This window comes from Thamnophis elegans, chromosome 9 (genome assembly GCF_009769535.1).
Source record: "Thamnophis elegans isolate rThaEle1 chromosome 9, rThaEle1.pri, whole genome shotgun sequence".
Taxonomy (NCBI): domain Eukaryota; kingdom Metazoa; phylum Chordata; class Lepidosauria; order Squamata; family Colubridae; genus Thamnophis; species Thamnophis elegans.
Window position 1 is genome coordinate 32964679 of NC_045549.1, and position 72089 is coordinate 33036767.

General features: G+C 38.8%; 2 protein-coding genes across 3 annotated transcripts in view; one reads left to right on the forward strand and one right to left on the reverse strand.

The window, feature by feature from the left end:
- The first annotated feature begins 1780 nt into the window (after positions 1–1780).
- ELF2 (E74 like ETS transcription factor 2) lies at positions 1781–53789 on the forward strand. Its single transcript, XM_032223761.1, is given in 10 exon segments — positions 1781–2079; positions 13605–13822; positions 14576–14657; positions 14660–14740; positions 41419–41532; positions 45320–45493; positions 45940–46029; positions 49087–49279; positions 49578–49919; positions 52466–53789. Coding segments are annotated over 9 exon segments (1779 nt in total). The 5' UTR covers positions 1781–2079; positions 13605–13747; the 3' UTR covers positions 53094–53789.
- A 4944-nt stretch (positions 53790–58733) lies between these two features.
- NOCT (nocturnin) overlaps positions 58734–72089 on the reverse strand; it is a 17699-nt gene continuing 4343 nt past the window's right edge. For both annotated transcript variants that reach the window (XM_032224742.1, XM_032224743.1), the window contains 2 exons: positions 63418–63687; positions 58734–60053 (listed from right to left, as the gene is read on the reverse strand). In XM_032224742.1, the coding sequence (XP_032080633.1) occupies positions 59203–60053; positions 63418–63687 (1121 nt within the window). In that variant the 3' untranslated portion in view covers positions 58734–59202. The remainder of the gene's footprint in view (positions 60054–63417; positions 63688–72089) is intronic.

A 72089-nucleotide genomic window follows, 5' to 3' on the forward strand; every position in this document is an offset into this window, starting at 1 on the left:
GCATTCCAAAACACTAGAGAGCACCAAGTTGAAAAAAGGCCGTTTTATACAAAAGTATACAAAAGCCTTTGTAGAGAAATGAAACTTTCTCTAAGTTTTATTACTCAAAAGTTCTGACATTTTTTTTAACCTTTCAATGAGACCTAAATACTGTTGCTTGAAGTTACTGCCTTGTGCTGCCATGATGGAGTCAGCTCCTTGAAGTCATCCCAATAAGTCCTTCCCAGAATGAAGAGAATGTATTGTCAAGCCGGCCTCCCTCAGCAACCAAGAAAGAAATCACTTAACTCCATTTGCAGAATTAAGAGTACTTTTACTGGTTATGAAAAGATAGCAGCTAAGCAAAGCAAGGCCTGATATAAATATTTGTCCAACCCCCTCCCCCCGTAACCCCCATCCCATTGTCCAATCTGCAAATCCCTTATGTTCATGTGGGTTTCATCTGCAAGGAGCATCATCAGGTTGGTATGCAGGACGGTTGGCCTTGACCAACTCTAAACACCAGTCTTCAGCATGCACAGTAGATGGTGAGAACAAAACTCCTTTTTAACAATCTCTCCTGTACCAAATCTTCCCCTCCCAAATACCAGGGCCCTCCCTCTCCGTTTCAATGGCAGCCGAAAGCAAATAGCAAAGCAGAGGCTGATAGTATCTTTTGAAGAATTGAGCTTTTCCAGTCTGAAAGCCAGAGACAAAGGTGCAAGGCAATCTCATACTTCTAAAATAGCAAGCTGAGATCAATTCTAAATCACATGTCATCAGAAAAACAAGCCAGCATTGATTAGCAGAATTGAGAATCCAGATGCAAAAGCCAGGGGTGACAAAAACTCTTAAGATATGTGTTTTGCTATATAAAATCTGCTAGCCAATTTTACCAACATGCTTTTTGTTAGTCCCTGCAATTAGATTAAACAGGTGTGTCAAGGTGGTGTAAATTATGTCATTACATTATTTGACAAGTGAAAATGTTGAGGAAGGCTCTGTGGGAAGCAGCCCACAGTGAGTGAGTGCATAATATGTACACAGCCAGTTAACCCAATACAGGTAGTCCTTGACTTATAGCAGTTCATTTAGAGACTGTTTAAAGTTACAATGGAACTGAAAAAAGTGACTACCATTTTTCAGTTATAATCTTTGTGGCATCCCCATTATCCATGTGATCACCTTTTGCAACCTTTTGACAAGCAAAGTCAATGGGGAAGCCAGATTCACTTAACAACTGAGTTAGTAACTTAATAACTGCCAGGGATTCACTTAACAACAGTGGCTAGAAAGGTCGTAAAATGGGACAAAACTCAACAACATTGGGCTGAACTGTGGTCGTAAACCAAGGATTATCAATACACTTCACTGAAATGTGAGAATACAGTACATGAAAGATGAATTTAGGCACATCTCTAGGCTGCTAAATCCCGATGATCACTAAATGCAGCTAAGATGCAAGGGGGGAAAATCTTCCAGTGGCCGCCCAAATTTTGCACAACCTTAGAGAAAGAGAGTATAGAAATATAAGAAAATCCTTGCCAAAAGAGCCGAAGAAGAAAAGTATCGATTCTCTACCATTACTAAACTGAACCGACCTCCTGCCCTTCCTCTATACTATAGCAACCGGGGAAGAGAAACTGACGGTCTTTTCACATTCAATTTCTCAACCCGTAGCACAATATTATTATTAATATTAGCTGCCCTAGTCCGGCAGCGGCGGCGTTTCTTTATGCACTGAGAGCGCCCGTGCCCGCTCAGCGAAAGCGCTTCAGGTGCGTGAGCATGTGCAGAAACGGGGACGGAGGCCCGGAGTCGCGTAATTCTCTCGGCAGCGCGGCGGGTGAATGAGGCAAGCAAAAAGGCCAGCCGGCCCGCCCGCTGTGTCGCACGGGCCCAGCTCCCTCCCCAGTGTCTCCTCCCCCGCGTTGGGCGGCTGCTACTCTTCGCCACTGCTGTTCGCCAGGAACCCTCCCTCGTCTTTTCCATCCCCGCCCGGAGCTGCTTCTCTCCCGGCGGTTGCTACCGGCTGTTTGCCTCCCGCCGCCGCTCGGCCTGCTGCGAGAAGGCGACGCTTCCCTTTGACACATAAACAAGGTAAGGAGAGGGCAGGCGGAGCAGGGGAGGGGCTCCCTCGCGGCGGCGCCCCGGTCCGCGCTGTCGGAGGCGATACCGAGCCTTCGGGCCCAGAGAGAAATGGCAGCGGCTCTCGGGGACTGAAGCCGGCCTTGGCAGCGACGGCAGAGAAAGGCGAGTCCCCCCCCTCCTCCCCGCTTAGTTTGGTCCCCCTTTCCGCCCGGCCCGTGAATGAGGGGGGGGGGGAGATTCCGTTAACAGGAATCGCCGCGGGGAAGAAGAGCCGATCTCCGCCTGAACCCCTGCCCCGCTTCCCTCTCCGTCCGTTGGCGAGCGTGTGATCCGGGCGACCGGAGCGGCCGGGAGAGGTTGGTCCTCAGCTAGGCGGTCCCACGGGGCTTGTATATCTGTGTGGGGGGAGGGGTGTTAAATCTCAGACAGGGAGGTTGGGGCGGGGGGGGATCTAGCTTTCCTTTTATTAATCGGTTTACACGAGTGCTGGTGTGTGTATGTTCGTTAAGGGGAGCGATTAAGGGAGAGTGACATCAATTGCCTCTGGAAAAAGTGCCCCCCCCGTTCCGCCGAACTGTAATTTTCCTTCTCAGTTAAACGATTGTGCAACTTGTACACAAGAATGTGGTATGTGTGTAGTGAAGGAAGGACGGGGACGGGCAGGAAATCTGATTGAGCTGGCTTCACCCAGCGAAGCTTTTGCCTGTCAGGTTTTTTTTTTGTTTGGGGTTTTGGAGTCTCTGCGCTCCCCGCTTAATCGGAGTATTATACCAAATTTGCAAAGAATGAAGGAGGAAAAGAAGAGCTTGAAGGAATCGTCCTCCAGCCGCAAAAGGGGAATCTTTAAAATATCTTCGCTTCCCCTCCCCCCCTGCACCCCACCCCGGAGTAGGCTTGGCTTTGTTGATCGTCTTGGAAGGGGAAGAAGTGCAAGTGGAGCCCTCGTCGCCGGAAATGAAGCCGCTTCGGCCGGTCTCCCTGTCAATTGGGATGACATTACTTGCCTCCTACTCTCCCTCCACCCCCTCCTCCTCCAAACCTTTACTTTCGATTTCTCGTATTATTTCCCGGATGAGCATTGCATACGCACGTATTGGGGAAAGCCTTGCTTAGACCGTCTTGGTAGTTGTGACAGGGCTCCCCCTCCCCTCCCCGTTAGATTGCCAAAACAACAACAACGGAACCATTGAATATGCCTGGCCTAGTAATATTTGCGACGTTTTACAAGTCAGGTTACACAAGAAAGTTGTAACTGCATCCCGATCAATTTTCTCTTTACTGCTGGCTGGCTCCGTATGACTGTTGTTTTTAGTCCTGATTGTTTGGAATATAACAAAACAGAATGGGATGATGACCCTTCTAACAGCACTGGTAAAAAAAAAAAAAATGGAAAAAAAATGAACCAGCGGCTGAGGGGGTTTCCCTTTTACATTTATTTTGCATGTTAATTAGATAGCCTACCTTCTTTATAGAAGCTCAAGGCACTTGCATGAAGATCTTCCTTCATCTTATCTCAACCAACAACCTTGTGAGGTGGTTTGGCCCAGAGAGGAGGAAGTTAGCTTGTATATCTTAGGCTGAGCTAGATTTGAGCCAGGGCCTCTCCAGTTCTAGTTGAAAATTTAAAACATTGACTATACTGGCCATTCTTTTGTTTGCATAATCTGTGCATTTGAAATATATTGCATCAGTGAAGCCAATTGTGACTGAACAGATACATAAAAAAAGCCATATATTCTTTGTTCTCAAAATATTAGCTATGAAGTATAATATAAAGTATTTATATTTGAATATTATATACATACGCATACATGTACATGTACACACACACACACACCACACACCACACACACACACGCATATATATATATATATATATATATATATATATATATATATATATATATATATTTATTAGATTTTTTACAACCCCTGGTAAGCCCCAATTATGGGAGGAAGCTAACTGCTTCCATCATCTGTCTATCGGCTCGTCACAGAGTCCATCACGACAGAAACCCAACATGTTTACTGTTGCCTTTGTTATATTTGTGTTTTTTTTAATTTGTGCTGATAAATAAATAAAGGGAGACTAGTATAGATCTATTTCAAGCTATTTAGCTCTCATCAGCTAGCCATACCCTTACTGGGATTTATCAGCACAAATAAAAAAAACATAATAAAAAACATTATATATATATATATATATATATATATATATATATATATATATATATATATATATATATATATATGAATTTTAAGATAATGGACTATAACTATGACTATGATGAGGAAAACTCAAGAAGTATAGAAGCGTTCTGGGTTTTAAGGTCAATTTTTCTCTTTCTACTCAACCTATTGACACAGTTATTATTAGGAAAACATTTGAAAAGTGAGTGTTATATTCCAAGTAAAACTGCATCTGCAGTTGGCTGATGGTGATTTGTCAATGCTGATGGTGTTCAAGTGGAGTTCCACATATTTGGGATTGTATCTAAGGCACCTGTTAGTAGTTGGTACTATTTTTGTTTATTTTAACCACAGTCACACTGTCATTCTATTTCTTTTTGCAGATCTGTGTGTTTTGTTATCTTCTCCAGCTTTTTCTTTTCTATTTTGCTGTCTCTGTGTACTACCATTTCCAGACTTTTCTCTTTCAGAATATTGACAGTTGTTAAATCTGGGGTGTTATGCAGCAGGTGCTTGTCTGTTGAATTATAAAGTTCCAGAGTACTTTAGCTTCTTCATTGTCTATTATTATTATGCTTTGCCCATTAATCAGCAGTTTTTAAACTGGATTTGGGCTTTTTATCCACCTATCAAATCTTTCCCAAAGACTTGGAATAGGCAGATGTTGTTTGATGGTATAAAAGTTATCATCACAAGATAAAATGCATTTGAGTGATGCTCCACATCACTCTATCTACGTTTGGGGATTACAACCAAGGTGCCTATTATTAGCGTTACCTACCTTTCTTTTGCCAAAGTACTTCCACTTCTATTTGCACATCTGTATTTTGTAATATCTCTGGTTCTTTCTCTTCTACTGTCTCCAGTTCTACCATATTTTTCAGTTCTCCATATGCAGGTCAAATTTTCCTTCTCATTTTTAGTGTCACTGTCTCATTTTTTTTAACATTGCTTCATTAATTTGAGTATAAAGTAGAAGAGTCAGTATAATTTCATATTGAACCATCCTGTCACATCTCTTGCTTATCTCACATCCTGTAACTTTTTCCTGTATGTTTAGGATAGCTATTTTTAGGGAAGCATTTCTTCTTAATCTAGCTCATGAGAATAGCTTTATTTGTTTTGTTAGCAATGTAGCATAAAGCATCTGATTTATGGCGAGGGACTTTTTGGAAATTTGAATCAGGGAAAAACCTGATTCTTATGAGAGTTATAAGTAACACTAAATTCAGTCACAGTCTTAAGGACATGACATTCAACGTAGTTTCATAGTTTTCACATTAAAAATACTGTAATATGTCTGCTTGATATTAAGCAAAGCATAAATCTGAAAGGGGCAAAGGTTTAATCTTTTTGGTTTAATAAGTGGATTCTGAATGTTCTTTAACTTTGAATGGATTGTATTTAGTTTTTATTTAGTTCTCATTATTTCAAACCACACATTTAGTGAAATGCAGTCTATGTATCATTTTATACGTTTCCCCCCGAAAATAAGACGGGTCCTATTTTCTTTTGACCCCCGAAATAAGCGCTTGATCTTATTTTTGGGAGGTTTTATTATTTTTGAGGTTGCAGGAGGCGGCATGTGTAGTCACCTCATGGCTACTGCTGTGTTGCAATATTTTTGGGGATAGCTTATTTTCGGGAGAGGGCTTATTTTATTTAGCACATGCGCTCCAAAAGCCTGATTGGGCTTATTATCCAGGGAGGTCTTATTTTCAGGGAAACAGGGTAGTACAGATAGTCCTCGACTTACAACAGTTCACTTAGTGATCTTTTGAAGTTTACAACAACACTGAAAAAAGTATGACCATTTTTCCACACTTATGACTGTTGCAACAGCCCCATGGCACATGATGTACATTTGGATGCTTGACAACTGATTCACATTTATCACTGTTGCAGTATCTGGGGTCATGTGATTACCTTTGCAACCTTCTGACAACGCAAAGTCAGTGTGAACAAGATTCACTTAACATCTGTGTTACTAATTTAACAACTGCAGTGATTCAATTAAAAATGTGACAAGAAAAATTGTAAAATGGGGCAAGACTCACTTAAACTAATTTCTCACTTGACAGCATAAATTTTGAAGCTCAATTTAGGTTATAAGTTGAGAACTACCTATAATACTTGTTATTAGACGCAGAAGAGAGTTGCTTTTATATAGATGTCTAACCATGACTTTCACTTGATGAACAGAAATTAACTTTGAAAACCCTATGCATCTATTTAAGTATCATGTTGTGGTTGGATCATTATTTGATCAGTCCTCCATCTGGGATTGTCACAGTGATCCACTAGGATGTCCAATTAGAGATAAATTAATTCACTTTTAATTTGGTAAAAACGGTTGAGAAATAATTGGAGCATTGATCTCCAGCAACTCCGGCTGAATCTGAGTGAACTTATCACAGAGTCAATTTGCAGACCTATGAGATAACCATAATGGTAGAAATCAATCCCTTTTTTTTTTAACCTTGACTGAATTAATTGAATCACATCCAGTTTGCTGTTCTGGATGGTAAGGGTGTTTCAGCAGTTAAATAAGTATAAGTATAATCTTTATTGTCATTGTACTTAAATACAATGAAATTGGTTAATAATCTCTGTTGGAGGAGATCATGAGTTAACCCTGCTGTTCTGTTCTTCCTATCCACATTACCAACAGTTTTAACTAAGTTCATTCATATGTCCTGTTTGGAGGGGGGGGGGGATTTAAGCAAAGATAAAATAGAATAAATATTAATGTCATTGTAATTCTGTATGGAAGAAAGCTTCATCTGTTGAATGCATTTTTGTTTTAAAGACATAGAAGTCCTGACATAGAAAAAGTGATTACTGAGTGTTTCCTTTTGCTGGCTATCTTCTTACCAGGGTATTGTGATTGTTGTTTGGCTGCTTTGGGGTAGCTAGTAATTGGGTACCAATGGGAACATTCCTCTGTTTGCCTGCATTCATTTTCACAACTATCTCTCTCCGTGCTGGCCACTAGTAATTGCTTAACTCAGATCATCCTCAAAAATACTTAAAAACCCTTGAGTCTGTCAATGGTGCAAGATTGGACTTCCTCCTTTTTCCCTGGAGTGATAATATTAATCTGATTTGAAGGCAGTTATGGATGCTCTTTATCTCTATATTGACATAATACATCTACTGTGCGTCCAAGATTTTAAGTATTGGATGGTAGGTGATTGAGATGGCTTTCAATATGTGTAAAGACAGATTTGAAAATAGTACTTTCTAGAAGTCTTTCCCTCTTTCTACTTTTCTCAACCTTCAAGTATATATTTTTCTGTTCTATCATCTGTTTAAAGTATGTGACTTTCTGCTTATGTTCACTGCCTTAAGAAAGCATACCGTACTCTTTATGTGGTCCTGGGATTAAATGGTTCTTTTTGTAGTCGTAGCACTCACAGCAATCAAACTGCAAATACCCATAATTGAAGGCATGTACCTTTTTTTAGGGTTTAGTTTCACAGGCATATTTATTAATGGGAGCGGCATTACTTTACCATTCTGATTTTCATTGTCCTTCAACTCTCTATGATTTTGTATAACTTATATTGCTTTCTTTCTTAGAGTGTCTATCATCTTCACTTTTTGGCTGTTGACTTTTAAGTTCATTGAGTGTGTGCAGGTCTGTTGATAATTCATTATCTTTTTCTTTTTAACATTAATTCAGATTTTTCACATCTAATTTTACTTGTGTAATGTGTTTTATAAATCTTTACTTGCAACTAACCAAATAGTGCTTGTCTGTCTATCTTAATTGTTACTATTTCTATTCTTATTTGATTTCAGCTGTCATATCTTTTCCTGTGTGGCTGTTCTTATAATGCATTATAGCAGAAGTTAAATATATATGGGAAGTTATATATATTTGTTTTACTTGCTTCACTATTCTGAAACATTCTATTTCTCTAAACTCATTTTCTGTAATTTATTTATAATATAATTTCCTCAAGAATAATCAGGATTTATGGCATATCATTACTATTAACATTGTATGTTCTACATTCTGGTGTAATCTACACAAACACTTTCTTGTAATCAATGAAGCAAAGGTGAAGCTGCTTCTTCTATTTTCTTGCTTTTTATTATCTATCTTATGATAGCCATCTGGTCTTATGTCCCTCTGTCATTTTATAAAACCTATCTCTTTAGTTGGTATTTTTCATATATGATTGTGTTAATATTTGCAAAAGCTTGAGCAAACCCTCGCTTGTGTGAAAATTAGTACAATGGTTCAATTAGTTCTACATTGTCTTTATCTCTTTTCTTCAGTTTAGGTATATTCACTGATCTTATTTCTAGATTCATATTAGCTAATATACAGCAGTCACCTCTCCTGCAGGCTTGTAACAATTCAATAGCTGGCATTTCATTTGTTCTAGATGCTTTCTTAAATGAAAGCTGATCTTTGTTTGTCACATCTCTGTGATTGATTGCTGAGTATATTCTCTTTATTAAAGTTTCTGTAATTATGCAGAATACTATTTCATTTCTTACTGAGATTTCCTTTTCTCCAATTTATTCTTTCTTGCTTGACCTTGGAAATTTTTATTCATTCAATGTACTGTACACCCTCTTTGTTCCTAGGGGGTTCCTCCTTCGACTTTCTGTGAAAATTAGGGATTTCACATCTCTACTAGAATGAGTCTTCGTTGACTATATTTGAAAAGTCTGTCATTTGTTTTTGATTGGTGTTTTCAGTTTTATTCTGAAATTATCCATCTGGTAACGTCCAGATGCCTTTTTTGAGGGAGAGGGTGGCACTGCCTGTCTTGAAGGAGGTAATGTTAAGCCCCCTTTTATAGAGGCCATCCTTTGACCCCACAATTTTAGACATTTTCCCTCAAACTCCAGTCTTTCTCTTTGCAGTCTGAGTTCAGACTGGATATAGTAGCACAACATTGGTTGTGCTATAGATGACTTCTGGAGGGCTTGGGATGGGGGTGCTGCAGCAATCCTGGCCTTCTGAGATCTCTCAGTGGCTTTGATACATTTGGCTATGGCATCCTTTTGAGATGGCTTTGGGGTTGAACATGTTTTGTGTTGTTCTCCTTTCTCTTGCTGGTTTTAGTCAGAGCTGGGGGAGAGGAAGGGGTTGGGCCTAGGTCCCCCTCAGGGATTGGGTCTCTTTCCTTTCTAAGGTAAAGATAAAGGAGTCCCTGTGGCTTTACTCTGTTAGTCGTAAGCCAACTTTAGGGGATGATACTCATCTCCATTTCTAGGCTGTTGAGCCAGCATATCTCCAGACTCAAGTGGCCAGCATGACAACATGCCGCAGAGAGAGCATGGGGCAAATAGAGTAGTGTTACCTTCCCACCAAAGTGGTATCTATTTATCTACTCATATCTGCATGCTTTTGAAATGCTACCAGTAGGTTAGCAGTTAAAACCCCCTTTTAAGTGTTACATAAGAATGCTGGGCAAGATCATTTGCTAGTATTCTGATGCTACTGTTATACATCTTCATCTTTGGTGGATGGGATGTGTCACAGTGCTGACTGAGTGCTAAGAGGTTGTGAAGGTCTGGATAGAGAGGAACCAACTTTGATTCAACCCTAGCGAGATAGATTGGCTTTAGGTTTTTGGTCTCCCAGGATCAGGTGATGGGCCATCTTTAATTCTGCATAGTGTGGATCTTGTTTTATAGGTGGTGGTAAGTTCTTTAGGTCCTTTATTATTGTCATATCATTTCCAGGTTATCTTGTGCTGCTGCTTTCTCTCTGTAAAGTAGTTCTGGAGTGCTCCTTGGATCATTGAGGAGTTCTGAGAAATGACATCAAGATGCCCAGAGTGACACTGGTGTAAGATAAAAAGTGAATATGATTGAACGCAAATTCAGCTCTACATCATGTTTATTGGACTGACATCTGTCCCCATTGTTTCTTCCCACTGGCTTCTATAACTTTTTTGCTAGGAATTTTGCAGACAAAATCTTATATGCTGGAATTAGATGCTGGTTGTGCGAATTTCAATAAGCTGCTAGGGCTGAACATTTAAACTCTGAGTTTATAGATGGACCTTCTGTCTTGTTCTTGTCTGTCAGACTAGATTGAGCTAGTTTGACAAATTACATTAGGGTACTTGGAGAGAAGAGTTGATGGTTTTGAAAGAGGAGATGGCATGCTACCTCTTGAAAATGCCACCATGGCCAGTCATTATGGACAACTGTTAACCATCCAGTTTTCCCTTTTTATGAAGAGAAAATACATTTCCCAAATCAGAAGAAATGATAGCTTTTCTTTATTATGTGTCAGTTATACCCTACTTCAAATATATTTACTTCTGGGCACTAAAAAGTATTTTATATAGGTAGGGTGAGAATAATTAGGGGAATTAGCACCTTTGTTCTACAAGAAGCAACTGAATAATTGGGGAATGTTGTGGAGAGATATGAGAGTACTCTAAAATACCTGAATTAATATCATAGACAAATAAGTACAATATGTTTTCTGTTGTTCCAGAGAGAAGAAATTGAAATGGATTGAAGTTGAAGGAGACAATATTTTTAAATATTAAATATTATTATGTGTAATTAATATTAAATATTAATTCATAGTGAAATTGGTTGACTTGTCTGGTAGCCAGTTTTCCTGTATCCAGTGTTAGGGTTAGGGTTAAACATCTGAAATCTTGACCTATTAATTACAAGCAGTTTATATGCTATCATTATATGAGTTAAAGTTTTCTGAATATTCTTTATTTTACTAGTTATATAGTGACCATTTCTTTTCCATGTTTGTAGTATTTAAGAAGCTAAATGATGCATGTTTAAATAATTAAAATTAGGAACTGTGTCAGATACTGTTAGACTCATTTAATAGGTAATATTTTGAGTTCTTCCAGTTAGTCAGTTTAAATAATCTATTCTTATTTTAGTTGTTGATGAGTAACAACAAATAGAAATTTATTTTTTTTCGCCATCTCTGTTTTGACTATGTGACATTTCCAGAGGCTTTCTGAAGAAACAGAGGTAAGCCATCAGGTGTCTTCTGATGACAGCTACCTAGCTACATCTATGGCAACTATTCAGTCAGATTCCCTCTTGTACAGAGAAAGTATCTGAAAACCTATTGTTTGTTTTCTGTTGATCCCTGGTAGAAAGGTACAGTGATGATTGCAAGACTAATTTTTTGAGTATGTATAACATATTTAAAGCTTATTATCTCTCCCTTAGCTTTTAGATCAATTTATATACAGTATAGCTGCTAGCCACTAAAGAGGTGTAAATATTATGTGCACAGATTGTTCCATGAACGGAACACTGTTTCAAGTGCATATTCAGATCAAAGATAGTGTTTGGTCCATTCTGAGTAGAAGACAATGGGAAACAGGCAAGACCATTGGGCATAGCTGAGTGGGAGGAAAAAGATAGGGTAGGAGCAATGAGGAAATGCAAGCAGCTAACAGGAAAGAAGATGGGGAGAGGATCAGTGGAACTTAGTGGGAATGCCACACTTGAATTCAAGCACAGGGAGGTAAGGGAAATAAGAGAGAGTTGGAAGATAGATAAGTTGGCATACAGGCTGTTATACAGGCTTGTCCTGTTTGTCAGAGAGGACAACCAGAAATACCAAAGGGATCCAGTTTCACTTTGTCCAGGTCATAAATTGCCTGTAATGGTCTAGGACTGTGATGGCAAACCTATGGCACGTGTGCTGGAAGTGGCACACAGAGCCATCTCTCCTGGAACATGAGCCATCGCCCGTTGCTCTTCTGGGTTCCAGCGCGCCGGCCAGCTGGTCTTCACGTGTGCATGTGTGCCAGAAACCAGAAGAGCAGCCACCCGGCACACCGGGAAGATGATCTTCTGGTTTCCAGCGCTTGCATGCACACCAGCTACCTGGTTTTTCCAGTTTCTGGTGCACATGCACGTGCAAAGACCAATAGTGTTTTCACAGACGATAGGAATTATTGTGAATGGTTGTAGCATTCTGTGAGAATGGCTGCTAACATCCTCAGGATCCCGTTGACCAATAGCATTTTACCAGTCACAGACATGGCAAAAGGAAGGCAGGAAATTTGTGTTTTTACTGGTGTTAACAACAGAAGCAACCATCTTTATAAGTGTTTGAAGAGTACATATTTTTAATATTACTATTCATGTACATGTATATGTTGTCTGTATCTGTGTTTCGCTGTGTGTGCATTGAAGTCTTGACTCGTCGCAACTGCTTGGGCATGTCCATTTATTTTCTTGGCAATATTTTCATAAATATTTTCTGAAAGAGAAAGAGTGTAATTGGCCACTGGCCTTGTAATGGGTTTGAACGAGAATTCACCAATCCTTTGTTGCTACTCAGTTTCCCAGGACAGATTTAAAACTTTTTCGTTATATGCATATATGTGTGAATTGTTATGTTCGGCACCCCAAAGTTATAGTTTCTACTGATGGGCTCAGAATATGATGGGGTTAATGATTGAATGCTTTATTATTTCCTTTATTTCTTGTATTTCATTATACAATTAATTATTTAATATTACAGTTGCGAGTAGAGAATTATTGTGACAGAAACTATGATTGAGCAACTTTAGCATTGTATATAATATATAGCTACAGAAAATGCTTGAGTTCATAACCAATGAATAGTAATATTTTTAAATTTATTTAAATATCTAGGTTATTTTTTGAATTCATCTTAGTTTATATAGTTAATTACTTTTGAATAGTAATATAATTTCTGAAAGTAATATTAAAAAGATTTTAAAGTAGCTGAAACTTTAAATAAGGTACATACTTTGGGGATGATGTGTAAACTTTAACAAACAGATGAGATGGCAAATCAATAATTTTTCAAATACGGATAGTCCTTATGTAGCTATTGCCTCAGTGACTCAGTGGCTAGAATGCAGTATTGCATGTTCATTCTGCTGACTGCCAGCAGTTTCATCCTCTTTGGCACAAGGATGACTCTAGCTTTCCATCCTTCCAAGCTTGGCAAAATTATTGTTAGGGGCAATATACTAACTCTGTAAACCACTTAGGACTGTAAAGCACTATGAAGCGATATATAAGTATAAGTGCTATTGCCTTGTTTAGTGACCTTTCAGAGAATGGTGATGAAAATGTAACTTATGACCATCCTCACTGTAACTTTCACAGATGTGTAAAGTGAAGGAAAGTTGAAGTAAGATTATAAGGACAGTTGTGGCTTCACTTAGTGATCACTTTTCTTAATCAAGTTCCATTTTCAGTTGTGGCCAGTTAACAAGGACTACTTGCAATGCAAATTACACCATTTGGTATTGCTCAATTTTAACGTAACCTTGTATACCTTTTAGAAACATTAGCATATAAAATACTGAATAACTAATGCTTATGTTTTCTCTCAGGATCTCTTATTCCAGTACTGAGAAGTTGAATTTTGGAAATATTCCCCCTGGCTTGTGGACCTCTTCATACTGTCAACATTGCGGTTCTTGAAAACATTGACTTATTTTGCTGTTAGCCTTGCAATACAACCAAGGAATGTACAATGACATCAGCAGTAGTTCACAATGGAAGCCCAAGCCTGGAATTTGACAGCAACGGAGTACAGATTCAAGGCAAGGTCAGAAAATAGAAGCCGTATGTTCTTCATGTAAATTCAAAATGTATTTTGGAAAGAAGATTAAAAAAAATCAAATGTATGGATAGTAGTAGTTAAGATATTGTGCTAGAACTGTGGGGCAGTCTACCCTCAGTCACGGGACAATTACTACTGTACCACTTAGTCCAGCTAATCTCACAAGCTTCCTTCTGCAGAGAAAAAAATAGAAGACAGAGCCAGAGTATGTTGCCTTGAATTTTCCGGGGGAGAGGTAGGATATAAATCTAAAAATAATTCAATGAAAAACCAAAAATCTCGAATAAATTTAATTATTTCACTGAAATTAAAGAATTCTCTCTTGGCCCAACCCACCTTACAGGGTGTTGTGGGGAAAAGAAGACAGGAATATGTTCACCAACAGGAGTTGACCAAAATGTATTTTTAAATAATAATATAAAAATATTAATAGTATAAATTTGAACCATGCTATTTTTTCTATTCTGATTATACTTTTACTAATGTACCAAGTCACTTCCAAGTTATGAAAATAAAATGCTAGTACATTTAAAATTATATGTTTTTCCAAGACTTGGTACACATCTGGTGAGAATTAATAATGCTTGCATGTTTTTTACACTGATGTATTTTCTCAAATTCATATCTTATATCTAGACAGATTTGTAAAACTATATTAATGACTAGCTTTACAAACAGAAAATACTGCTTGGATTAAGATGTTGATATTATACACATCTTTCTCACTGGGTTCTATAGGAGAATGAACCAGTTTCTGAATATCCAGCAGTGATTGTAGAGCCAGTACCATGCGCCAGAGTAGAACAAGGATATGCTGCACAAATTTTGTTTATGATGATGAAACTTACCTGCTACAAGATGTTGCAGAAGAACAAGAAATCGAGACTGAAACAGTGAAAACAGGTAGACCTTTAAATACTTTGCCACAAATGAAAGACTTATTTGGTCTGGTTAACATTTTAATTACAGATTAAAATCTGCCCTGTTCCATTTAATAGGAGCAATAAGTAAAAACAAAGTTCACTGTTATATATGATGCACCACATATCAGCTTAATTATTTCCTGTGTGATTTTTCAGTTTGTATTCCAAAATATAGATAGCTTCTGCTGAGATACTTGCTGTTTTTGTTTTAGTAATAGCATTTTGCAAAAACTAAATATATAGTCTATCCTAATTTATTTGGATGTAAAATTATGTTGGTGCTTTAACATGTAGTTACTTTGTATTCTTAGATAGTATGATAGGTAATATGAAATATTACCTTTTTAAAGCAATACACATAGTCCTTGCTTACAGCAGTTCATTTAGTGAATGTCCAAAGTTACAGTGGCACTGAAAATAGTGACTTATGACCATTTTTTGCACTTATGACCATTGCAGCATTCCAGTGGTCATGTGATTTACATTCAGATGCTTGGCAACTGACTCTTATTTATGATGGTTGCAGTGTTCAGGAGTCATTTTGCGACCTTCTCACAAACAAGTCAATGGAGAAGCCAAATTAATTTAACATTTTACTAATTTAACAACTGCAGAGATTCGTTTAACAAATGTGGCAAGAAAAGTCGTAAAATGGGACAAATTCACTTAACAAATTTTCCACTTAACAACATAAATTTGGGCTCAATTGTGATTGTAAGTTGACCACATTTGGGACCAGAATTTCTATTGTTAGCAAGGTGACTGTAAAGTGAGTCACACCCAGTTTTGCGAACTTTTTGCCACTGCAGTTGTTAAGTGAATTAAATGGTTGTTAAGCAAATCCAGATTCCCCATTGACTTTGCTTTGTCAGAAACCAGCTGAGAAGGTTGCAGATAGTGATCATGTGACCTCAGGATGCTGCAGCCATCATAAATCAGTGGTGGGTTGCAGGGCGGTACGTCCCGGTATGGGCGTACCGGAGTCTGCCTGGAGCACCGGATACCGTTCTGGTGCAGTGCTCCGGAGGGTCCACCTGTCTCCCTGAGCTCCTTACTGGTCTTTTAAGTCTTCAGTGCTTCTGCGCAGGGTGCATACAGCGCTTTGCACAACGCTCGGCTGAGCAGCTGGAGCATCGCAAAAGCGCTAAGATGCACGTGCGCATGTGCGTCCATATGGACGCTGCCAGGCCCATTCCTACCATACTGGTTTGAACAGGATCCGGAACCCACCACTGTCATAAATGTATGCCGGCTGCTGAAATTTTGACTGTGTTAGGGCTAGGGATTTTGTCATAAGACTGGGGATGCTGTGACAGTCATAAGTGCAAGCACCGGTCATAAATCACTATTTCAGTGTTATTGTAACTTAACAGTACTTAACGAATAGTTCAAGACTATGTGTGAGTCGTAGTCCTGCATTTTCATAAAGAAAAGCTGTAATTTCAAGATTTGTTATACCCCTTTATTTAGTTTTGCTCTGTGTAAGCAAACCTTAAAGGAAGGTATTAGTCAATTAATGTATTGCTTTAAAAATATCATTACTTCTTATGGTTCAAATAAATTATGATTAACTGAGGGTACATCTTGCAGGAAGTAATATATTATAGTTTATAGATGAATAGTAACTAGGTTCACATCGCATACTGAATTGTACGACACACTACAGTACTCAAAACAATCATATCATATGACAACAATACCTCAATTTAATATGGCTGAAGGTATCCTTTATATCCTTTATAACTGAAAAGATGTCAAATTACATCATTTACACAATTGTATCACTGGCATATCCATTTATAATCCTGATATAATGGACAAACCACCAGTTTAATGGATAATAGTCTTATTAATGGAGAAGTCTGAACAAAAAAAGTTTCCTTCGCTGAGGTCCATTAAACTGAGGTCTAATAAATTAAGGCTTTACGGTACATCACTGAGATGTGTACATGCATCTGTGAATTTGTTAACTTTAGCATGAATAGCTGGTGAAAGCACAAAACAAACCATTAAATAAACTGTAAACAGTTAAATAAACATTAAATATACTGTACAGGTAGTCCTTGATTTACAACCACAATTGAGCGAAAAAATTATGTTATTCAGTGAAACATTGATTAAATGAGTTTGCCCACTTATGACCTTACTTGCCACAGTTGTTAAGGTGAATCACGGCATTGTTAATTAGTAATCTGGTTGTTAAGTGAATCTGGCTTTCTCATTGGACTTTGCTGTCAGAAGGTCACAAAAGATGATCACATGACTTTGGGACATAGCAATGGTCAAAAATACAAACCAGTTGCCAAGTGTCCGAATTTTGATCACATGATCCTAGGGATATTGCAAGGTTGTAACTTTTAAAAACAGTCATAAGTCACATTTTTTTCAGTGCCATTGTAACTTTGAATGATCACTAAACAAACTGTTTGTGAGTCAAGGATTACTGTATAATTTAACAGAATAATGTCAGGTTTTGTTGCAAATATTGCAATTATTTTACATTAGTTAGATCAATTTGGTAGCTATGCAATGCTAAGCTGATATAAAAATTCAGATTTAACAGATGTTTACAGTATGGCTGCAACTTGACTTGTGACCACAATTGAGCCCAAATTTCCATTGCTAAGCAAAACATTTGTTAAGTGATTTTTGCCCCCATTTTATGCCCTTATGCTAGAGGTATATTGTTAGAGTTATTAAGTGAGTCACTGCAGTTGTTAAGGTTGCTAACATGATTGTTAAGTGAATCTGGCTTCCCCATTGACTTTGCTTATCGAAGATTGCAAAAGGTGATCACATGATTCCGAGTCACCTGCAATCGTATCATAAATACATGCCAGTTGCCAAGCATCCGAATTTGATCACATGATCATGGGGATGCTGCAATGGTTGTTAAGTATGAAAAACTGTCATAAGTCACTTTTTTAGTGTAATTGTAACTTTGAGCAATCACTAAGCAAATGGTTGTAAGTCAAGGATTATCTGTAACTACCCCCGCCCCCCCACCCCATGGCATGTTAAATTGAGGCTGTACTGAATTTTATGCAGAAGAAAGCTATAATGCAATTTATGGAAATTTATTTTTTGTGATTTTAGTTAAGATATATGAAGAGATTTATAAGAAGTTTGTCTGGCTTGTAAAGCAAATATTGTGATTTAATATGGTATTATCTATATGGACATTAATGGGATCTGTGCTAATGTAATATATATATTAAAAAGTTTCCTTTAAGGGCTAGCAACTCAGGGGGTAATATAAAAAAATCTTCATGAAAGATCAAACAAGTTCAATATGCTTTTTATAGGTATAGTATATTTATATTCCAAAGCCCTAAAAGTGTACTTCTGCTATTTACGGAGACCAGTAATTATGTAATTAGATCTTAAAGTTCACAAAAAGCCTTGGATTTTCAGATACTGAGGTAAAATAAGTGATGGCTCAACAATTAAAGCAATTGAAGACACTGACTTTATCAACTGGAAAGCTGAGAGCCCAAGTTTGAGACCCAAGCACTGCTTGATGGGATGAACTTCTGTTACTTGTTCCCAGCTCCTGCCCACCTAGCAGTTCAAAGCATGCAAATGCAAGTAGATAAATAGGTACCAGTTTGGTGTGTAGATAACAACATTCCGTGCGCCTTGTTGTATAGTCAGGCTAGCCACATGACTATAGAAGCATCTTCAGATAATGGTTAAGAAATGGAGCTGAACACTGCCCCTAGAGTTGATCATGACTGGACAGAGGAACTTTTAACTTGTAAAAAATCCCTTAGTGTAAGATTTTGTATGAGTAATTGTAGAAATTATATATTCAAGATACTTTGGGGGCTTCTCAAATATCACTGTTTTGTGTCACAGTGAAAAATTCTTAGGAAATACAGTAATCAGTATTTATATACAAAAATTACTTGAAGAACAACAATCCTTTGGGACGTGAACAGATGGGGGTAGTGATGCTGGGCAGTTGACCTATATATTAATAAATTTAAAAAACTATCACTAAATCTCTGATTTACATCCATGTAAATTTAGTGTTGTGGTAAGTATGGAAGTTTTTTTTCCCTAAATTAGGTTTTTTTAAAAAAAAAATACTTAGTATGAAACTGAAGTTTAGTAACTATAGTTTAGTGTTATGGGTGATATTCATCTTTGAGACGGGCAACTTCGTTTCTAGATGATTTTACTTCAGCTTTCCTTTTCTCTCACTCCTCTGGCCTTTGATATTCAAACTGAGCATTGGGATATTAACAGAAGGGAATTAATGTTTGTATTTACATTCACTGTAGAGGAAGGGATTACATAATAAACAGGCATACAAAGCAGATATACATCAGAGGGAATGTTCCCAGCTCCCAGGCACAAGCTATTTAGGAGGCAAACAAAAGCAGAAAGTGTGAAAGTGATTAAAGTCTTGTCAGTAATAGGAAGCAGTTACCAGCCAGCTAATTAAAGGCATGTATCTGAGCTCATTAACTTGGTGTTAGCATTTGTGGGGGAAGATCTTTGCTCCCCCAAAGGTAGCTCAGTAAGTGATTGTTTAAGCAATCTTGGCATTCTGTGTGTGAATAAAACAAGAAACAAGAAAAAATGCATCAGACACAGGACAAACACATACTAACTGACTGTAATAGTGAACATGTGACTGTGACAGAGATGCTGCAAAGGTTGTGAACACACTTCTTGGTTGCAAAATTACTTTTTCAGCACCTTTGTACCTTCAAACAGTCATTGCATGAAGCAATCAGTAAGCAATGTTTATTTAGCAGCACATCCCCAAAGATTTGTTGCTGTTAGTAAGAATAAATAATGTTGACTTTTAAGATTAAGTTTAGGTTTTAGATAGAAGCAACAGTTTATATTAATTACAGAATCTTTTAGTTAGCTAAAATTAAATAGAATCATAATTCTTTGAAGAAAATTCTTGTAAATATATAAGTATAGGGATTAATGCTATTGACTTATAAAGCTTTATCAATATTCTTGTCTTCTTACGTATAGAAATTGTCAACATTTATTTTGCATGATCCCTTAGATTTGATATAATCCCATCATGAATAAAACTAAAAAGTTCTGTAATTAGACAGTACTTCCTGTTTTAGTACTTTATTTTACTCTGTGAAAATAGCATTTATAGAAGTGTTTTTTAGTGAATTGGATCCAGAATTCCTTAATAAGATAATATTTTTATTGATTTCTCCTTCCTCTTATTCTGTAGAAGAGAGATTTCCTAAAACTATAGAGGCAATAGTACAGGGAAGGTGGTACAGACCCCTGGATAAAAATGAATGACCAAAAATTGTCTCTTACTTTGCTCTAATGAGCTATTTTCATTGTTCCTTCAACAACGCAAGATGCCATCTCTTCAAAATAGGGACAAAATGGACGCAACCTACTTTACTGCACCCATGAACAGTGTGTTCTAAGAAATATACATTTGAAATATTAATTTCTATGTAAACAATTTATTCAGGACTGATACTGACATGTCTTATTTTTAAGCACAGTTTAATAAGAAAAATTTGGTTTGATGTTTGAAGAACTTCATATAAAATGGAATTGTTAAAGTTTCCACTAATTCTTTTAGAATTTGTTATTTTCAGGACACCAGAGACAGGTGTTTTTAATCTGATGATAGTATTAAACATTTGTCTCCTTTTCTATGTTCTTTATATTGCATCAGAAATCCTCCCTGTGGCACAAATAAAGTTTTCTTTAAACTTCAAGATATTGTTGCCACAGGGAGGTAGAAGACCTTGATGAAAACATGGATAATTAAAAAATTCTCCTTAGTTTACATTATGGGAGGGGAAAAACTGCTCTGGAACAGTGTTGGTATGTATGTTTTTTCCTAGTTGTCTATAACCATACATATTTATAAAAACTATTCCCATTAATAAGAAATTCTCAGGTATATTCTAAAACAAGTTTCTTTTGCCCCCAGGCTGCTTACTATTTAAAAATATTATGGAAAGAAATCCTGTAACTATTCCACACTTGCATTTTCTTATTATGAATGACCTAAACATAAATTTACCATTCTTTCTCTGGATTTTTCAACTTCTTAGAATTAATTATATTTGTACTTTATGTAAATTATTATTCTAAAATAGCAATATTGTAATACTATGTTTTATCATTGATGTTTAATGCCAATATTCAAAATGTTTCCCTACTATATATAAAACTGACTATGCTTTAAAATTTGTTAATACAGATTCATTTAGATGATGAATCTATCTAAAAGTATGATTTAATCTGAGTTTTAATTTTTCAGTTAGATCTGACAGGTAGCTTTAATAAGGAATTCTTATTTGGTGGCAATGGAAAATTGAGTGTTTTTAGCAATGCTGCTTTCCTTTTCTTGAGTTCAGAAGCCAAGCAAGTTCTTGTCTGATTCGGCTGGGATGGAGAACCTTTGGTGAACATTAGGGCTGTAACTAACTGGGAAGTGAAAAAACAATTTTATTAGAAACCAGTGAAAAACCACTTCTGTATTTTTGCCACAAAAACTCATGTGGGTATGCCCATGTAGTCACTATGCTTGATTTGAAAGAGACCCCATACAAAAGGTTCTGTAAAGCATTGAGCTTGAGTATGCCTCTCTTTTTTCCTATGCACTTCAGTAAGAGAAAGAAAAAAGTCAAGGCTGAGTTGAACTTGCTGGTTCTTGCTTTGTTGTTATGACTTAATAGGAAGCTTGTTTAAAATAAAACTAGCCAGTAAAATGAGTCAACGTGAATTCTGGAATTGTTTGGTTGGTTAATTTAACATATGAGAATGTTAATCCATGCCTAGTGTTTTATATTACTGAAAAAGAAATGGCCAACTCTCTTCCCCAAATCCTAGTTTAGCCCTTTCAGCAGTATCAGCAACAAATGAGGCCATCACACCAATGCTACAATTAAGATTTGTGTCAAACATCTAACAAAGTAGGCAAATTGTGGCATCACACAAATGTGATGTCTTTTGCTACTTTTGCCTCTTTGCAGATACCTATCCTTCCTTTTGCACAAGAGGGTGCAATGGAGAAAATTCTCAAGTTCATTGCTTTTCATGGGCCTAAGTATTGCGTTTTAAAAGTTACATGCAAAGTTATGGAGTAGGTAAGGCAACTCCAGGAAATAAATCTTTTGATGTAAGCATTTAGTAGGTATTTGTACTTTGTCCGAAAGTGAAATTGTTGAAATAAAATTGCTTTGAAAAACAGCCAAATTATCTCTATAAACTAAAGCTGCAATTGAGTACTTGTGTAATTGAGAGTATAAGTCCCATTGGAGTAGATTTGCATGGAATTCAAAAGCATTCTTATTCTAAACATCTAATTTTTTTTCTAAGTCAGTTGTATGGAATAACATGCATGTTCACAAGTGACTTTAAGTGTAATCAGTGGGATACCTGCAAAAATACACATGTGGACACCTTTTGGTGACTCACTGGCTTCAAAGGATTCAAACTGAGTAGAAGCAGCTGTTTTCTTTTTCAGACAGTAGACTTTTAATGTACATAACTGAATAGTAAAATTCTATAAAGGAAAATATTTGATGTAAGGCTTCTGGCAGTAATATTAAGGAAAAAATGCAAATATAACTTGGGGGGAGGATTCATGTTAAACCATAAATTGGAAGAGTCAGCAGTAGGAAAACATGTGACTGATATGTTTACAACCTGTATAATACTGTTTACAATATCATGTTATGGGCTGTACTGTACTAGTGGCTGAATTTGAGAAATGGTTCCACAGTAATTCTTGAATGCAATTCCATAATATTTCACTTCATCTTATCAATTTTGTGTCATAGGTAAAAGCTACATGTAAGAAAATATGCAAATGATTTGCATGACATGCAGATTGTCTACTGATGTGGACAAAAGCTTGGCAGCAACTGTTGTCAACAATGGAGAGATTAAACACGAAGTGAATGAAGTGTGGTGCTTAAAAATAAGTGGAATAACACAACCACCTTGAAAATTGCTCCTTGTACTTGACAGTTTGTAATACTGTATTGTAACTCTCTTCCTCCTTCTCACGGGTACACTACCAATGCTCACATTTAAGAAACATCAGTTCTTGGGGGAAAAAAAATTCTGCCTCGTGGTAAGGTTGCAGAACCGTGGGACTCTAAGTAAGACAAAATAGTGCACGGCACTTTCATGGTAATGTAACTCTGAATTCACAGCCTGCAGAACTCGGACTGTTTCAGGATTCCAGAACTCCGGACAACGTGGGGTGCAAGCTTGAACAACTGCCGACGATGCGAGCCAGGTGCCGCCTTGCAAAGAGACTGGAAGGAGCAGGAGGCAACCGTGCCAAAGAAGCTGCGTCCACGCCGAAGAAAGAATGAAAAGTTGGCTCTTCGTCTATGGCCACGTCCTCCTCCTTTCTCCAACCATGAAGATGCGAAAAGTAAAGGAGAAGCGAGCCGCTCCAAGAGTTGCGCTCCGCCAGACCTCCTGAAATGGGAAGCTCAGCCGGGCAGCCTTGGGAGCAGGTGGATCCCTTCCCGCGACGGTGAGCGGAAAAGGCCGAAAGGCTGGCGGGCCATTTTCTCTCCTCTTTCGCCTGCCTGACCCGCCGCGCTCGTTCCCCGCTTCTGGCTCCTGAGGGGAGGGCGCGAGCTGAGCGCCCGCCCGACACTTCCTGTCTGCGAGCCTGGCGGCGGAAGGATCGCGTGCGCCCTGCCTGAGAGGAAGCGCTTTTCCGCGGGCCTTTGCTTGCCGATCCACGCGGGAGGAGCCGAGCGGTGACTTCGGCGTGGCTGGCCGGCAGCGAGCGTGCAGAGCAGGCTCCGGCCGAGCGAGGTCCCCGGCGACTGGTGTGGCGGCGGAAGCGCGCGCCCGTCGTTTAAGCGGGGCTGCGCGCCGGAGCGCGTGCGCCGGAGAGGGAGGAAGCCCCTGCGGGTCAATGCGAAGCCGCCGCCGCCGCTTGCTCCAGCGGCATAAACATGGCGACTTTCCTGCATGAGGGGCCCACGAATCAGCTCGATCTGCTCATCCGCGCCGGTAAGCGGCGACGTGATCCGGTGGGGCTCTCCGGCGGGGAGGGCGGCCTAAAAGAAAGAAGCGGCGAAGGGTGGGCCAGGCGAGAGGGAAGTTGCGCACGCTGCTCGCGGGCTCTTCTCGGGGGCGGCACTAGCGCCGGAGTAATGGAGGGAGGACGAATCCAGGAAGTGATCACCTTGGCGTGGTGTCCGCGTTAGCAACCTGACCGCGCTGCGCCCGCAATGTGGGGCTTTGCGTTCGTGCGCGTTTGGGGCGGGCGAGCGCCGCCGCTGCTGTCGGGGCAAAGCAAGGGAGCGCGTATGGGTTGCCGCTGCTTCTGCTGTTGGCTTTCGAGCCTGAACCAGGAAGAGCAGCGCTTGCAATTCCGCGCCCGCCATCCGCACCAGGCTGCTCAGGAATGGGAAGGCGCCTTCCTTGCAGCATCTTCTGGGCGGAAGCCTCCTCTCCACCTCTTCCCGTGTATGATTAAGAGGCGCTGGCAGCGGGCTTCGGTGACTTCGAAGTTTTCCTCGCCCTGGTCCTGCCCGCTTGCTAAACTTTTGTTTCTCACGGGGAGGATGTGGGAACCGCCTGAGGCCACGGGGTGTCGGGCGCAACAAGTGGCGGTCCCGGGAGTCCGGCTCTCTGAGGGAGGGGTGCGATTATCTTTTATTGGGGAGACCGAATCCATTCCCCCCTTCTCTTCCCCCCCCCCAAAAAAAATAGCGGAAGCGCGGAGCTCCCTCAGGAGTCAGTGTACGCTGGGTGAGGGGAGGGAGAGACGGGCTCGTCGGCCAATCGTCTGTCAAGGATGTTCGAAATCTGAACGCTGAAGTCTTAGTTGGGCGGGGCTGTTCTCCTTTAGGCCAATAGGCAAGGAGGAAGAATTGAGTGGCGGCTCTCTGTGCGCTGACAATGCAAGCACGGAATTGGAGGGAAGAGGAAGGATTGTAAATACGGAAGTGAGGGCGGGGCTGGTGTGAGTGAAGCGGGATAGAGGCGGAGAATTGAAGTGGCTTTCTAGCCATCGTAATTATTCTGTGTGCAGATTAAAACGATGTAGCTCGGCAGCCTGTGTTGATCCATCCTTGAACAGTTTTTAAAAAATATTTTGGTTTCGTTCAATAGAGAATAAACTTTAATGGTTGTTATTCCATTCCTTTCTGACTCCTTTTAAATTTTTGAAATTCGGCTTTTAAATTGTATCCCCATGCATATGAATGAATGAGTTGATATTAGGCATTCTTTTCTTGCCTGTTTTTTTGGTGAGTTGTTTGTGAGCTTCTATAGGCCAAAATATTTCTGGTGAATCCAGCTCCAAAATGTTTGTACTGCTTTTAAAAGACCAGTGCAAACGGAATATTGTAATTAGGTATTTTTTTTGTCTAGAGCTTATACATGACTGCCTCCTGCCTGATGCCAAGAACAAAATAAGAGTGCATGGCTTTTAGGAATGATGTATAATGCCAATCCCCTCCTCATAAAAAAAAAATCTGCACAGCAAAACCACCTACTGCAATAGAGATTGGTATTAAATACCTGTTATTTTACTTTGATTGAGTTGCTAAGAATGACTTAATTCATTGGCTAATTTATTGCAATATTATTAAAACTTTATTAATACTCGAAACACTAGAGAGAAAGTATATATTGAAACATACAGTTCAGAGCTAGAGGGCAAGGAGAGCCAGTATACTACAGTAGTTAAGCTATGAAACTAAGCTGAAGTCCCTCCTAAGCCGTGGAAATTAATTGGTTGACTTTGGCCTACTCATTCTCTCTCAGTTAAGAATTATTTTGAGTGGATAAGTGAAGAGAGATTCCAGCCTTGCCTATCTCAAGTTCTGGATAAAAGGCAGCATATAAATCTTATAAGAGAAGCTTTGCAGAAGTGGTTGCCCATAATATAAATGTTTTCCATGTGCAATTAAAGAGAAAATGATAGAAATGTATCAGAAATCAAGGTGGTAGTAAAAAGACTGGTTTTTCATTGAATAGATATAAGAAGTAGGTGGAAAAAGGAATAAAAAATAAGAGTAATAACAAAAGGAGGAGGAAGAGAGCCTGGTTGAAATAAAACATAAAAAAAACCCTAATAGTTTGGGACAGGCATAGACTGGCTACAAAATAATGATGTCAGAAACAGGTAAAATTGTTTTGTAAAACTGAATTTTAATACTGATTTCAAAGGCTATTCATTTGAATGCTTATAATTATTTCAGCGTATATAATGCTCCACTTTTAATGTCTTTAATTTATTAATCATGAACAAGAAAACAGATTAAAATATGAATTTAATTGAATTCATATTTTCTTGCTCATTATTCTTAGGATTTTAAAGCTGTGGTTATAATTATTTTAGAAGAATTATTTCCCATTTCAAATGGATATGTACACTGACATGAATTTCTAAGTTTCCATGACAAGCAAGTAATGTTATATTAATGTTTTTATTTTTGTCTAATTTTCATAATTGCTTTTCCTATATGTTACAAATAGAGCAGTGAATGCAAACATCCAGTTCCAACAAAGCAGCTAGTGAATTAGATATAACTGCATGCCACTAGTCTTTAGAAAACTCATGGTGGGGAAGATACAGTCAAGATCCTTGGAAGAGGGTCTTGTACTACTCTGACATTTAATATATTTTAGGCCTGGAGTTTGAACTTCTATTATCTTTTTCGGTACAAATCCTAGTACTTAGTACGATTTGTAGCTACTATCCTAGTACCTACTCCTGATCCTAGTACTTCAGCAATGATTCGTTTATTTTACATTTTTAATCTACACAATTCACAGACCTGGAGTCATGTCCAAAATAGTAAAAATAAAGAATAAAAACAGAAAGACAATATAATTAATAGAAACCCTTGAAATCCTTAAAACACAGTAGAATTGTGTTATTTTAACAGTTTTATAGAATTCATGAAATAAGGGAATGATTAAACCTCCGGAGGAAAGAAATGCAGGTGTTTGTGTCAGAGCATGTGCCCCCCAGTCTATGTTTCCCTCACCATAAGTATGGATTTCTATGTTTTTTCCTGTTTGTGTTTTCAGGGACTATAGTTCCTTTTGTATTCTTTCCCCTGTAAAATCCCTCTTTTCTGAGCCTTGTGAAAAAAACACTTAGGGCACACATAAGTTACAAATTTTGCCTTAATTAAAAGTATATAATACAGTAAGGTAGGGTTATAGCAATAGCAATAGCAATAGCAGTAGACTTATATACCGCTTCATAGGGCTTTCAGCCCTCTCTAAGCGGTTTACAGAGAGTCAGCATATTGCCCCCAACAATCCGGGTCCTCATTTTACCCACCTCGGAAGGATGGAAGGCTGAGTCAACCCTGAGCCGGTGAGATTTGAACCGCTGAACTGCTGATCTAGCAGTAGCCTGCAGTGCTGCATTTAACCACTGCGCCACCTCGGCTCTAACTACAGTAACCACCTCGGTTACTGTATTACAAACCCCTGGTACTGGTCCATGGCCCCCTGCAAACCGATCTGTTCAAGCGGTAGGCAAGCACCCAAAGCTTTATTTGTGCATGCACGGGATTAGTTTGCACATGCAGAAGCCTGTCCCTGCCACCACCACTGCTGTCCATGGAGCAAAAAAGGTTGGGGACCACTGCTGCAATGTATTTCATATCCATTTTCTAGCAAAATATGTCTATTAAACTTTAAAGATAGCTGGATAACATAATCAAGTCATTAAAAGAAGGAAAAAGTGAGAGGCTGTGAGTGAAAAAATACATTAAGACAATACAGGTATGCCTCACTTAGTGATTGCCACATTTAGCAACTATTTGCAGTCATGGCAGCGTTAACTTTACAATCAGTCCTCACATGTACAACCTTCCTAGGTCTGTAAAGCAAAGAAAAATCAAACTAAAATTATGTTTCACTACTTTGCTTAATGACCAAGTTACCAGTCACAATTTGGTCACTAAACAAGGACTATGTTTAATGTGAATTGTACATAGATTATATGTCAAAATATAAACTCTAAAGCCCTAACTTTGGATGTAGTACAATTCCATGTATTGTAGTCTAGACAGGATGTCCAGATAGATTTGAATTCTACATCAGATTTACTTTATCTAGAGTCTAGACATTGAAGCAAATTCCTACAATTTGATTAGCACATAAATGTTTGAATCTGTATACCAATGCCAATTCAACATATTTTGAATGTATGTATTATTGATGAAATTTAATAGAAATTATTCTGAATTAAAACTTTCAAAATTTGTTCCATTTTGTGGTGTATTATTTACAATATTGTTGAACTTTATAATATTGCTGTCATATATGGAGAAAGGATCAAATCTATATTTCTGCAATTTTTGGAAAAAGTACTCATTTTAGTGATCAAGAGTCAAGTGATATATCACTGATAAAACATACCAGTTCCCTCTATATATACGTAATACTCAAGGTAAATTTAATATTCAGTTGTGCTAATAAAAGTTCAGTATTATGTTGTATAAGATTTTTAATTTTGGTCAAAACTTTTGCTTTGTTATTGAGGGTTTGTTTCAACAAACATTCTTAATGATAGCATTAAGAAATTGCTCAAGGAGGCTCAGAGCTTAGATTCCATGATTCTATTGTTAATAGGACAAAATTTAGATCTTTTAATCCACAATGCTAGTTTACTCTTAATTGGTTCCTCTAGTTTCAAACAAAAGAATTATGGAAAAAAAAGAGGAATATTTGCCGGGGGGAGGGATAAATTGGTTATTTCTGGATTCATGTGTAGTTGTGTGAGTGTTGAATTGTATCAGCAATAGCAATGGAGATAACAGTATCAAAGTTTTAAAAACATCTTTTAGTGGTTTGCCTGTAATTAATCAAACACATTATATTTGTGCTTTCTTGTTCCCCTTATTCAAATATACAAGGAGACCTCATGGTAGTATCCAGTGATTAAAACATACAATATGGTATAATTCATAGGATGCATATAGACACCAATTTAAATATATGATTTTAAGTTTTTTTTTAAAATGTCCTGTATCTTTGATTATTGTGGAACTAGAATAATATCACCTGAAAAATTCATACATTATACAATTATATTGATAACGATATTTAGTTAGTTATTTTGGAAAATGCATTCTTTGAACTTTTTCTTGTTTGTAAACTGCAGCTACAATACTCTTATTACTAATTATACTGCAATTAATAGGCTATTATAATTAACATATTGCTGGTGAAGTAGCAATATTAAGATTAAAATCTAAAGTAGTAGCTAAAAGCTGGCCTACACTTTAGTAGTTTATTTTTCAAATACCATCTGTCTTAAATTTGTAGCCTAAAGCAGGCTATCTTTCAGCTTTGGTCCCTTGTGGTAAATTGAGGGATAACAGTGGGATAATAAGACTCTACAAGTCTTGATTAAATAATTAAAAATTATATATAATGCTAAGCTGTATTATTGCATATTTAATATATATCATTACAGTTATTTGATATTTCATTTAATATTATTAGTATACCCTTGTTATTGGTGAGAATACAGTATCAATTGACAGGAACGTTGAAAATACCTGTTGGAGAACACACCCACACACTGGTTCCAAATAAAAAATAATAATTTACTTAAAATTGAAAGTAGTGAGTCTTCCATAAGTCTAAGTGTTCACCTTAATTTTTTGTGGGATCATAGAATGGTTAATTAAATTATATATCTTATTTAGAAACTGCTTATCCGCCTTGTAAGACTGGAGGCAGGGGACACAATTTAATATGGATTAATCAGTTCCAGAGGGTGGGTGTCCTGACAGTAGAGAGTCTCTTCTTGAGTAAATATCAGTTTTCAGCAGACATGTTATAAAATGCAATCATGTGATTCTGGGATGCTGCCAACAGGTATAAATGTGGGCCAGTTGCCGAAAGCCTGACATGTAATCATAAGGGATCATGACTTTTGGAATTTCAGAACTGGGTTGTAAGTACCTCTAAGATGGTCCCTCATAAATTTGAGTGGTCTCTGTTAGTTACCATTGTAAGTTCAGGACTGTAAAAGTGGGATGATTTAGTTAATTATAGTTTCTCGTTACATCCAAATCAAAAGCTTCCAAATAAATCAAATAAGGATTGTGCTAAATGCTAATCAGTTTATTTTATTGTGGCTTAGAATGCATTGTAAATACAATCACTGGTTGTATTTAATAAACATGGTTAAAATGAATCTGACAGATCAATGATTCAAACCATTTTCCGTCTTTCCTAATTCTGGTTCTCTGTGGTGAGTGAACAAGGAAGATTTGAAGATGTGTAATTAATTCATGGCAGTCATTTAGCTCTCATTTTGAGGAATAAAAAATTCTACATTTTTCTGCTTGTTAGGCCCCCTGCAGCCCTCTGCCAGCAAAAACAGCTCAGGGAGGCTGCCTGCGGCCTCCTTTAACTCCCTTTTCACTGGCTGCGGCACCGCAGACCGGTCCTTCGCTGTTTCCAGGGTGGGCCCATGGGCCAGATCTAAGCATCCCGCAGGCCGGATCCGATCCACAGGTCTTGGGTTTGACACCCCTAGTCTAGAATAATAAAGACCTTCCCAAATGCAGAGTAGTAGGCATTGGAAGAGTATATTGAGAACTTTTTCTTTGAAAATATTATACTTTTTTCCTAGTAACTAATTCTAGAATTGATTGAGTCTCCTTTTGGATAAGGATGATGACTGTTCATTTCCCTATAGGCTTATATTTGATGAGTAATATTATTTATAGTTAGCCAACATAAATTTCTACTGAAAATTATAAAGCTTAATTTTAACAGATGCATGTGGTTTGTATGATTATTGAATTATTTCTAGCTACTATATAGAGATAAACCTTGAAACTGTATCTGAGGTAATAATCATAGTGCATGCTGAAAGCCATCTTATTATAAATATTTGAAAAGAATGGCAATTTTGTGTGCATATAGGCCTGTCCTTTTTCATAAAAGTTATTTGCCTTCATCTCCACTGTTATAGTTGGGGAGTTGGTTTTGAAACCTTGCTCTTTGGTAATGATATTGACTGATACCACATAAGCTGTTTTAGAAAAATGGGGTTGTTTATTGAAATATTCTTCCATGATTTTTTTCTGAGGCAGTTTTCTTACATGATTTGGATCTGAAAAGGCAATGAGTAACATGTTTTTTTCTTGTCTAATATTCCATTTGGAATTTTGAAGTTAACAGAATAGTTAACAGTTCTAACAACGAAGCACCAGTTGAATCCTCATTAGTTTCCCCAGCACTGTTGATAAGTGATCCAGCTTATTCTAAAGATATCTTTAGATGCTGACGGCTCAGCTGGAAGGATTTAGCTTTGAATAGATTTCCATAAATGGAAAGAGCAAGTGGAGAGAGAAAGAGAATGTGAATGTGTTTGTGTTCACCTTCCTGTATAGATAATATGCAGCAGGTGGTACTATTTGCTGCTGATTTTAACAGTTTCCACTGATATAAGACCAAAATGTTCTATATATGTTTTTTCTGTATTGGTTGTTAAATATCAAATATTTTATAAAATAAGGTGTTTTTAGTGATACTGGACCTTAAACATTAGCCATTAACTATCTCCCCCTTTAAGTAAGCAAATATTATAGTATAAACAATATACGAGGCAAATGTTAATTTAGTGGAAAAAAGGTCTTGTTTAGTGAAAAATCAGTTTTAAAATAATGATTGAAGGTATATGGTACAAATTTTTCTTGAGATGATTTTAAGGATTTAAAGATATAAGACAAATACAAACTGTGAATATATAAAGTAAAGAAAAAGAAATACAAAATGAAAAAGAAAAGAAAATGTAAGAAACAAAGATTTTTAAAAAGATAACGTTCTCTTCTCTCCAGATAAGAATATACAATTTCAATAATTTAACACCTTCTCTAATATTTCAATAGCTATCTTACCCTATCTTATCCCTTATTAATAATATACAGGTAGTTTTTTTTTTGTTTTTGTTTTTTTTTAAAGATTTTATTGGTAAAAAGAAAATACAACATCCATAACTTGTAACAAACAATACAACTACATTTCGAGATATTCCCATACTATCAAATCATTATAAACATCAAAGGTTAGGTATCTTTCCCTCCCTCTTTTCTTCCCTCCCCCCTTACTTCCTTCTCCCCTGCCTTCCCTCCTTTCTTTTCTCCTTTTCTCCTTTCCTTCCCCCTCCTTTCCCTCCCTCGCTCCCCCCCTCCTTCACACATACCTTCCCTCCTTCCCTGCCTCTTTCCCTCCTCCTTCCTTTTCTCTTAATCTCCCTCCTTTCCTCCCTCCTTCCCTCCTTCCTTTCAACTCTCCTTCTCTCTTTCTTTCCCTCCCTCTTTCCCTCTTTACTACCCTCTCTTCTTCCCTCCCTCCTTCCTCCCCCAGTTTCTTCTCTTTCTTCTCTCCTTCTTTCTTCCCACCTTCTTTCCCTTCTCTTCTTTCTCTTCCTCCTCTTTCTTCCCCCCTTCTTCTGCCTTTCCTATTCCTCTCCTTTCTCCTCTCCATCCTGACTTCCCTACTATCCTCCTTCCCTCCCTTCTAACCTTTGTTACATTTGCATATTTTCCTCTGCTGAGGACAATCTGGTTCTCTTTCCCTTTCCTTGCTTGAAGAGGCAAGGATTATACGTCTTCTCGCCTCATCTAAAATGAAGTTTGATCACTAATTTCATGCAGGTAATTATAGCGAATTTCCTATCAGCTTTTTAAAGTTTTCCCAGCATTGTAGCGTGACAAAATTGCTCGACGGTGGGTTCTCGCCCCTGATACATTTCTCCTTTCGTTTATCTCTCAGTTGTTGTATATTGTTCATTTGAGTTATTGGTTTAATCGTGATAGGTTAGTTAGCTATCTCTTTTTATGTCTAGGTCTTCACTGACTCATCAAGCCATTTGTATAGCTTCTCCCAGACTGTATAAAAGTCTGTGTCTTCTTTGTCATTAATTCGCATCGTCAGTCTGTTCATTTCTGCTAGTTCTAAAATTTTATTCATCACCATAGTGTTGGTGGGGGCATTTTCACTCTTCCAGCACTGTGCGTAAACAATCCTTGACGCTGTCAGAATATGGACTAGGAGGTATTGGTCAGATTTGCAAATTTTTTGATCTATTATTCCTAATAAGAAAGTTTCCGGCTTAAAGCATAGTTTAATTGACAGGATTCCATTCAGCCATCCTAGTATTTGCTTCCAATATGCTTTGGCTACCGGACACGTCCACCACATATGGTAGTACGTGCCCAGCACTGTTTTACATTTCCAGCATATGGCTGAAACTTTTGAAGACATTTTCGCCAGTCTTGTCGGTGGAAGATGCCAGCGGTAGAACATTTTATATATATTTTCTTTATAGGCCGTCGACTTTGTCAATTTTAGATTCCATTCCCAGACTCTTTCCCAGTCGTCTAGATCTATTGAGTGGCCGATGTTTTGGGCCCAGGTTACCATGACTTCTTTTACTCTTTCTGCTTCCGTTTTTCGAATCAGTAAGCAGTTGTATATTTTTGAAATTAATTTCTCATCTGGTCCAATTAAAATTTTATCTAATTCCTGGTTCTTGTTCTGGAAGCCAGGTTGTGCTAGATCGAATTTATGTTTGTTTTGAATTTGAAGATATGGCCACCAATCGATGTTTATTCCCTTATCAGCCAAATTTTCCCTGGGGTTTAGTTTGTTTTGGTCGTCTAGCAACTGTTGGTAGGTAACAATTTTATCCAAGTTTATCAAATTCGGGTATATCAGGGCTTCCGTCGGAGATATCCATTTAGGTAGTTGCGTATAGTATCTCCTTCTAATTTCGAGCCAGTCCTTAATCAATACCCCCCTTAAATGGTGACTACTAAAATAATTGTGGATTTTATTTCCCTCGCACCATAAGTAGTTGTGCCACCCGTATTGCAGGTCGTGGCCCTCTATTGTTAAGATTCTTTTATTAGCTAACATTACCCATTCTTTTATCCACATAGTTGTTGCTGCTTGATGATATGTTTTCCATTCCGGTAATCCCATTCCCCCTTGAGTTCTTTTATCCTGCAGGTGCATATATTTTATTCTGGGCTTTTTACCATTCCATATAAAGTTTCGAATCATTTTGTCCAAATCATTATAAAATTTTTCCCCTAGCTTAACCGGTGCCGTTTGAAATAGGTAGAGGATTTTTGGGAGAACATTCATTTTAATTACTGCGACTCTTCCCATCAGTGATAGTTGTAGTTTTGACCAGGTTTTTAAGTCCTTTTGGGTATTCTGTAACAACTTATCATAGTTGTCTTCTTTTATGGAAGAGCACTTCGCAGACAGCCAGATCCCTAAATACTTAATTTTTTTAGTTACCTTTAATTCCATTGTTTCCTCTAGTTCTCCAATCTGGTTTTTGGGGAAATTTTTTATAATCATTTTTGTTTTTTCCTTGTTTATTTTTAAACCGGCCACACACCCAAAGTTCTCAATGTCCTTCATCAAATTCGGTCCTGAAAGTAAGGGGTCTTCCACGATAAAGACCATGTCATCCGCGAAGGCCTGTACTTTATATTGTTCTTTTTTTATGGTCAGGCCCCTAATTTCCTGATTTGATCTTATCCGATTTAAAAGGACCTCTAGAGACGTAATAAATAGTAGTGGGGAGAGCGGGCACCCTTGTCTAACACCCTTTCCAATTTGTATCCTCTCCGTTAGTTCCCCATTGACTATAATATTTGCAGATTGCCGTGAATATATAGATTCTATAATCTTAATAAATTTATCGCCAAATTTCATCATTTTTAGTTGAGTGATTAGAAAGTTCCAATCTAGGTTATCAAAGGCTTTCTGAGCGTCGACAAAGATTAATGCGAGTTGTTTCTCGGATCTTGTTTGATAGAATTCCAGGGTGTCCATTATTATTCTTGTATTGTTTCTAATATGTCTTTTTGGGAGAAAGCCGTTTTGATCCGAATGGATACTTTGATTTAATATTATTTTTAGTCTTTCCGCCAATATTGATACAAAGATTTTGTAATCTGCATTTAACAGGGATATGGGTCTATAATTTTGGACCTTGCTACTGTCCGCCTCTTCCTTTGGTATTAGGGTAATGTAAGCTTCCCCCCATGATTTTGGGACCCTACCATTTTGCAATGTATCATTACATAGTTCTAATAATTTGTCTTCTATGGTATTTTGAAGTTTTTTATATATTTCCGACGGGAGCCCATCCGGCCCAGGTGTTTTATTGTTTTTTTGTTTTTGAATGGCCTTTTTCAGTTCTTCTTGTGTAATTTCTTTATCGAGCATCTCTCTCATCTCCTCCGACAAGACTGGAAGCTTCTGCTTTATAAGGTATTTTCTAATGTCCTGTTCATTAATTTCGTCTTGTTTATATAGTTTCCTATAATAGTTCTGTACTATCTTTTTCTTTTCTCCTATTTCTTGTTTCAGATTCCCCTCCTCGTCATACAGTTGTTTAATAATTCTTTTGACCTTCTCCTTTCTTATTTTGTGGGCCAACCATCTCCCAGTTTTATTTGCATGTTCAAAATAATTCTGCTTCATTTTCTTAATGTTTTGTGCTATTTCCTCTTGGGAGATCAAATTTATTTGGTGTTTAATTAACTCTCCTTTTTCCCTGTGTCTACTATTTTCTGGCTCTTTCTGGGTCAGCAGTTCCGTCTCTCTTAGTTCTTTGTTCAGTGTATTAAGTTTTTCCCTGTGCATTTTGTTTCTTCTTATTATATAGGCTATGGAAATTCCCCTCACAACTGCCTTCATCGTGTCCCAAACATTTTGTATTGAGGTCTGCTCTTTACCGTTTTCTTTAAAGAAGTAGCCCAGTTCCTTTTCTATTTGTTGTACAAATTGTTTCTCTTGTAGTATGTTCTGGTTTAATGTCCACCTAGCTTTTATCCTTGCCTTCCCTTTCCATTGCCATAAGACTGGGTGATGATCGGCCCACTTGTTGGTTATTATTTCAATATTTACAGTATCCATGAGTAGCTCCGAGTTTGACCAAACCATGTCGATACGGGACCATGAATTATGTGGATGGGAGTAAAACGTGTACTGTTGCATCTTGTCATTCATTGCTCGCCAGACATCATAAAGATCTAAATCCTTCACCATATTTACATAGGCAGATGGTAGTTTCCTTCTTGTGCTTTTCTTGTGGGTACCCTTATAGTCCATCTTACCATCTGCTATAGCGTTGAAATCCCCTAGAATACATATATTTTGCCACTCTATTTCATTTATCCTCTTATATAGATTAATATAAAATCTCTCTTGTTTTTGATTTGGGGCATAGATTCCAACTAGTAAAATTTTTTTCCCACCATTAATTATCTCCACCATTAATACCCTACCATCTTTGTCTGCATATATTAATTTGGGGTTCAACCATTCTTTTATATACATCACAATTCCTCTTTTTCTGGTTTGTGCTGACGAGCAGAATGTTTTACCTAGTTTTGGACAGACCAACAGGTTATTGTATTTTTCTTTAATGTGGGTTTCCTGAAGACAGATTACATCTAACTTTTGTTTCACTAGATCCAACAGTACACGTTTTCTTTTGGAAGTTATGTTAAGACCATTTACATTAGCTGATAGTACATTCGTTTCCCATTCTTCAATTCCCTTACACGTTATTCGCTTTGAGGGCACCTTTGGATCGAGTCTCGATGGGTGACCTTGCTCTCGAATCTTCTCTGCCATATCTCTCTCGTTCTCTGGCCTCTCCTGGCCCCCGCCCCTCTGGTTGAGTTTCAATTATAGTGTCCCCCTGTCTTAAAAGTCCTTCTTTATTAAATCTCTCATCGTCTGCTAGTAAAAGTTCCTGGAATTCTTGAGCTTTCGCCAAGGTATCTATTCGGTATTTCTTTTCCCTCCATGTTATCAACATTCCTTCTGGAAGGAGCCATCTGAACTGAATTCTGTCTCTGTTTAAACGTGTGGAGAGGAAGTTGTATTTCCTTCTCTTCTCTCTGACTCTCCGTGGAGTCTGTTTTAAGATGAGAATTTCTTTACCTTTGTATGTTAGAGAGTCCCCTCTTATTGTACTTAGAATGTCCTCTCTCAGCTGTCTTCTCAACACCCTCACATGGATCTCCCTCGGAAGCCGGTGGCGTCTCGCGAAGCCTGTATTGACTCTATAGGCTTCGTCCAGATCATTAATAACCTCTTTTTTCGGCCTGCCGAGGACTAATCCCAGGATTTCTCCAATCAGCTCCCGGAGGTTTTCATCTTTTGCTTCCTCCACGTTTTGTAGTCTTAAATAATATGCTGATCGCTCTAATTCTAGCTGGAGGATGGCCTCCTCCAGGCTTGAGTTTATAGATTCCAGATTGTCCTCCACTTTGTCTATCCTTTTTTCCGCTATTTCCGTTCTCCCCTTAACATTTTGAATTTCCTGCTCATTTTTCAGCAGCGCTGTTTGTATTACTCCTATACGTTCCTCAATTTTTCCCATATTGTTTCTTACTTCACGCATTTCATTCTTTACTCCCTCCAGGCCTTTGGCGACACTTTCCCCCATCTTCAATATTGTCTCTTGTAGGGAGTCCATTGTTACTTCCTGGTCTTGCAGGGTTGGGGCTGCCTTATCTCCCGTTTGCCTGCCCTCAGGGGACTTTTCCCTCACCGGGGTAGATAGGGGAGTTTGCTTTTTACTCCCTTTAATTAAGGTTACTGTTTTCGTTGCCATTTGCTTTAATTCAGCTCTTCCCCTATAAGGTGTAAGTCTAGTACCTTCTGAGTGCTGCTTAAGTAGTTATACAGAGCCCGGGGTACATACAGGGTAATTAAGCTGGAGCAGGGCTGTGAAATATAGGCTCAGTTAATTCTATAGTATCTGGGAGAGTCAGGAAGAGAAACATTTCAGCGTGATACGACAGGGTGCAGGAGAGGCCAGAAAGTATTTAGAACTCACCCATCAATCTCTTCCTGTTGTCAGTGTAGTGTTTTCCTTCTGCTGTCTCTGGCTGTAATATGACACCGGGTACTTCAAACCCTTGTGATTAAACTTCTTTCCTTTTTCCCAGGCAGGCAAATCCAGCTTCTCTTCTTCGTCTCGTCCTCTGTTAATCCTCAAATTTAACTAGTCCAAAGCCTGTCTTCTTCTATTCACAACGTCAATCAGCTTTCACAAAAGTTCACTGTTTGTATTTAATAGCCGCTGCAGATAAATGCGCCCACACACGTATCTGTATTTATTGCAGTAAAGTTGTTTATCTTTTAGGTTTAGGCTTTTAAGTCAGATCTTGTGATTACCGTCATTTGGTCCGCTATATTCCCTGCAGCTGTCTCTCCCTTCCTTATTAGTGGCTGGCAGTCACGCCTTCTGGTCGGCCATTAATCAGCCGACCTCTTTTGCACGAACTCTGAGGGAGCCTCTTGCTTCGTGGGAGGAGATCGCCTTTCACCCTCCACTGCACAGAGGTTTCCCCTCTCCAAAGGTCCTCGCACCTCGAAGGGACCTTGCCTATTACGGCCACGCTCGTGGAAAGACCGGGCGAACCGAACAGAGAGTCTGTCAGCAGCCCGTTCCAGCGTGACGCCAGACCCCCAAGTTCCCATGGTCCTTGGGGGAAGCTAGTTACCTTGACCCCTTCCAGTCCGGCTTCAGACCTGGTTACAGCACAGAAACCGATTTGGTCGCATTGACCGATGATCTCTGGAGAGCCAGGGATGGAGGCCATGCGTCCATCCTGGTTCTCCTTGACCTCTCGGCGGCTTTCGATTCCATCGACCATGGTATCCTTCTGCGACGACTGCGGGAGGTGGGGGTGGGAGGCACTGTTTTGCAGTGGTTCTCCTCCTACCTCTCGGACAGGTCGCAGTCGGTGTTGGTTGGGGGGCAGAGATCGTCCCCGAGGCCCCTAACATATGGGGTGCCGCAGGGTTCGGTCTTATCCCCCCTACTATTTAACATCTACATGAAACCGCTGGGCGAGATCATTCGGAGGCACGGGATAAAATACCACCAATATGCGGATGACACTCAGTTGTACTTGTCCGCCCCGTGCCAACTCAATGAAGCGGTGGACGTGATGAACCAGGGTCTTGAGGCCGTTAAGAACTGGATGAGAGCTAACAAACTGGTACTCAACCCGGACAAGACCGAGTGGCTGTTGTGTTTCCCTCCCAATAATTTGGCCAGTGTTCCATCGTTCAGGCTGGGGGGTCAAATTTTACACCCCTCAGATAGGGTTCGCAACTTGGGAGTCCTCCTGGACCCACAGCTGACTCTTGACCATCATTTATCGGCTGTGACCAGGGGGGCATTTGCCCAGGTTCGCCTGGTGCGCCAGTTGCGACCCTACCTGAACCGGGAGGCCCTCACAACAGTCACTCGAGCCCTTGTGATCTCTAGGCTGGAATACTGCAATGTGCTCTACATGGGGCTGCCCTTGAAGAGCATCCGGCGACTTCAGCTAGTCCAGAATGCGGCCGCGCGAGTGATCGTGGGCGCACCGCGGTTCGCCCACATAACACCTATCCTCCGCGAGCTGCGCTGGCTACCTGTTGATCTCCGGGTGCGCTTCAAGGTGCTACTTACCATCCATCAAGCCCTCCATGGTAGTGGATCTGAGTACTTGAGAGACCGCCTCCTGCCGATTACCTCCCTTCGACCTATTAGATCGCGCAGATTAGGCCTCCTCCGAGTTCCATCCGCCAGTCAGTGCCGACTGGCGACTACGCGGAGGAGAGCCTTCTCAGTAGCAGCTCCGACCCTTTGGAACGATCTCCCCATGGAGATTCGCACCCTCACCACCGTCCAGACCTTCCGCACAGCCCTTAAGATCTGGCTATCCCGTCAGGCCTGGGGATAAGATTCTAATTCGCCCCACCCGAATGTTGAATGAAAGTTGTGTTTTATTGCTTTATTTTTTTTCTCACTCACGTATTGTCTTATGTTTTGTCTTGCACTCCCCCTCCCATGAATTGTAAGCCGCCCTGAGTCCCCTCAGGGAAAAGGGCGGCCTATAAATCACAAATAAAATCTAAAATCTAAATATATTTATAAAATTTTGAACACCTCATATACTTTCAAACCAGTCCATCTCTTTAACTTTTCAAAATCAACATTCTGGTCTCCCTTTTGCTGTTTTCCAAAAGTTAACATTATTTTTTTTAATCCCTAAATTTACATAGAACTTCTTTCTTCCAAGGTAGGAGAGTCTCCTTTTCTAATGAAACGTGCCTTTCACTTGCCCTTCAGAAGGTTCTTCACAAGGAAATAATAAGCAGCTTCTTAAAGTAGTTAAGAGAGAACATCCTGTGCCCCTTCGAAGGAGCTGAATCCTGCCTTAGGCAAAATGGCCAACTCCCAGAACTCTCAAACCTGCTGGAAATATTTATTTTATGTTCTCTTTGCAAGGAGATTTTGTGTGGAGCAAACTGGTGGCTGATCCCCGTTTTCTCCATCTGGAGAGGAGTTCCAATCCACTCAGAGATTCCTCTTTTCACTTCAGTTGTTGGCTCTGCATTGATTTCCCCAGAAGTTGCCATGTTACAAGTTTCTGAATGAAAGTCAGGGTACAACTTTACATTTAAATGAACAAAATTTCAGTTTGGATTTGTATTTTAAGGAATGGTGTGAGTTGAATAAATCTAGTGTGTCTGTGAGGAAAATAAAAGATGAAAGGAGACTCCTCCCCCAATAAAAGAAAAAAAATGCTGCATTGATTATGCCGGTCTCTACATTTGTGCAGATAATTTAAACTAACATCTTTGCTTTTTATGCCCTTGAAATTAGATTAGTCCTCACATTTTATAAACAGAAATTAAACTGGCTAGTAAATTAATATAGAAAAACTTTAATATGGAATGGGTTACTTGTCATAATCTAAATTTTAATCAGATTATTACAATTGATGTACTTGGTATTAGGCTTGTAAGAGCTTAATCTTTATCTGATTCATTTGTTTAGGAGTGTGAACAGTAAAGAAGGTAAGGATCATGGATGTTCTTAAGTTGGTTCTTTTGAAATAATGATTAAACATAATGATGTAAATAGACAATTAGAATTCTAAAATTACTTATAGATTACCTTTTAAATGCAAATATGCATGTCTTTTAGGGGATTAATTGAACCGTCTTATTTTTTAAAAATTTGACATCACTAATCTTATGATTTAGTACTTCAGAACATATGTTAGACTACTGGCACATCTTTGTGGACTATTTCTATAAATATATATTCTTGTGGATTGAATGTTGGATATAAGAGTTGACTGCAAAAATCTAGACACCCCAGTTAAGGTATATGTTTGTAACATGCATACATTATGTCAGCTTCTGCTTTTTAGGGATTCTTCAAAGCATACAATTTGACCAGGAATGGTTCAACCTTTTATACTTGTACAGTATGCTAACTAATTTTTTTGCTTGTTTGTTTATTCTGGAGGAGACTGAATAAAGTAGGCTGTTCTTGAATGATGAACTTTATGCAGAATGTACATTTTTGTCTTAATTTTCTAGAACTATGTAAACTAGGTTTCTGCTTCCCTAAGCTATCGTGTGCTTGGTTTGGTATGATAGCTTAAGCACTGGATTTTAGAGGTTTTAAGGTTTGTAAAAGAAAGTAGTACATTCTTACATCAAAAAATGAGAATATATATCTAATTTTTGTCAAAAACAATGTGTATAAATAAAATGATATGGCATATGAAACTTCTGGCTCACAATATTTGTCAAACAAATGTTTATTTTTTACAGTGGAAGCATCTGTTCATGGCAGCAATGTGCACTGTTCAGATAAGACAATTGAAGCAGCAGAAGCCTTACTTCATATGGAATCTCCAACCTGCTTAAGAGATGCTAGAAGTCCAGGTATGTGAATCAATCACCCAATTAAATGTCTTAACCCTGGGTAATATTCAGTATAAACATTTTCAGGGTTCCACCACAAAACCACGTTCGACTAAAGGGCGCTCGACGAAACCGTGTAGCTGACGTCATCACAGCGCGACAACAGCGTGGAGAAAAAAGCACGCTGTAAACGCTAAACCTAAAATTAACACCTAAACCTAACCCCCCTAAACCTAACCCTAAACCTAACCCTTAACCTAACCCTAAACCTAACCCTAAACCTAACCCTTAACCTAACGCTAAACCTAATCCTAATCCTAACCCTTAACCTAACCCTAAACCTAACCCTAACCCTTAACCTAACCCTAAACCCAACCCTAAACCTAAACCTAACCCTAACCCTAACCCTAACCCTAACCCTAACCCTAACCCTAACCCTTACCTTAACTTGAATCGGCTTGCTTTCAAAGCGCTATTTAAAGGGCCCTTCTTTCTCCGCGCTCGCTGTTGTCGCCCTGTTGATGACGTCAGCGACACGGTTTAATCGGGCGCGCTTTAGTCGAGCGCGGTTTTGTCGTGCCACGCATTTTCAGACCTTCAAGCTATCTTAATTCGGATGAGAGGGGAAGAATATTAATCAGTTAGTATTAAATTATACTTTTCTGCTTGAAGGACATGAGTAATTTTGTTCCTGAAATTTGTTCCTGGTCTACAAATTATATACTACATGAGGTATGTAATGTTACCTGGTGCAATATTGCATTACTGTATGAAAAGAATGTTAGTGTAATTCATAATTACTGTATAAATTACAGTTATTTGGAACATATACAGCACACTTTCTGTTTCCAGAAAGTTCCATCTAATAGGTATCATTTTAGATTGATCTGTACATCAATTAATAAACCTATCTCAGGTTTTCTTAACTGAAGTCAGCAGAAAACAATGTACTTGGTTACAATTTTCTTTCGGTTTGTATCATCAGGTTAAATTTATTCATTGCAGATTTAATTATTACCTTTATGTGAAATTTGTGGTTTGTATCTAGTGATAGTGACACAGTTTATAAAATGGAAGTGATATGCAAATGAGGAACAAACGAGACTATAACATCCAGGGATTAGCTGAAATGAATATTTAGCGAACAATTGTGATTCATTTCAGTAGAAAATCTTAGTTTTCTAAATTTATGAATGAATGAATGTCACACAGAACAATTATTTCCAGACTGTAATTTACAGGTGAAACTCAAAAAATTAGAATATCGTGCAAAAGTTCATTTATTTCAGTACCATGTTTCCCCAAAAATATGACAGGGTCTTATTTTCTTTTTAACCTACAAAATATGGCTTGGGCTTTATTATGGGGGAGGGTTTATTGTTTTGGGGTTGCTGGGCGGCTGCTCTCTTGCGAGCGGGCTCCCAAAGAGCCAGGCACAGCACAACAGCCATGAAGCACCATGCTCATGAGCAGCCACCCTGCAAACCCCCTTTGCAGCTGGGCAAAGCACCATTCACTGACCTAGAGATATCGCCAAGCCGCGGGAGTGCCTGTTCGCCGCCGCCCAGCTCCCGCGGCTTGGCACCTTCCAAATGACAGTGAATGGCGCTCTGCACGGCTGGAGAGGGGGATTGCGCGAGAGACTGTTTTGCTGTTGCTCGCCCACCTCCCAGCTCACGATGCATGGCCCAGCTCTCATTATGGAGCCAGGGCACCTCCACTGCCGCCTCCATCCCAGCCTGGCTTTTTCCCCGCCTTCCAAACCGAGTCTTTCGGCAGTGGCTGCTCTGGGCGCAACCATAGAGCGTGCACCCAGAGCGACCACTGCCGAAAGACTCGGTTTGGAAGGCGCAGAAAAAGCCAGGCTGGGATGGCGGCGGTGGCAACGGAGGTGCCCTGGCTCTGTAATGAGAACTGGTCCATGCATCGTGAGCTGGGAGGCGGGTGAGTGACAGCAAAACAGCCGCTCGTGCAACCCCCCTCTCCAGCTGTGCAGAGCGCCATTCACTGTCATTTGGAAGGCACCAAGCCGTGGGAGCCGGGCGGCAGCGAACAGGGGCTCACACAGCTTGGCACCTTCAGGATACTGCTAGGTTGGTGAGCGGCTCTGTGCCTGGCCAGAGTGGGGGGTTGTCCAGGGGGCTTATATGCGGGGGGGGGGCTTATATTTTTGCCCACCAGAAAAATGTGGCATGGCTTTATTATGAGGACATGTCGTATTTTCGGGGAAACACGGTAATGCAACTTAAAAGGAGAAACTAATATATGAGATAAGACTCATTACATGAGTAGTCCGGATGGACTACCTGTGGAATTCTACAAAATATTTGAAGAAACCTTGACTCTCCCACTCTTAGAAGTCATGAATGAATTGATATCTGAGAGTAGAATACCGAAATCATGGTCAGAAACATACACTGCATTGCTACCCAAGGAGGAAACTGATTTAACACAAACTAAGAATCATATACCAATTTCTTTATTAAACTCAGATTATAAGCTTTTTGCATCCATACTAACAGAGAGACTAAAAAAATATTTAAATAGCTTTATCCACTCAGACCAAAATGGATTTTTTTTTTTTTACCAGAGACAAATTAAAGACAATATGAGAATGATTTTGAATACTTTGGAATATTGTGAGGCTCATCCCGAAAAACAAATGGCTTTGATGAGAGCAACTTTTGTCAAAAGCACTAAAACCTGGTTCAATGACAGTGGGATTACTGTGTTTGGCCTCTCCATTCTTCCTCCATACTCTGGGTCCTTGGTTTCCAAATGAGATGCAAAAGTTGCTCTCATCAGAAAAGAGGACTTTGGACCACTGAGCAACAGGGACTTTGGACCACTGTGTTTCATTAAGACCAGGATCAACACAGCTGTCTACCAGGAGATTTTGGAGCACTTCATGCTTCCTTCTGCAGACGATCTTTATGGGGATTCTGACTTCATTTTCCAGCTGCCCACACTGCCAAAAGCACCAAAATCTGGTTCAATGACCATGGGATTACTGTGCTTGATTGGCAAGCAAACTCGCTTGACCTGAACCCCATAGAGAATCTATGGGGCATTGCCAAGAGAAAGATGAGAGACATGAGACCGAATAATGTAGAAGAGCTGAAGGCTGCTATTGAAGCATCCTGGTCTTCATAACACCTCAGCAGTGCCACGGGCTGATAGCTTCCATGCTACGCCACATTGAGGCAATAATTGGTGCAAAAGGGGCCCAAACCAAGCACTGAGTACATATGCCTGCTTATACTTTTCAGAGGTCCGATATTGTTCTATGTACAATCCTTGTTTTATTGATTGCATGTAATATTATAATTTTCTGTGATGGTGGATTTGGGGTTTTCATGAGCTGTATGCCATAATCATCACAATTATGACAAATCACGGCTTGAACTATCTTGCTTTGCATGTAATGAGTCTTATCTCATATATTAATTTCACCTTTTAAGTTGCATTACTGAAATAAATGAACTTTTGCACGATATTCTAATTTTTCGAGTTTCACCTGTAGTGTACAAACTTTCCATACTGAAAACAGCCACTCTTCAATTTTAAAAAAATGCAGATCAGGCCCATGTTGTGTCATAATAAAGGCAGCGCACCACATTATTCGTGGGTATTCTAGCAACTGAATGCAAATAAATGATGAGAAAACTTTATTTTTTTATTTGGCACTTTTGGGGAATGCTTCCAAAATTTGGAAAATATTTAGTCTATTTGTAACTTGAAAAATCTGGATTTTTTTTTTAAAAAAGCATTTACATTATTTATTTATTTATTTATTTGCTTTCTGTAGTGGAAGTTTTTGTTCCGCCTTGTGTGTCAACACCAGAGTTCATCCATGCTGCAATGAGACCAGACGTAATTACAGAAACTGTTGTGGAAGTATCCACTGAAGAATCTGAACCAATGGATGCATCTCCTTCACGAACTTCTCCTGAAATCCATGAGCCCATGAAAAAAAAGAAAGGTACTTCGTGTAACGTTTGTATGATAACTAGAAGTAGCAGAACAATTTAGTGAGCCATGGCAAATTTCTATATGATCATTTGCCTAGAAAGGCTATTCAGATTGATATTTTTACATTAGTAGTAGTTCCACTGGTTAGTATTTGGTTGGAACAGGTTAAAGACTGAGTTGTCAGTAAACAATTGTAAACACTTACTTAAAATAAATACTTTCAAGGTGAGGCTTAATGATCCTTGATTGAATGCACCAGATGTGATTATAATTATGGTTGCACTTGCACTGTATTGTTTTCACAGTAGTGTTCTAAATTGCAAGTAGTAAATATTAACCTTCTGCATCAGTATTTCTAAAGCTGCATAAGATAAGCCTTAATGATTTAGGTTTGTTAAACAACTCTGAGAGAACTGAAGGTGAGAAATACTATTTTTTATGATTGTTTCACTGCAGCTGGCCGTAAACCAAAATCTCAAGTGCCATCAACCATTTCCAGTACATCTCCAGACTTGGGTATAAAAAAGAAGCCAAGAGAGGGCAAAGGTAATATGCTAATTACATTTTATTTTAAATATTGTGAAATATTTAGCAAAACATATTCTCCATAGCACTACTGCTAAACAATAACGGTCAATTGGAGCTGAAATGTGATACTTCTGCTGAGGATTTACAGTAGCATTTAGCATATTAGCAGAATATTTATTACTGTTCATTAATGTCTGACTTTTAGGTTATGCTGAGAGAAAATGACTTGCTCGAAGTCACCTAGGGATCCTCGATGGTTGAGGGTGGATTTGAACCAGAGTCCAAAATTTTAACCACCACATCCCACTAGTTCTCCACAGTTTCCTATAGATCCCTTTTCATTCCAGCAGAATTAGGTTGTTTCATCTCTGAAATGGAAAGGCTAAGTTTAGAATGATATTGCATATTAAGGGTGTTACAGCTCTTTCCCCCTTGTTTCCTGATTTTCATACAATACAATAGCAGAGTTGGAAGGGACCTTGGAGGTCTTCTAGTCCAACCCCCTGCCTAGGCAGGAAACCCTATACCGTTCCAGACAAATGGCTATCCAACATCTTCTTAAAGACTTCCAGTGTTGGAGCATTCACAACTTCACAGCTTGCCTCCAGAAGTTGTGAATGCCCCAACACTGGAAGTCTTTAAGAAGATGTTGGATAGCCATTTGTCTGAAACGGTATAGGGTTTCCTGCCTAGGCAGGGAGTTGGACTAGAAGACCTCCAAGGTCCCTTCCAACTCTGCTATTGTATTGTATGAAAATCGGGAAACAAGGGGGAAAGAGCTTTAACACCCTTAATATGCAATATGATTCTAAACTTAGCCTTTCCATTTCATATTGCATATTAAGGGTGTTAAAGCTCTTTCCCCCTTGTTTCCTGATTTTCATATAGTTGATAAAATCATTTCCTTGTTGCTATTAGTTCTGTCACATCTTGGTTACAGTCAAAGACCAACCTATGAAGGGTGGGGTATAATCAGCTAAAAAGCATAGAAAATATATTGGTCTACATTATTATTATTATAAAAAAGCTAAAAAATATAAAATTGTATATTTAAAAATTAAACTCTGAAAGAAATCTAAATGGAGAGGTAGGAGCATTAGATGGGTGTAGGGTTAATATGTGGCAGAGCATATTAGCAGAGTATAAAGCGCTCTGATATGATGAACTAGGTATTCATTAAGATTGTTTTATGACACAGGTCTGATAGATTTTCAGTGTTGCTGCACAGAACCTGACAGCATTGTATGCTGTAGGATTAGTATCTGAAAGCAGCAAGGAGGTTTCAAATTGTCATGTGCACCTTGGGTATATATGTATGTAATAATGGTGAGACAAAGCTAGTATGAATGTCTCTGTAATACAGGCACTGTAATACAGAGAAGCACATGCTTTGTTGTTTCTGTGTTTCCAGAGTCCCAAGGGTATTATCTCTCCAGGTAGGGAATGTTCCTGTATTGGCCTTCAAGGACAGTTGAGTGGAGGGTACTGCTGTTACTTGTATCTCCCGGAGAGTCACAGCATCCAGGCAATCTTGTTTAAAGCTAAGTAGGACTAGATCTATTTAGTGTTTTGGTGGGAGACCCCAAGAAATACAAGGACTGTAAGACCAGAAGGAAAAGTTTAAAAAAATACATCAGAAAGCAGACTTTTTCTGCATTTTGACACAAAAACGATAGGCATCTGTCCATGGATTCACCAGTCTGTCTGTAATAAGAACTCACTTTCGCTTAATTGTTGCAGAGAAATTACTGGTGAGATCATTTTGAGCACCTATGGGAATCTGCGGATTTGCTTTTTGTTGTTGCACACTGTTTACAGGTTGCGTGCCTGTGTATTAACCTTATTCAGTTGCTCATTGGTATTCATCTCATCACATATCTGTCTCTAATTAGTTATTTAATTAGTTAAATAATCTGGTTATTTAAGGTTGTAATATTTGTTTTAGTGTTTTTTGATGGTTGAGATGATATATTCCATTATTAGGTGGGAGAAAGACACATTACTGGCCACAAAGTTTATTCTAATTTCCCCTGGTTAGCATTTGCAGATAATGATATTTTGCTAAGGGATCTTTATGTAGTGTATTTATTACTAAGGGGTTGGTATATGTAGGTATATGGTGGCTGTTGTGTATTACATTTTGTATATTATATATTATATTTTACATTATATGTATTGCATTATATATCTAGACCTTTATATTGTCTAATATACATTGGTTATTTAGAGAAAAACCTGTATCCTTCTGCCCCTGCCCTCAAATTTATAGTAGTATTAAGACATACGTATTTGGCTATTTCTTAATGCAGCCAAAAATATTCAGAATGGGAACTTAAAAAAAAATCTGAGATGAACTTCTTTTTTGGCTTGCTGCTTAGAAATCTTGCTTAAAATGAGTTGGAGTGCTTCTTTTCTTTTTCCTTTTTTTGCTGATATAAGAATAGTAGATTATACATTGCTTTGAAGAAAATTTAACTAATTAATCTTGAAGTTACTAGTATTAGATGTTCTTGGGAACTACATAAACTTTTTAAACAGTGTATTCTTTTGATACATATTTCTGATAAAGCTTTTAATAAATTTGACGCTAACTAGTTTGTTATTTTGGCAAGGAGATGAGATCTTTTAAATAATATCAAATTTCAACATTTTTTGTTACCAGCACCTTTATTTGATTATTTATGTATAAAAGTATTTTAAATGGCAATAATTGATAATGCTTTCATTCCCAAAGTAAAAATATGGGATGTTCATTTAAGAAACTACAAATGCATTTTTGAGATTATTGGAAAAATACTTAAAAGTGCATAGCGAATTCCTACTCTAGAAAGCTCTCGGTATTTTTGCCATATCATTTTAAACAACTAAATAACTACAAAACTGTCTTTAACTATCTCCTTCCAAAAATTGGTTTCTGCCCATTTTGAAAATATATTTAATATATGCCTAGCTTTCATAAAAATACTATGTAATAGCAATTAAATGTTATTCCAATATGTTGGCTGGGTTATTTGCATGATTTTGTTTGGAGGTAATTAGTTCTTTGATTTGCTGAAATATATGTTTTGCAAATAGGAAATACAACCTATTTGTGGGAATTCCTTCTGGATTTACTTCAAGATAAAAATACTTGCCCTCGATATATCAAATGGACTCAGCGAGAAAAAGGCATTTTTAAACTCGTGGACTCAAAAGCAGTTTCCAAGTTGTGGGGAAAACACAAGAACAAGCCTGATATGAACTATGAGACAATGGGAAGAGCCTTGAGGTAAAGAAAAAAAATGAAGAAAAAAGATGAGATGAAAATATTGAAAATGTTTTCTTAAACTAATATGGGTATCATGCTTTCTCTACAACCTTTTTAATGCTCTTAAACATTCCAATTTTTTCATTCCTAAGGAAAATATTATTCACTTCATTTGCCTTCTAAAATTAAGTACTGATATGTAACTTTAGGTAGAAAAAAATTGAGATACCATTTTTATGAACAAAGTAACTTAAAGGTTAGAAGCCTAATGGAAATAGTTTATTTAGGTTACTTTTCTACACTTTTGTATTTCTTTCAGATACTATTATCAAAGAGGAATTCTAGCAAAAGTTGAAGGACAAAGGCTAGTATATCAATTCAAGGAAATGCCCAAAAATATTGTTGTTATTGATGACAAAAGTGAGTGCGGCAGTGAAGATTTATCCATGTCCAATGATGAGAAATCATTGGAACGTGTATCACTGTCTGCAGAAAACCTCTTAAAAACAGCGAGTTCTGCTCGCACAGGAAAAAGCACTTCTCAGTTGAGCTGCACAAGATCAGAGAAATCTGTTGCCAGAGTGAGCATCTCTTCACCTGGGCATGAAATGTCATCTTGTTCACCCACCACAACTACCGTTTCACCAACAACTGCTCCCAGGTGAGTGCTATATGATTTACATAGTGTTTCTCAACCACAGCAACTTTAAAATATGTGGAGTTCAACTCTCAGAATTCCCCAGCCTGTGGAAGTCCATAACGAAAGTTATGGTTGAGAAACACTGGTTAAGGGTCATATGTTATGCTAAATTGGGGCAAAAATTAAATTTAAGTCATTTCTGGATTTAAAAAAAATGCAAATATGCTACATAATTATTTCCAGGGATATTTTTATTCTTTTGCTTTTGTGATATTGTTTAGAGTTCTTATACATATAGTCATCATCTTAGCAACTACAATTGGGACCTTAGTTGTTGAGCAAAGCAATCATTAAGTGAGACATCACTTGACTGCTCCACCCAACAACTGCAATTCCAGCATTCCTGGTTGTGGTTGTTAAGCAATTTCACAGGCTGTTAAGTGGAGTCTCAGGCAAGATGTGCTGGGTGCTTTGAGTTGGCAGAAATCATGGGAGGCCTGATCCAGGCCATGTTTGAGTCTCTATCTGCTGAGGGCTGAAAATCTTCCCTGCCAACCACAGCACACTTCCTGTGCTGAGCCTGCTTGCTTTACTTCTGTCTCTCTGTTCCGGTGCTGAAAATCTTCTCTTCTGTGCTAAACCTCCACACATTGAAGCTACTGAGGCGTGATAGGAATTTGCTTTAATGAATTTGGAAAGGAACCCCATTTCCCAGCAAAGAAATAGTTGAAGACGATAGCTTTTTCCAAAAATCCAGCTGCCGCTGTTGGGAAGTACCAACTCCCCCCCCCCCCCCGGCTTCCCCAAGCCCATGCATGCCTTTGGCCCGGATGGCAGGAAAGGGACGGCAGAGCTGGAGGAAGCCCAAGAGTGACAGAGTGACACTCCCTTCCCCTTCCTTTTCCTGTCCTTTTTCTTTTTGCCCTCCAGTTAGTCTCCCCCCTCCCCTCTTCCCCGCTTTAGTCAGCTATTGTTGCTCACTCCCAAACTCATCCCTTCTCTCTCTCCCTCTCTCTCACTCCCTCTCCCCCTTCTCTCTCTCTCACACACACACTCTTCTCCCACTTTCTGCCTTTTCTCTCCCCTACATGTGTGTACACTTTTACACCCATTCACCTTCCTGAAGTGAGCCTTTGTCTCTGTTCTGCAGGGAGTATTTTCAGTGTGATAGTGGAGAGGCATGCAATAAGGTAAGGATCACAGTGTGCATCAGAGCTCTGAGTGGAGCCCTTCGAGGCTCAGCGCAGACTACACATGAGTTCTGGCCCTTTATTCATGGGCCGGAAATTTTCTCCCTGCTGAAATCGAAAGCGTTGACTTTCTAGGAAAGTCAGTAGAGAAGATTGTCAATGGTGATCAGATGATTGTTGGGCATTTGGTAACTGGCCACTGAGTGGAAATGGGTTGCCAAGTGCTCAGTTCACAATCTTATGATTGCATGGCATAAGAGTTGCAATTTTTTTTGTGACAGTTGGAAGTGATTTACAATCCATGAAGCATTTTTTCCAAGGCTATTGTAACTTTGAACAATTTTTACATGGACTGGTCATAAGTCGAGGATTACCTGAACCAATTTTTGGAGGATTCTGGGCCCATACCTACTGTGTTTCTCCAAAAAGACGATCCATCTTGAAAAGAAGCCCTATCACGTTTTTGAGCGCATATGATCAAATTAAGCCCCACCCACAAAATTAGCCCCAATTAAGACCCCGCCTACCCCGGGGTGAAAAATAAGCTAGGGTGGGGAGAGGGTGGAGTTGCCCTACTTACCAGGCCTCGCACACCCTGACAACTGCCTCGCCTTCTTCTGTGGCCGCTTCTTCTGAGACCACTTGCTGCCACTCGCACACATCACCTGTCTTTGTTTTGTGTTTAGATGCCTGCCGGCAGGTATCTAAACACAGAGTGGAGGCCGGGGCGATGCGTGCAAGTGGTGGCAAGTGGCCGCAGAAGAAGTGGGCCAGCAGCGGGCTTCTGCTGGGCAAGGCTGTCAGTGCCACCGCCGCGAGGTGAGTCAATTATTAGAACCTTCCAAAAAGAAGGCTTAACCGTTTTTTCAGGGGTCAAAAGAAAATAAGACACAGCCTTCTTTTTGGAGAAACACAATATAATTTTGAAGAGCTATGTGCAATCCTGGGCCTCAGGAAAAGTTGTTTTGAAAAGAAAGTGTTAAATCTCTTGCCTTTTGTTAAGAGTTTTGTTTAACTCTTTCTTTCTCTTTCTCTTTCCTTCCCTTTACTTTTTTTTTAAAAATACTAAGGATTTGTCAACTTAAAATAAACAACTGTTGGCTAATCTAAAATGACAGTGTTTTGTTTTGCTTTGTTCTGTTATTTATTAGACTTACATCCCATTTTCTTTCAGTAGCAATAAGGGGTGATAATGTAAGTTCTGAAACTTCAAAGAATTCAGCTTGGAATTGGGATAGCGGAAGAAAGCTTTGCCTTTACTTCAGCTTTATAAAATATAATAATTGTTTCTTTTTGATTAAAAGGTCTTTAGTTAAAGCATGTATCTGTCACAAATTTTAGGTCTTAATGTAGTGTTTGTCTTCATCTATTTAACAGAACTGTTCGGGTGGCTATGCAAGTGCCTGTTGTAATGACATCTCTGGGACAGAAAATATCAACTGTTGCAGTGCAGTCAGTAAATGCAGGGTCACCATTGATTACCAGCACAAGCCCAACAACAGCAACAACCCCAAAGGTAGTTATCCAAACAATCCCTACAATGATGCCATCATCTGCTGAAAATGGAGAGAAAATCACAATGCAGCCTACAAAAATAATCACCATCCCTGCTACACAACTTGCACAATGCCAGTTGCAAACAAAAACTGGTTTGCCAGGGACAGGGAGCATTAACATAGTTGGAACACCTCTGGCTGTGAGAGCACTTACTCCAGTATCTTTAACCCACGGGACACCAGTGATGAGATTATCAATGCCCGCCCAGCAGGCAAGTAGCCATACTTCACCCAGGGTAATTAGCGCAGTTATAAAAAGTCCAGAGGTCAAGTCAGAAGCAGTGGCTTTAAAGCAGGAACGGGAGATCAAGACCTTGCAACTAGTACAAGAAGAGAAACCAGCAGATGGAACCAAAACAGTCACTCATGTCGTCGTCGTTAGTACACCCTCCGCTATTGCTCTACCTGTACAAGTGAAAACAGAAGGAATAGTAACATGCGAAAAATGAAAAGGAAAAAAAAAGTGGCTGTGAACATTAATTACATAGACCATTGTGGAATTAAGCAAACTGACATACATAGGAAGCCAGGGAATTGGACACAAACAAGAAGTTGAAAGAACTGATTTTTTTAAAAAAATTGTTAATAGTTATGCATATATTAGAAATTTACTGGAAGCAAAATAATGTCCCATGTTTCAGTGGGAATTGAACTAGATCTACACACTGACACAATTGCCTCTTGTATATCAGGGTTAAGCTGATGAAGAAAGAAAATTCCTGGAGCCGAAGGGAATAGTGGGTGAGCACTCAGGAGACTCAATGCATTACCAGTTACACTAAGACATGGAACACTAAACTGGTTCTGTGAGGGTCTTGGCTTATGTAGATGGAGGAGCATCTAGAAGAGGCTCATTGTTACACAAAACACATTTGATGCATTTGAATATGCATACCAGCAATTACTACTGTGTACTCACAGTGTTCAACTGGTGCTATGTGAAAAACTCTGCTACTAGGTATTCTTGAATGTGAATAAGGAAAGAATTAAAGAACTTCTTACAAGAAGTTAAAGACTTAGAGAATTTTTTGTCCCATGCAGCTTAAGCAGATTTTAAAACAAAAGCCTTAGACTGATTTTCAGTTACCTTTGTTGAAATAAGCTAAAGGCTTCTTTATGTAAAGCATTTTTTATTAAAACAATTTTTTTTAAAAAAAATCTTATACCTAGCACAGTATTGTTATAGAATTACATGTAACATATTTTGTATGGTAGTCAAGTCTTTTGGTTTCTTAATTGGGGTCAAAGCGGCCAGAGGTTATTCAGCCTCTTGCTGCTTGGTTCACCCACTTCGCCTGGACATCTGTGCATACATTTCAATTTCAGCTTTTACTCTGTCACTTGAAAGGTCACGCTTGGCATGAACTCTTGTCAGGTAGATTAAAAACCTGTATATTTTTTAGTTGAAGTTAGAGAAAAGTACCAGTGTTCAGAATGAACTATAATAGTTTGTATATTCAACATTTAAAGTATATTCTATTTTGTTGTACTCTTGTTTCAAAGTGTATTCAAGTAGGTTTTACTGAAATACAGATAATGAAATTTAAAATTGGTGTCTCTTTTTTCCAAGCCTTAATGTGCCTCTGGTGTTCATCCAGATCAACACTGCTACAATGTTTTCTACTTCAGTTCTCAAAACTTAGTTTCAGAAATAGCACAGAATTGGAAATATACCAAAGAATTAAGTTAATTATCTCAGTTATTCTACTAAAAATAGGAGCAACATCTGGTTGATAACACAATGGAAAGAACTTGTATGATAATTTAATTTAAACCATTAATGGGGGTAATTGGGTGACTAGGATTGTCTTTACACTTGTGTTATACTGTCTTACGGTTTCAAAATGAATTAGAGTTGCAATAGCCAGCTTCATAGGTAAATGGGATTCCTTGAAAAAGGGAGAAGAGGCACACGGGTGTCAAGAGCAAGAAATCGGGACTCCAGGTGTGCATTAACACAATGCCAAGGAGTAAAGACATAAGTGATGGTTTTAGAGAAGCAATTGTTGCAACCCATCAATCTGGGAAGGGTTATAAGGCCATCTCCAAACAACTTAAAATCCATCATTCTACAGTGAGGAAGTCTATTCAGAAGTAGAAAATATTCAAGGCAGTTGCCAATCTTCTCAGGAATGGATTCCCAGCAAATTCACCCCAAGGTCAGGCTGTGCAATGCTCAGAGAAATTGCAAAAAAAATCCAAGAGTTAGATCTCAGATTCCACAAGCCTCAGTTAGCATGTTAAATGTTAAAGTTCATGACAGTACAGTTAGAAAAAGACAAAATGAGTATTTATTTGGAGGACTTGCCAGATAAAAACATCTCTCTAAAAAGAACATGGCAGCAAGACTTAGGTTTGCAAAATTGCATCTGAGCAAATCACAAGACTTCTGGAACCCAATCTTTTGACAGGCGAGAGCAAAGTGGAGATATTTGGCCATAATGCACAATGCCACATTTGGCACTGTGCATTATGGCCAAACAGCATATTAGCACAAAGATACCAACCATCAAGCAGGGTAGAGGGGATATGATTTGGGCTTATTTTGCAGCCACCGGACCTGACACCTTGCAGTCATTGAATTGACTGAACTCTTCTGCCTACCAAGTATTCTAGAGTCAAATGTGAGGCCACGTGTCCAATAGCTAAAGCTAGGCTGATATCAAGAGCTGTGTTGGCACTGGTTAGAATGCAGTACTGCAGGATAACTCACTGCTCACTCCAGGAGTTCAATTCTGAGCGACTCGAGGTTAGCTCAGCCTTTCATCCTTCTGAGGTCAGTAAAATGAGGGCCCAGATTGTTGGTAGCAGTGTGCTGTCTAAACCGCTTAGAGAGGGCTGTAAAGCATTGAGAAGCTGTTTATAAGTCTAATGCTAATAGTTAATGCTATTAGATCATGCAACAGGACAATGATCTTGAGCACATCAGCAAATCTACAATAGATGGGGGAAAAGGCGTTGCAATCAAAATTCAGATCTCAACCCGATTGAAATGCTGTGGCGGGACCTCAAGAGAGCTGTGCATAAACATATGCCTACAAACCTCAATGGACTGAAGCAATGTGAAGAAGAATGGGCCAAAATACCTCCATAATGTGAGGCTGATTAAGTCATAGAGAAAACAATTACTTAAAAGTTATTGCTGTTAAAAAGTGGTTTTACAAGCTATAGAATCATAAGATGTAGTTAGTTTTTCATATATGATGTCTCCATTTTGGCTTTCATGAGAGCTTTTGTAGGAATTTGCTTTTCCAAAGTTCTGTATTTTAAAGGGCACAGGTCATCAACAGTTCTCTTTCTTTGAAGTATGTGGGGGAAATATCTCCAGATTTTAGAGTTAGAGATGGTTGAAATTGAAGTAATGCTTAATGGAGAAAGTGGGAAAGTGAACAAAGCTAGAACTTACAGCTTGATCCCAGACCATATGATGATGATGCTGGAATTATTTGTAGTGTAAGTAAAAGTACTTTAATTAACATTTATATTAAGTATTTTGAAGAATATTCAATATTTTATCTTGGTTATTGCATTTTGGCCATTTGCAGTTCTTTACATGTGAAAATTCTGTAAAAATAAGATGTCTTCGCTTCTAGTGGTCTCCATTTTATCTTTCTTTTATACCAATAACTCATATTACAAGGCATTTTTGTGGGTTTGTTATATATTAGATATTCCTTGGAAGAACTTGATGTTGTAATTGGAATTATGTCTTAACAAAAATACTCCTTGAAAGGAAAATATGGCCTAAATCCAAATAAGGATGACATCACTTAAATTGTGCTAGTGTTGGGGGTAAGAGTTTCAAGTCTTCTTTAATGATGTACTACAAATAGTGAGTAAAATCTAAGCACTCTTAGTCATTATAATTAGTCAACCAGAAAGGATTGGTTTCATCTTTTCAGGCAGCAAGGCAATGATTAAATGTTCTTCCTATCTCATGGAGGAAAGTATTTGCTCCAGTTTTTATGCTCTGACTTGTAGACAAAACATCCACTTTTGATGAGCTCCATTTTGGGAGCTAAAGATCAGTGCTATCCTGGCAACGTGAAAAAACATTACACCACAGCAAACCAATAGAGAGCTGTAAGCAAGAGGCCTACTTGGCCTGGAAAAACAGCTTAGGAGATGGGTCTATCAGGACTACATGGAACATGGAAATAGAGAGTAGTACCAACTTTGAGCCCACTTGCAATATGGAAGGGTTGAAAGTCAGTCAGAACCTTTCTGACTCCATCTTGATAAACATTGTATGCAGTGGTGAAATTCATTTTTTTTTACTACCAGTTCTGTGGCCATGGCTTGGTGAGCTTGGCAGGGGAAGGATACTGCAAAATCTCCATTCCCACCCCACTCTAGGGCCAGCTAGAGGTGGCATTTGCCAGTTCTTTGAACTCCTCAAAATTTCTGCTACCGGTTCTCCAGAACCTGCTGGATTTCACCCCTGATAGTATGACACAATCCAGCAGTCCTCCAATAGCTTGAAAAATTATTTTTTCCCCATCTCATATTGGTGAGAAGGAATGCTCAGGAGCACTTAAACTTCCAGCCAAATGGCTGCAGCCTGTTAAAGTGAGGTCACTGCCAAACCAGGAAGGAAATATGACAGGAGGATAAAAAGTGGATGAAAGCTTCAAATTATCACCCTATTTAGTGCTTGGTCATATTTTAGCAGCCAGTGCCTTTACAGAGCCCTGAGAAGCAGAGTCCCATTTCCAGGGGCTCTGCTAAAATAGTTAAAAGAGAAATGGGTGGGGTGAAACCTAAAGAAATCCAATAGTAGTACAATTAAATTTTATCTCTTACCTAAAGGAATCATGGATTGAGTAGATAATGTCAAACATTTTCATAAATTTGTTAAGTTTTTCTAAATGGTTCTTGAGGGAGAAGTGATACAAGATGGGACAGGATACTAAAGAGACTCCATGGCATCTATATTGGAAATTGGGACTCCTTGTCCTTATCAAAACTTGACTGTGTGGACAAATAATCTCTAGAAATCAGGTACCTAGGAGAACAAATTCATAAACTAACTGCAACAACAAACTTGGGTCAGACATCTTTAGGGACAATCTGTTGTGTGCAGATACATGACCTGTGATTCACACATTTGAAAATAGTCAAAAGGCAACATCACAACAGCTTTTCAGTGAAGTAGGCAGTAGAGAAGTCTTTGCATACAGCCCCAAAGAAGGAAGAATGCAGATACAAGATGTCTTAAAACATCCTGTGATACTAGAAAGTAAAATCTGAGCTTCTATAGATAGGAAACATTTACTGAGACCAACAAAGTGCTCATTCTATAGCCAGGTAGAAGTAAGAACCAAGATAAATGCTTCTTGGCATAACACTACAGGTAGTCCTTGAATTACAACAGTTCATTTAATGACAGTTCAAAGTTACAATGGCCGTGAAAAAAGTGACTGACTATTTTTCACATGACCAAGTTAGCATGATCACGTGATCAAAATTCAGATACTTGGCAATTTACTCATTTATGACAGTTGCAGTATCCTGAGGAGTGGGGGACAATTGTGATAATCTTTTGTGATCTGACAAAATCAATGGGAAAGCTGGATTCACTTAACTGTGTTACTAACTTAACATCTGCAAATTTTTTTACTGCTGGTTCTGTAGACATGGCTTGGTGGATGTGATGTGGCTTGGTGGGCATGGCTTGGTGGTGTGGCAGGAGAAGGATATTGTAAAATCTCCATTCCCTCCCCACCCCCGTGGAAGGTTACAGCAAAATCCCCATTCCCTCCCGATCAGCTGGGACTCAGGAGGCAGAGAATAGATGGGGGCGGGGCCAGCCAGAGATAGTATTTACCAGTCCTCCAAACTACACAAAATTTCCACTACCGGTTCTCCAGAACCTGCTGAATACCACCTCTGATCTGCAGTGATTCACTTAACAACTGTAGCAAGAAGGTTGTAAAATGCAGCAAAACACAAATGTCTTACTGAGCAACAGAAATTATGGGCTCAATTGCAGTCATAAGTCAAGGACTATGTGTATTACCTTCCATGTGGGTGAACGACTAGAAATTCTAATACACTTTGAAATATGTTCAAAAGCAATACGCAGGTTCGAGATTTAACACTAAATTTATTCAAGTAGAAGGCACAATTCGAGACAACCTCAGAAAAAAATTAACTGAGGCTTATATTAATCTTTATGCTGGTCCAATATGGGAGGAATGAACCCTGGGCATTGGTCTGACCGACTCTTGACAGACAGGACAATGCTGTTACATGCAGTGCAACTTTACAAAGCAAGAACTTAAATATGGGAGGAAAAAACACCTTGTTACAATTAGAGCTGAATAATAGCAGTACTTTTCTTCAGAAAAGAAAAAGAGCATAAGCAGTTAGCCAGACATACTGTATTTTTGTATTTTTTGTCATAGCATGGAGATAATAAGAAAAAAACGTCAAGGCTATACGAGTAGATTATTAATTCTCCATTCATAAATACTTCTCTCATCCCACCCCCAGAAGTCCATGGTAAAAATCTGTGCCTGCATAAACACAGTACATTAATACATTCTCCACCCCTCTTTATATTTCACTTAATCTTAAAAACTTCTCTGGACTTTCATTAAAGGTGAAATCACATACTAAAGATAGATGGTCTGAAGGGTAATTGAAAGATGGCAGCCTATTGGGTCCAATTTGCTCCTCAGTTAAAAGGCTGAGGGCAGCATCTACTTTTAAGGTCTGTTGTGAATACCAGATGTAATCAAGTGTATGCCTGCATTCTCCAGAAGGACGGATCTTCCATGTGGTGTATGGAGGCTCTGTTAGCCCATTTGTACTCAGCAGTTTGTAAGCACTGTTTAGGTTCAGACTAGATTCAGAGAATTGCTTATACACTTCTTCTGTAGGCTCAGCATTGAAATCACCACAGACTATAAGAGGGATGTCCGTGTCCTGGGTGATTTGTTTTAGATTTTCAAGAAGATCGGCACCTTGAGCAGATCGGAACCTCTCCCAGCCATTGCGAGCTTTCAAGTGGGTGACAGCAACACAGAACAATTTCCCGGTGTCATTACATTTCAGGATCTGAACTATAGCAACTTGATTGGTTTTGAACTTCATTGCTGTCAACCTGATGTTGGTACTACTAATTAGCGTAAACCTGCCCTTAAGGAAGAACAAAGCACAGCCATCTGGACCATTGTTACATTCCACATCTAAACATGGAGAACATGGTTTAGGAAGAAAAGCACATTGGTAGCCCAGCCGACTGAGTAATGGCTGAAAAGTATCAAAATAGTGATCCACTTCTTGTAGACAGAGGATATCTGGCTGGTAAGCAAGGATCTCTTCTAGAATGAGGCACTTCCGTTCTTCCCATCGCAAGGCTTCCATGGGGCATTGGATAAAGTTGTCCTTGCCTTCACCAAGAGCTGGAATAAAGAAAATATATTAGTTAAGAAAACTTCCTCTACGAAACATTTTCCTTCCCATAAAACATGTAAAAACAAATACCATATTTTTTGGAGTATAAGACGCACCGGAGTATAAGACGCACCAAGGTTTTGAAAAGGCAAAAAAAAAGTTTTTGCACTCTGCAAACCTCCCAAAATGGCCCGTTTCCCCCCCCCCCAAAAAGGGCATGAATAGCCTTTAGGAGGCTTGTAGAGTGCTCCTGCCCCCCCCCAAAATGGCCTGGTTTTTTGCAAAAACTGGCCCGATTTTGTTAAAACAAAGGGCACGGACAGCCTTTAGGAGGCTTATAGAATGCTCCTGGGGGCTGCGGGGGCAAAATGGAGCAAAAAATGCCCCATTTTTTGCTCATTTCTGCCCCCCCCCAGCCCCCAGGAGCACTCTGAAAGCCTCCTAAAAGCTATGCACGGCCATTTTGGTGAAGGGGGCGGGGTTTCAGGAGAATGCTGAAAAAAATACTGTATTCAGTGTATAAGACGCACCCAGATTTTCAGCCACTCTTGAGGGAAAAAGGTGCATCTTATACTCCGAAAAATACGGTAATCCAATCCCCCACTCTTAAGTGGAACTTTGTAGAAAACTGAAACTATTGGTATACTTTTAGTCATCTAGTACTAGAGAACTACATGGCAAAATTAATCTTCCTTGCTCAAATCTATTCATGAGTGACATACTTTGACTACAGTTTTGTTCAGAATCTAGTTAAACATCGTTTTTGCAATTCCAATTTTACTTTGATTAGTAAATCAAAGCCTAAAGATAATTCTTCCCTATTTATGCACCATTTTATTTAAATATTTTAAACCATATTTGTATAGTTCTAAATCATGGGATTGATATTTGTATGCTGACCCCAGAGTAAAACTACTACATTACAATAATCATTTTACGAATAAAAATTACTTGATTTATACCTCCAAACACAAACCATTAAAAAGGTGGGCTAAGTTTGATGGTATATTTCACATTATCCAAGGAAAAATTCAAGGTGGCAACTCCACTGGATTTCATACCAACAAAAAGTTTAAAAAAAGCAATTTAGTTCACACATAAAGAATAATCTAAGATGAAAATATATATGTCAGAATATGTGGTGGAATCTACAACTAGAGTGTGTGGGGGTGAAGTTAAGAGACTGGCTAGCTTGGAATCCCTGCAGAGGAAGAAGCGAAGGAGACTCGATCTCCTATCCCTTAAAATCCCTGGAGCCTTTATCTGATTGTTTTCAAGAGAGTGAAGTCTGGTGAGATTCTTGTAAACCGGCAAGTAACAACTATTCTGATCAGCTCATGGTGTTGTTCTGGTTCCTGCCACCTTATATATATTATTGACTATTTTAAAGTCAGGGTGTCTGTTAGTGGTGGGTTCTGGATCCCGTTGCAACCGCTACGACGGGGCTGAGTGTCCACCGTGTGCATGCACGCTGCACGTGCATGCGCACCCACTGCCTGCAATGCTCTAGCTGTTTGGCGGAGCATCACGCAGGCGCCGTACGCTGTGTGCACACGGGCAAATGGTCCAGTGTTCTGACCCCCTCCTCCATCCAGTAACGAAAGCCGAGACAAGCTTAAATGGAATGTCCTTTAATAACAAGACCAGAATCTCAGTGGCTGAAAGCCAAGTAAACAAACAGATAAGGACCTTGGCAGCAAGTCCGACAAACCTTGGCAGCAATCCAGCCTGCCAAGTTAGTTTCTCTTTAGTCAAAGCGTTGACTTCTGCAAGAAGGGCGTGGCACAAGCAGCCTTTTTTATAGTCTGGAGAGGACCTAATGACCATCAGCTGAGCGTAATTACCTCCTGTAATTACATAATTGCTCCTGACGCCGAGTAACTTTTCAATGGTGTGCATCCAGGAACAACTCACTGTTGGTTTCTGGATCACTCTCCCTTGTCTCCTCCCCACTGATCCAAGGCTCAGGCGCCACCTGGTGGCCAACCAGTCTCTCTGTGTCCTGCTCGGAGTCGGAACCCTGTCCAGGGTCCTCCACATCCTCCAGGGCCAACTCATAGGGCTCCACGCTGTGGGAGTCTGGTGGCAGCTCCAACGGCTCCTGCTGGGCCACAACACCCAGTAGGGTCAAATACAACCAAGGAACGCGGGCGGGTGGGCCCTCCGAAGCACCGTACTGGTATGCCCATACTGGGGCATACCACCTGAAATCCACCACTGGTGTCTGTCCACTTTTTACATTCTACTTTTTAGAATAATATTTTAATGATTTTTTTTTACGTTCGGTTAATACATTTTGTATTTGGATAATATTTATATATTCTAGGTTTATTATTTCTGTGTGTTATCAATATTTTAAATCTTTGCTCTGAGTGATGATCCTACTACTTTGTTAGGGATATGATAACATAAATAATAATAAAATTATTACCTTGTCTTATTTAAAAAATATATATTGAAAAGTTTACATATGTTTGTACCCAAAAAATAATGAAAGGGGTCTTAGGTAGCAAACTTAATTATATCTCATCCATTATTATGTGTTTTCGATTGAAAATTCTGACAATTATAGGCTAACTAAACTATTTAGGACCCATTGGATCATACTGAGAAAAAGGCAGTGCTGATGTCCTCCACCCCTTCTTGACATGTGGCATAATTAGGCTGATAATATTTTTTTCAACTCCAATGACAAATAAAGTATCATGATCACCTCAGAAATATATCTATAGTGTATTACATGATAATGGATTCACTGCACTGACCAGAACTTTGAAAATAAAATTGGTTTGAACTTCATAAAAATTCCAGCTGCACAGGTATAATGGGTTCTGAATTTTCAATGCATTTTAAAGTTAATAGATTTGAGTTAAGGTAAAGGTTCTCCTGACACATATATGCTAGTTGTTTCAGACTCTAGGAGGCAGTGCTCATCTCCGTTTCAAAGCCGAAGAGCCAGCGCTGTCCGAAGACATCTCCGTGGTCATGTGGCCGGCATGACTAAATGCTGAAGGCACACTGAACATTGTTCCTTCCCACCAAAGTGGTCCCTACTTTTTCTACTTGAATTTTTACATGCTTTTGAACTGCTAGGTTGGCAGAAACTGGGACAAGTAACAGAAGCTCACTCCGTTACATGGTGCTAGGGATTCGAACTGCCAAACTTTCTGATTAACAAGCTCAGTGTCTTAGCCACTGAACCACCACATCCTTTAGAGGTACCTTGATTAAAAAAAATGTCTCAGTACCCCAAATCTGCTAACTTAAAGAATGCATAAAAAGATCTGTCAACTGAATGAAAGCATATGCACAAGGCCGACTAGACTTTTCATTTTACAAGGCTCAGACACAGTTTCTCAATTAAGATTGTACCTTGTGCAAGTATATTCCATTGCATAACCCTAATGGGCTGATGATTTCTGATAAAGCTGGTCCTCAAATCCACAAAATCCCTTTGGAGCCGGGCTGGACGGTTCTGAAGAACAATCTGGCATTCTTCAAGTAGATCTTTGGGATCTATAGGATCCAGAAATTCAGGATCTGTTTGTTCCAAGTAGTCCTGGTGCTTAGTAATGACACTGCTACTCAAAGTCTTAGCCAGTGCACTATACAGCCTACTTGTACTGTTGCCCATGGAATACCCTGAAAAAGAAAGAGAGAAGAACTTCAGTACAGCAATTCCAATTTCTAATCTCTTAATTTCTCTCAGATCAAAACAAATGCATTCATCATTAGAGTTCACATGCAATGTGATAGCCTTACGGTGCTCATAATCTCCAGATAAAATGAACTTCAGTTTTCAAAATTAGCAGCCAATGTGAAGAGGTATGCTATGTAACATAAGCAAGCACAACTGATAGCATATTTTTCAATATGAAGTTAACAATGCAATATGCATTTCCCTTCTTAAATTCTGTAAATCTAAGTTCCTCTTTTTATACTGTCCTCTTAAGATATTTCACTTAGTCATTGTTATCATCTCTATAAACAAAGTCTCAAGCCCTTAGAATCAACCTATGTTATGGCACCTAGCCAACTGCAGCTTTTTCCATTTGCCTATTCAGGCTCTTTCAGTTATTGGACTGATATTTGAATGTGACCTATCACATTCCAAATATTTTTTACCAAGTTGTATAGCACAGCTAGTTACAACAATGGTGGCAGCGATTACATCTGAGGCAGTAATCAGCAGAAATGCTTCTTGCTAAACAACACAGCCTACAAAATTTCTGTCATGCCACATGGTGGAACACAGAACTTTATTTCTTTCAAATTGCATAAGAAAACCAAATCATATATATTCTGCTTTATTAACCAGCAAATACATGTTGCAATCACAAATCAATCTAAAGCTCATTCACTTCTACTTCTTATTTTCATAAATAAAGTATCAAAAAAATGTTCCTATAATGTACTGTAAATAAATTCTTGGGTTTACAAAGTTTTTTCCTATGACATCAGCAATATTCTGCAAAAACAACAACAAAAAAACAAAAAAAAAAAACAAAAAAAAAAAACCCAAAACCAGGAGATCTGAGTTTCATAAATTTTAAATTAGAGAGCAAGCTAAAATAAACTAATCAAATTTAAAATGGAAAGAACTGCAGTACAAAATTGTGCACTGTTCTCTGGCTTTTCAATAGCTCCCCCCCCCCCCCGCAAATACTAAGCACCCTCATAATCCCAAAGATTTTACATGATAATTTAAATTCTCTTTATAATATATAATCAAGTGCCTTCCTACCCCTGCTAATCTAAACCCCACCATCTTATGCATTGCATATGAACCAAAAAGTTCCCTGCACTTTAAAAAAAAACCTATTCATGATTTCCAGTGTCAAAAGATAAACTTTCCCGCACATGCCTATACCGTAGTAATAGCAAAGCCTATATTAATCTTTTCAAGGCTGCAAAATAAGGATTTCCACTACTTTTAAAATAGGGAATTAAGCTTTTAACAGTTTATTGTCTTCCTGCTTCTTCGGACTGCTCTTTGTAATTCTGTTTTAATTCAACAACTATTTATAATTCACAAAGCAGGAAAAGTTAAGAGTTCAGCCTTACAGACCTGTAGAGTTATCCAAGTTGCATTTTGATGAAAAGTGGGCTTTCTAATAACAAAAAGGCAAAATTCTAGAAAGCTGCTAGTTATATTAAACAATAATTACCTGAGAAATTGGATGGATATATCAACACAAGTGGTAAACAACTCTAATGGAGAATTACACACTGAATTGCCTCCAAACTCATGTGCAAGCTTTTCCTATGCCATGGGTACACAAGAGACACCTAGTGGTCTTTCATGTAACTTTTCCCATTGAAACAGTTTTTTTTTCTTTTCTTATTTGAGTTTTTACCTCAAATAAAAACTGAATTTATGTCTGCCTTTTGTGATGCCTTATCATTTGTTTCCCTTTTATTGCAACTTGACTAAACTGCTTGGAACCAGCTGTTTCCCTCAACCTGAGAATAGGGTTCATATCAGGGGTGGGTTTCAAAATTTTTTCGAACCTACTCTGTGGGCGTGGCCTCCTTTGTGGGAGTGGCTTGCTGCCCATGTGACCGGATGGGAGTGGCTTGCTGCCCATGTGACCGGATGGGAGTGGCCTGCTACCCATGTGACCTGGTGGGAGTGGCCAAGACGATGTTATTACTAGATATTACTAATTACTAGATATTATTAATATTACTAGATCATTATTAATGCATAGATAACTGCAGGACATTACACACCCACCCACACCCACAAACTATGACAGTGCTAGGAAAACACCAAAAAAATAAAAATCCCCCCCCCCCCAACAAAAAAGACTGCCAATGAAACCAGTTTTTTTTCCTAAGCCTAAGAACAGGAAAGACAAAGTCACTGGAATAAATACCATCAAGGCAATGTGGAAAATTATAAAGGACAGGCACTCACAGAACCATCAACCACCTCAGAATTACCTAAACAAGGAGGGTGAAACACACTGCCTTGCAACAAACCTGGCCTGCCCATAGAAAAGCAGCCACTTGAGACACATAAACCTGGTCTGAACACTTAAAAGCAACATATTGCATCACAAATAAAACATTTGCAAAAAGGAATAACATTTCTTGTAATAAACATTCTATAAACAATAAATAAATAAAAATTCCCTAAACTAATTAAAAACTACCATGTTCAGAGAACTCCAAAGGACCCCACAGTCCTCTCCCTCCTTATCTTTTTCTTTTTTGTCCTAACTTTCTCCTCCTTTCCCCCCCAACCCCACTCCCTTCTAGCACTGATGATGTTACCAAACTAGGAGTGCTGGAGAGGAGCTCTCACAGGGCGAAGAGCTTCCCGCTACAGGCACAATCTATCTGCAGCCGTAAATGACTGCAAGCAGCAGCTTCAGTCACCTGCTCGCAGCTGACAGTTGCGTTTGGGAGTGGAGGTGGTGGCAGCAGAAGTGGGCACAGATGGGATGTCCCCGCTTGCTGAGTAGAACGAGGCGGCGGGGATGCGTTGTTTCAGGGCGCCCCAAGCACCGGCTCCTCTGAGTGTAGCCCATTCCCCCTCCCAAGAAGACCGTTTTCTTTTTAAAAACGCCTCTGCAGACGATCTTGAAAACCTGCCAGGTTGCTTTGGAAGAAGTTGCTTTGGAAGAGGTTGCTTTGGAAGAGGTTGCTTTGGGAGGGGGAAGACAGGCAGCATTCCCCCACCCCATCTCTGGTTGCCTGCAGCCTCAGAAGCTTCCAAAACTTCACAGTAAAAGCAATTAAGAACTTCTCTCGCTCGTGAGATTTTCTTTATTGTGCAAACGCTTGCTTTAAGGCTGCAGGCAGCCAGGGAGGGGGCAGGGGGAAATGCTGCCCATCTGTCCCCTTCCAAAGCAACCTTGCAGGTTTTCAAGATCATCCGGAGAGGCGTTTTTTAAAAAGAAAATCCTGAAAAGTCACAAGATTTGGAGAGATGGGCAGCTGGTCTTCTTTTTTTTGCACTCAGAGGAGCCGGCGAGTTGTGCTCCTGGTTCTGGGGATTCCCCCCCCCCAAAAGACCAGCTGCCCATCTCTCCAAATCCTTTTCAGGATTTTCTTTTTAAAAAACGCCTCTCTGCAGAGGCGTTTTTAAAAAGAAAACAGTCTTCTTGGGAGCGGGAATGGGCTGCACTCAGAGGAGCCGGCGAGTTGCGCTCCTGGTTCTGGGGATTCCCCCCCCCCAAAAGACCAGCTGCCCATCTCTCCAAATCCTTTTCAGGATTTTATTTTTAAAAAACGCCTCTCCGGATGATCTTGAAAACCTGCAAGGTTGCTTTGGAAGAAGTTGCTTTGGAAGAGGTTGCTTTGGAAGAAGTTGCTTTGGAAGAGGTTGCTTTGGAAGAGGTTGCTTTGGGAGGGGGAAGACAGGCAGCATTCCCCCACCCCATCTCTGGTTGCCTGCAGCCTCGGAAGCTTCCGCAACTTCACAGTAAAAGCAATTAAGAACTTCTCTCACTCGTGAGATGATTTTCTTTATTGTGCAAAGGCTTGCTTTAAAACTGCAGGCTCCCAGGGAGGGGGGCAGGGGGAAATGCTCCCCATCTGTCCCCTTCCAAAGCAACCTTGCAGGTTTTCAAAATCATCCGGAGAGGCATTTTTTAAAAAGAAAAACCCTGCAGGCACCCAGTGACAGGGGCCAGGAGTGGTACAGGAGTTAATTACTTCCGGGTTCACTGACGAACCGGTTCGCATGAACCTGTGCGAACTGGGAGGAACCCACCCCTGGTTCATATTTACCTAAGTGTTTTTTAGCCTTGGCAACTGTAAGATAGGTGGACTTCAACTCCCAGAATTCTCCAGCCAGCATTTGCACTAAAGCGATTCTTGGTGTTTTCCTCCACCTTGATATTTCAGCGTCATAAAAATTGATGAGGTGAAGTAAAGTGCTCACTGCTTTTTTAATGTTGTGTCTTTTTCTTTTTCAATGGAAGATACAAATCTAATCACACCAAGGCATGATTTTCATCATCATGATTTACTAGATAAAACAAGTTGATTTACAAAAGTTCTTGTTTTAAAAATCAAAAGGACTGGATTGAAGACAAAAATGATAATAGCACAAAGTGTGAACCTAATCATCACTGGCTGAACTTTGCATTAACCTTTCTTCACAAAAATCCCAATCTAATACCAGCAAAATATTCTTGATTTGTGTGATTTTCAGGCAAATTCCTCAATAAGCCCATTTATACAATCAGTATCCATTGTGCTGTTTCACATTTGGTTCAGTGAATAAAGAATGAATCTTTTTTTAACCAGTATTCTCTCAATTATTAAGATATTTTTCATGACTTGGCTGAGATGACATATTAGAGAACATTGAAAGTGAGTCATGAACAGCAACACACCCAGAAGAGGAATGTGTGCTTTGAAGCATGTCCTCAGGTGATGACATCCATTTCAAAAATATGAAATGTTTTTAATTGGACTAGGAACAAAGGGAATGCTTAAACACTGTTATTTCTTTATCTCTTTCAAAATGCTTAAAATCCTATCATGACAAGTTAAATTAAAAATAACAATATCCCTGGAGCAATCCAGTTTTAGATTATAAATTTCACATTGAAGGACAGGTGACCTACAAAATTGATTGGTTTTAGTCTGATTTTTTTTGAAAAGTTCTAAAAGGTTTCCTAGATTTAAGACTCCTCTAAGACATGATTATAGCTGTATGCGGCTTTGATTTGGTTTAAAGGCATTGCAATCAAAACCACCCTTCAAATTGTATCTTCATTCTAATTGTGAAATAATCATATATATTGTGTTGAATCAATTTGCTGGATTCAATGGACTTGTGCTTTATATCAGCAGTGATGAATCACCAATACAACTCAAATTACCCTTTAAATCAAGTCACACATATAAATCAAATTGATTCTGAATTAAATCACAAATTTGAATTGGATCTCAGTTTATTTGTGCACTTCTGTTCATCACAATTATGCTTTCTGAGTTAAACTAAATATACTTTTTTGGATTAACATACATCTATAAATGTATGTAATTTCATCATACAATATACAAAACAACTTCCTAACTTTTTCCTTGAAGACATTTTTAGTAGAGTAGTAGAGAAATGCCAATAGTAAGTAAGTGAACATACAGCTCAAGGAGTATACATTGTACAACAATGCCTACTTTATTAAAACCTTTACTGTTTTCCCAGAGAAAGTTCTATCTATTGTAAATTATTTCAAAAGCTACAAAAGCTTTGTTGGTCAAAATTCATACTGGTGCAAAAACTTTATGAAAATTTCTGGTCCTGAAACAATTCTACCATTATACTTCATTGCACAGACCCTTCAAAGAATGGTTGTCATTTAATATGCATTTTTCATAAATATGAGCAAGAACTCTCTCCCTCCACATGCAATTGATAGTTGCATATGATATATATATAACCAGAATAGAAATTTTCCCAAGTTTACCTGCATATTTAATATTATGCAGGAGTGTTGGGTGCACCTTGAAAGCCTTTTCAACATATGCCTGCAATTGTTATTTTGAAAACAAATCTTAGCTAGAAAAGATGGTTGATACTTCATAGATATTTTAACCTGCAATTAAGCTGTTCGTCTCCCATTCCTTTGTGAATAATCTGGACAGATATAGGCATTTTGGAAGCAACAGAAATAGAAATTTCTTCAAATTACTAATCTACATAACTGTGAGCTGTCTTGTGTCTCCTCCCAACCCATCTTACAATTTTAAACAGCAATCTATTATTACCATGCCAAGCCTACTTTGCTAAATTATTTGGAGATGCTGCAATATTCTAAGTATTTGTAATGCCAATTTAACAGAGAGAGTGATTCTGTCTACTTCTTGTTCAATAAAGCAGATCATAGTCATCAGCACAATGATATCAATTCTTAAACTCCTACAGCTGCATTGCAACAGTATGCAGTAGCAAAATCTTAACATGGAACTCAGCTTACTCTAAAAATATGCACATTCTCTGATAGACCAGACAGCAGCAAACATCTAACAAACTAAAATATCTAGAATTCTTGAAATTCTAGATATTTTACTGTTGTAACCTAACAGCCTATACCTTAAGATGTAATTTGTCAGTAGTTTGCACTTCATTTTTTTTATATTGAGCTGTAAATCTTCAACAAAAGTTTAAAATATGCAGAGCTTAGGAGATAATGGTGTGAAAGTCCAACTAGCTGCTTCTGTCTAACCTTGATGCAGCTGAATATTGCTGCTTCCAGCAGAATAAGTAGGTTGCTTAATTGTGCCTATCTAAGTTACAGCAAGTTACTCAATAGTGCTTATGCAATGTAATGGATTGTTCAACCCAGACAATTAATATCCAGCCAGACTCTGCCAGCAATCACTAGGCCCCTCTACACAGGGCAATTCTAGCAATTTGTATTCAGAACATAAGCTCAATGAACCTTGCTTTGGATTAGAATATTACCAATCAATAATTGGGCTATTGTGGTGATTGTAACATGCTGATGTAACAGATGTAAGCTCTGATAAATATTTGCAAGATCCCATGTGTGCTATCATTTATACATTTTTATAAAGATTTGTACAAATGCTATTGAATATGTTTTTTACATTCAGATTATTGCTGGTAGTTTTGCAGATTGTTGAAACATCTTCTATAACCAAAACCTGTGTTTATATAATATTAAAAATGAACAATGATTTATAAAAACTAATGTATTCAATTTCCTAAGTGTATGTCACATCCTAGAATAAAGGATGCAAATATGTCTGGTGTATCCAAGGACAACTATTTTGTATCAACATGAAGCCACTAGGTAAAGTGATGTGCCAATTTGGCATGTGGTGTGGTATCATCAGTAATCTATGCCCTTCGTAATTTCTTGCATTGACTATTGTCATGAGCTCTGTACAGGGATGCCCTTGAAAACTACGTAGAAGCTGCAATTGATTTTTTAAAAATGGCACAACCTGCATATTAATAGACAAAAGCTGCCCGTGTCACATAATGCTTGTGCGATGGCTTTCAATAAGCTTCTGCATATAATTCAAAATCCCCATTTTAACCCAGGGAATGCTCCCTGGCTTGGTGCTTACTATAGATATCTGCAGGACTGCCTTCTGCAGATAGAACCCATCTATCTGCTCCATTGTTTCAAATGGGAATCTCAAGAATATCCTCCCCTGCTCCTGAGATAAAGGACAAGTGTATTGTTTAGAGCAGGGGTCTCCAACCTTGGCAACTTTAAGAGTTGTGGACTTCAACTCCCAGAGAGAACTCTGGGAGTTGAAGTTCACAAGTCTTAAAGTTGCCAGGGTTGGAGACCCCTGGTTTAGAGGACAACTTAATTCTGGATATTTAAATGGAGCCCTCTTTTAGTTTTCCAGAAGGCAGTATAGAGTGAGTTCTTTCATAGAATATTTATCAGTTGAAAAATATTGGCAATTGCTTATTAGAAGTTGGGGTGATTTTTTGTGGAAGATATGTGCCTCTGATATTATGTTTTTACGGTTCCTGAGCAAAAATTACTGTTAAGTCTACAGCACCTTTAAATATATTTGGTGTCAAGAAAACAAAGACATATCTAAAATACAGAAAATTTACCATTTTATATGTAAACTTCACGTGCTAAGATATCTAACAGGATACCTTGTTCTGCATAATGTTCAAATGTTGGCTTATTTTGTCTGCCCTACAGTATTGAACAATGGAAAACTCCTCTCAAAACATTAAATTAGAAGTTTTCTAGATGATATCCTGAATCACCATATTTAAAAAGCTACTAAAAGGTCAGGCTATTTATCCATCTAGTCCACTACTGATTGAAGTTAATTTCTAGGATTCAGACAGAGAATTGGGTACTAAATTTGATTTTTGCTAAACTGGAGATGCCAAGGATTGGAATCTTTTCTCTGATAAGCATGGATTTTGTTAGTTATTCTGGGCAAGACTTTTAACAACGGAAGGATATGTTGTGATTAACTCACTGTCAAATCAAATTAGGAGATAAAAAAAATGCTTTGAGCCATTCTGTAATCACATATTTGAGAAAGATTCCAAGAAATGTAGATAGGATGGT